This window comes from Coptis chinensis, chromosome 7 (genome assembly GCF_015680905.1).
Source record: "Coptis chinensis isolate HL-2020 chromosome 7, ASM1568090v1, whole genome shotgun sequence".
NCBI classification, from domain to species: Eukaryota; Viridiplantae; Streptophyta; class Magnoliopsida; order Ranunculales; family Ranunculaceae; genus Coptis; species Coptis chinensis.
The window spans coordinates 68,395,713-68,467,801 of record NC_141462.1 but is presented as its reverse complement, the minus strand read 5'-3'; the positions used below and the strand labels follow the sequence as shown (position 1 = coordinate 68,467,801).

At 38.5% G+C, this 72,089-nt stretch overlaps 4 protein-coding genes and 4 pseudogenes across 5 annotated transcripts; 5 read left to right on the top strand and 3 right to left on the bottom strand.

Annotated features, from left to right (window-relative positions):
* Window positions 1-18,903: 18,903 nt before the first annotated feature.
* On the top strand, window positions 18,904-19,729 carry LOC147488544 (uncharacterized). Its single transcript, XM_086574408.1, has 2 exons — window positions 18,904-19,515; window positions 19,658-19,729. Exons 1-2 carry the CDS (start codon window positions 18,904-18,906, stop codon window positions 19,727-19,729), a joined length of 684 nt encoding a protein of 227 aa, XP_086430534.1.
* A 4,517-nt stretch (window positions 19,730-24,246) lies between these two features.
* On the top strand, window positions 24,247-38,890 carry LOC147488542 (UDP-galactose/UDP-glucose transporter 5-like). The gene is made up of 11 exons (XM_086571562.1): window positions 24,247-24,390; window positions 24,478-24,591; window positions 24,663-24,755; window positions 24,821-24,886; window positions 26,758-26,872; window positions 31,100-31,175; window positions 36,703-36,815; window positions 37,719-37,807; window positions 37,996-38,082; window positions 38,198-38,266; window positions 38,362-38,890. Exons 1-11 carry the CDS (start codon window positions 24,253-24,255, stop codon window positions 38,479-38,481), a joined length of 1,080 nt encoding a protein of 359 aa, XP_086427688.1. The 5' UTR covers window positions 24,247-24,252; the 3' UTR covers window positions 38,482-38,890.
* Window positions 27,763-29,868, bottom strand: LOC147488543 (exocyst complex component EXO70B1 pseudogene; annotated as a pseudogene).
* Window positions 38,891-45,727: 6,837 nt separating the features above from the next.
* On the top strand, window positions 45,728-46,506 carry LOC147488541 (bidirectional sugar transporter SWEET3 pseudogene; annotated as a pseudogene). The gene is made up of 3 exons (XR_015202827.1): window positions 45,728-45,974; window positions 46,057-46,093; window positions 46,197-46,506. The product of XR_015202827.1 is annotated as a bidirectional sugar transporter SWEET3 pseudogene (transcript).
* A 1,297-nt stretch (window positions 46,507-47,803) lies between these two features.
* On the top strand, window positions 47,804-48,846 carry LOC147488540 (bidirectional sugar transporter SWEET3b-like). Its single transcript, XM_086572475.1, has 3 exons — window positions 47,804-47,958; window positions 48,313-48,432; window positions 48,544-48,846. The coding sequence occupies exons 1-3, from the start codon at window positions 47,818-47,820 to the stop codon at window positions 48,727-48,729; spliced, it is 447 nt and encodes a 148-aa protein (XP_086428601.1). The 5' UTR covers window positions 47,804-47,817; the 3' UTR covers window positions 48,730-48,846.
* A 647-nt stretch (window positions 48,847-49,493) lies between these two features.
* LOC147488539 (uncharacterized) lies at window positions 49,494-51,434 on the top strand (annotated as a pseudogene).
* MKP1 (mitogen-activated protein kinase phosphatase 1) lies at window positions 50,489-56,269 on the bottom strand. The gene is made up of 4 exons (XM_086569823.1): window positions 56,065-56,269; window positions 53,311-55,934; window positions 51,815-51,981; window positions 50,489-50,683 (listed from the first exon to the last, which is right to left on the bottom strand). Exons 2-3 carry the CDS (start codon window positions 55,810-55,812, stop codon window positions 51,925-51,927), a joined length of 2,559 nt encoding a protein of 852 aa, XP_086425949.1. The 5' UTR covers window positions 55,813-55,934; window positions 56,065-56,269; the 3' UTR covers window positions 50,489-50,683; window positions 51,815-51,924.
* Window positions 56,270-64,169: 7,900 nt separating this feature from the next.
* On the bottom strand, window positions 64,170-65,474 carry LOC147488537 (fructose-bisphosphate aldolase 1, cytoplasmic pseudogene; annotated as a pseudogene).
* Between the last annotated feature and the right edge of the window lie 6,615 nt (window positions 65,475-72,089).

Here is a 72,089-nt window from a genome sequence, read left to right as displayed (position 1 = left end):
TTGAACGGGAATTACAACAGCAGCTTGATCAACTCAGCGCTGCAGGCCGACTTCTCCCAGCGACCACTCCTGTTGCTGATACACCGCCCTTGGTATCACCAACCGTGCATCCTGAAGCTGCCGAGACGCCTACCCCTGACGTGACGACTCCTATGACCCGGTGACCCCTTCTCCGGTGGAAGCGAATGAAGGCGCCCGGCATGGCTGTTGGTGAAAATGAAAATACTTCTCTTGAAGAACCGACTACTAATCCTCAGCGGTGACCCTCGTCGGTTTCTTTCTTTCTTTGATGCCTTTGGATTTGTAATTTACTTTGAACAATTATTGTGTCTTTGTGAGAAACAATGTCTTTTGTTATGTGTTTTGACAAGTGCTTCATCGAGATATTACTATTGCGTAGTAGTTGCAATCGACTTGCATTGTACTCTTTTTGCAGTGTAATTTACTATCTGTCGTACTTCTATTTCGTCATATTTCTACTTCGTTATACATTAGAGCCATTGAACTATATGGTGCCTTGACTTAATCTCTTTTTCATTTGCATTTGCAAACTCAGTTAGCGTGAGATTAGCTAGGGAATTAGCCCCATGTATTCGGACGTCACGGTGGCGGCGGCCTCCCCCTCTTGTTTGTTTTTGTGAAGCTAGTCGGGGTTGCCCCGGTTTGATTCGGACATGAAGTCCATAAAGGGCTCTTCCCCGCACTCTCTAGTTGTATAGCCCGTGAAGCTAGTTAGGGTTGCCCCGGTTTGATTCGGACATGAAGTCAGCGAAGGGCTCTTCCCCCCGCTCTCAATTTGTATAGCTGTGAAGCTAGTTATGGTTGCCCAGGTTTGATTCGGACATAAAGTCCGCTGGAAGGGCTCTTCCCCGCTCTCTCCATTTGTATAGGCTGTGAAGCTAGTTAGGGTTGCCCCAGTTTGATTCGGACATGAAGTCCATGAAGGGCTCTCCGCACTCTCTATTTGTATATTTGTGAAGCTAGTTAGGGTTGCCCCGGTTTGATTCGGACACGAAGTCAGCGAAGGGCTCGTCCCCGCTCTCAATTTGTATTGTTTGTGAAGCTAGTTAGGGTTGCCCCAGTTTGATTCGGACATAAAGTCCCGAAGGGCTCTTCCCCGCTCTCTCCATTTGTATAGGCTGTGAAGCTAGTTAGGGTTGCCCCCAGTTTGATTCAGACATGAAGTCCGCGAAGGGCTCTTCCCCCGCACTCTCTATTTGTATAGCTGTGAAGCTAGTTAGGGTGCCCCAGTTTGATTCGGACATGAAGTCCGCGAAGGGCTCGTCCCCCCCGCTCTCTCTTGATGTATAGCTTTGAAGCTTGACGGGACAGTTATATTCATCCTTTATTTTATTTCTATTATCTACTTCTAACTCGATTGGAAGAAGTGCTTGTTTATTTCATAGTCATAAAAATAAACAATACGAGATGATCTTATTTATCAAATACGAAAAGATTAAAGAAAGGTCCTAGACATGGAACTCTTTCAGCATTCTGATATTCCACGGTCTGTCTATCTTTTCTCCTGCTATAGTCTGTAATCCATAAGTTCCAAATGTACCCTTCTTACCGATGACATATGGACCTTCCGGTTTGGCCAGCCTCCAACTTTCCGTCGTTTTCTTTCTTGGTGGCTGGAGTAACACGTCGCAGCACATAGTCACCTACATTGAAACTCTGTGGCTTCACTCGTTTATCATATTCTCTGCAGAGTCCGATGGTATTCCTCCAACCGAATACGGGCTATCTCTCTTTTTTCTTCCACAAGATTCAAATCTGCGGCTAATATTTTCTCATTCAGCCCGCTTTCCACCGCTTTTGTTCTCGTCGTGGACTCTATCATCTCTACTGGTATGACGGCCTCTACTCCGTACGCCATTGCGAACGGTGATTCTTTAGTGGATGTTCTTGGTGTAGTTCGGTATGCCCACAGCACATGACGTAAGTGTTCAGCCCATGCTCCCTTCCGCTCCTCCAGTTTTTTCTTAAAGTTATCCATAATGACTTTGTTTGAAGCCTCGGCCTGTCCGTTCCCTTCCGGATTGTAGGGCTGAGAACCCTTGCTTCACTTTGAATCGTGAAGGAAATTTCGGACTTTTTCCCAAAGAACTGTGTCCCATTATCCGCCATGATTGTATGTGGCAATCCAAACCTACAAATGATATTCTCCCATAGGAATTTGATCACATTCTCTTCCTTGACTGTTGCAATGCCCGCCCTCCCCACTTGGTAAAATAATCTATTGCCGCTAACATAAACCTCCGTTTACCGCTTGCGTGGGCAGCGGTCCAACTATCCATTGCCCCATGGCCCACATGGCGAACGCCACGGCTGAGCACAATCGGTAGCGGCTCGGTGGCGCATGAATCGGTGGTCTGCAAACCTCGGCATTTTCGCATCTTTTGGCATATTCTGTGGCCTCTCTCTTCATGTGTGGCCAAAAGTATCCCTAAGAGAGCAAACGGTGTGTGGTTGTTCGCCCCGCTGAATGACTTCCACAATCCCCATCGTGCACTTCGGCCCAGTTCTCGAACATCGCGGTGCCCTATGCATTTTAACATTGGTCCTCGAAACTTCTTCTATCTGAGTTCCCCTCTAGCGAGTGTATCTTTGGCTCATCTGTTCCATTCTACGCCTCTCCTGTGTGTTTTCAATCTCTACCCCCATCAAGAAAGTCTTGATGGGAGCTATCCAATCAGGATCAATATCGGTGGTAAGACAAACATACTCTCCTTCCGCCGTACTGGGCTTGTCCAACACCCTTATTTCAATAGAAGCCCCTCAAACACGGTAATACCCGCCATGAACATAAGCTAATGCATCGGCATGTCGATTTTTTCTCAGCGATTTAAATGGGTAAATTTGATCTTCTTGAATTTGCTTTCGCTTTCCTTTGTAGGACCTCCAAGTATCTTGCCATCCTCGGGCGTGAGCCATAAATCCCCGTTCACTTGGCACCACCGGGTTAGAATCGGAGTAAAGCGGATAATTTGCCCGCCCAAATCTTTTGCCAAATCTAAACCCGCTATCACAGCTTCATATTCGATTCATTATTTGAAGCCGCGAACCCGATTTCATTGATAACTCCAGCCTAGTATTCTCGGAGTTACCGGGACTACGCCTATTCCGTTCCTTGTATCCACAGAATGAGCCATCGCGAAAACTCTCCATCCATTCGGGTATCCCATGGGTCCATGGGTCGTGGTTAGTCTCTCCTTCGTGGTCCATTACCATCTCTTCACCCCGTCGGGTCCTCGGCTAGGAACTCTGCCAATACCTCCGCCATTGCTTGTGCCTTTTCTGCGGTTCGATTTGGTCTTGAATTTCATAGCAACTCGGCATTACAGCCCATTTTAGCATTCTTCACGACTTTTTCTACCCTCAAGGCCTGCTTGAGAGGCAGATTTGTTACTATTATCAGCGAGTGTGCCTCGAAATAAGGTTTCAACTTTAGGGCAGAAAATACCAAAGCCAAAGCGTATTTTCGGTCGGGTCGTTTATCGGGTCTCTGCGCTTCTAACATGGTCTTGCTTTGAAAGTACAGCGGCTTTTCTACTTTGTCAACCCGCGCGCACCAAGACGGAACTCACCGCATACTCCGAAACTCCTAAATACAAATATAGTGTTTCCCCCTGTTCCGGTCGCGACAATAAAGACGCCTTCCCTAGATAACTCTTCAACTCTTGGAAGGCTTCTTCACATTCCACGGTCCACTTGAAGTCTTGTGTTTTCCTTAATAATCGATATAGTGGTCGACATTTATCCGATGACTTTGAAATGAATCGGTTAAGTGCCGCTACTCTCCCTGCTAAACTTTGCACCTCCTTCACATTTTGAGGGGGCGGCATTTCTATCGATCGATCGATCCATTGAGATTTGCCTCTATACCGCGGTGTGTAACTATGTAACCTAAGAACTTTTCGGAAGTTACCCCAAAAGTACACTTCTGGGGTTAAGTTTCGGTTTATGTGCTGCGGTATATGAAAGGTTTCTGAAGTCCTTCAAGTGTTCCTCCTCCGACATGCTCTTTTCCACCATATCATCAATATATATCTCCATCCCTTCCGAATCTTCCCTTGAAACATTTTTCTCTAATCTTTGGAATGTCACCCCTGCATTTTTTCAAACCAAATGGCATCTGGTGTAGCGATGCGTGCCACCCTCCACCACCGAGCGTGGTCTTTTTCTGATCCGGGCCGTGCATAGCGACGATTATACCCCATGGGCCGCGTCCATAAAGGAGAACACTTTGAACCCTACAGTTTCGTCCACTGCGGCATCGGGTAACAATCCTTTGGGCACTCCTTGTTTACATCCGTGAAGTCAACACACATCCGACCTTACCATTCTTTTTTCGTGACCGCGACTACATTAGACAACCATTACGTGTATTGACCTCCCTTATTATTATCGCCCCTTTCAATCGTGCCACCTCCTCGCAAATAGCCTCAGCATATTTGGGACGTAAACTTCTCATTTTTTGTCTAACCGGCTTGGCACTTTCATTCATGTGCAAATGGTGACATGCAAACTCTGGGTCTAAACCTACGATATCCTCAATCGCCCACGCGAACACACTTGAATTTTCTGTCAAGAACCGTACTAGCTTCTTTTTCCATTCTTCGGGCAAGTCAGTCCCAATGGATGTAAATTTCTCCTCAACTTCCGCTCCCAAGTTCACTACTTCAATAGCATCCAATGTCTTCGGTCCCAACGGCGGCTCGCACCTTTTTGTCACTTTGCGCTTCACGTAGTTGCTCTGCGAATCCTTGTTCTGTGATGGCCCTTTCCCCTTTGTTCCTCGGTTGAAACTCTTCACCGTGATTTCTTTGGATGTTCTGCGCTGCCACTTGATCCCCCCTGATTTCATATGTTCCCCTATTGGCGGGGAAGCGGATCACTTGGTAATATGTCGATGGAATGGCTTTCATTTCGTGAATCCATTTTCTTTCTAAAATTGCGTTATACTACGACGCAGTGTCCACCACCATGAATCTAGTGAACACCGTCGACGGGCCTGCAGTCACTGGCAGCGTAACTTCCCCTATGGGCTCTGTCCTACTGCCGTTAAACCCATACAAATTTGTTTGAGGAACCTTCAACTGGCTTCTATCGATGTTCATCTCCTCCATGGCCCCTTTAAACAACAAATCAACTGAACTGCCGCAGTCTATCAACACCCTCCGAACTAGATAATTCCCCATTGCTATGGTAATCACCAAGGCGTCCTCATGCGGCGAAATTATCGACTTCAAATCTTTTGGGGTGAACATAATAATCCCGTCGGTCATCAGCGGCTCCGCTAACTAACGCGATTACACTCACCACCTCATTCACCTATCGAGGTTTTCTTTGTCTTCCTTACTTTGTCCTGTGTGCATTCTTCCCCGAGTCTCTCCACTATAGATGACATTGATTGTACCCAAAATTCTAGCGAAGGCTGGCACTCTATCGGCTTGGCGCACCTCAGTGACAAACTCTGCGAGCATTCCTTTTCAATCATCCTCTCCACTAACCATTTCAAGGCATAACATTCGTTAATTGGCATGGTTTGGATCGATGATACTCGCAAAATGGTTTCCCTTCTATCTCCTTGGGATGCCAGCTGACCCCTCATAACATTGGTGCTCCTTAATTAGAGTCAAGATTTCCTCTAATGGTGGGTTAAAGGAGTCTGTTCCATTTTCAGCGGTATGGCCTTCTCTCTCGCACCTCTCTTACGCCCGATCAAGTGCTCTCTCGGCCCTCGTTTTCTCCCCTGTAAGATCCTCTTTCTCTTTCCTCTATTCTACCTTTACCCCTTTCGATCATCTTTCTCAACCTCCCTTTGCCTTTCCCGACCTCTTACGTTTCCTTTGCGTTCTCGTATTATATCCTCATATCGTATGTATTTCTCTACCCCGGGTATAGGGCATGCAACGTAGTAATTTCAATCTTAAACACATACTCATGAACTCGGTTCCCGATCTCAAACCATCTTTGGAAGGCTATGACCGCCCGTATGTTCATCGGACTTTCCACTCTCGGCGTCTCCTCCTTGAATCTGCATAAAAACTCCCTCAATGATTCCACGACCCTTTGCTTAATGTTTGAGCAGCGATATCAACCACCCTTCTCTTACGGTGAATGAAGTGATCAACAAAAGCGCATTCGAGCTCTTCAAACCCTTTTATGCTCTGCGGCCAACCAATAATACCCGATGACGATGCTCCCCTTAAGGCTGGCGAGAACATCATCTGGCGAAGCCCATCATACTTATTCTCTTGCCATAGCGGCATCATTTGCGAAAATGATGCAAATGATCGGTGGGGTCTCCTTTCCCATCATACCGTTCAAACATGGGTGAGAGAACCTCTTAGGCGCCGAATTCCATATTGAATCTGCTTAACGGATTTTTGTTGAGGCTCGCCACCTCCTTTTTGTCTTTGCGCTCTGGTTCACTCTTTACGCTCTGCGATTCACTTCCGATCTCTCTCGATCATAGCCTGAACCACCCTAAAGTAATGCCCTTTGTTGGTTCGGCGTCCGGTGGTGGGCACTCTATATTCTCCCCTTCCGCTTCACTGCCCCTGGGCTCCCCATGCTCCGTTCCACCCCGTGTAATCTCCCTCTCCTTTCTCAACTCATCATTCTCCTCTCTTAACCTAACTATCTCCTCCTGCAGAAGTCTGGTGGCGTCTGCCGCCACATCTGATACTTCTTCTTCTCCTACCCCTTCCATCTCAGCACTCTCTACTTCCTCAATGGTTTCTCTGACTGGTCCTTTCTTAGGTCTTCCTACTCCTCTCTTCATTACCATAGCCATTTTCTCTTCGTTCCCCACAGACGGCGCCAAAATGTATAAACTAGTATCACAACCTACAATCTCACGAGTCTCTCCCTAGTCTTTTTCTCTCTCTCCTCTTTTTCTCTGGATCTCCCCTTTTTTCTTTCTTTTCTCTCCTCCCTTTTTATCCCCCTCTCTCGTCCATGGTCTCTCCTCCTTCCACGTATCGCGGCAGTTACCTTGCAGTTAAGGTTCCGCTCTCCATCTCTCCACGTCTCGCAGCAGTTCCAGAACGGTTGGGATACCGCGGATCTGATCCTATGCAACCTGTCTCCCCCAGCTATACCGCATCCGGTCCCATTGTTACCACTAACCTCCTACGTCATGTATACGTCCTATACACAAGGCACTTGGTGGAAAGTGAGGGGACAATAATGCTGAAAAATACCTGTGTATGATCATAGAGTAAATGCAGAGATTAGTAGCGTGTAGCATGGAGTTTTAAGCTATCTAAGTGCGACCCAACCAATGTATATGGTTTCTATGAAGCTTCTTACTAATGGTCTCACCTTCTACATATGGAAGTGAGTATTGGAGAGATCGAATATAACATTGTGGACGGTGATTTTGCATTCCAGGCTTCCAGCACAACATATTTTTATAGTAAAAGATTACTTGCATGAATTCCTTCCACTTTTAGCGTGCAAGCAAGAATACTTATACCTGCCGGTGTGGCCCATGCCATATAAAGCGGACCAATTGTAGGATTCTGCGTCTGCGCTTTCGCATTGATAGATGCAAAACCAGCACAAAAAGAGGGTTCCCGGAGGGTCTAGATGTTGAATACACGTGGCAACGAATGCGATCGGTGATAAATTATAAAATTGATAATCTACCTACGAAATGAGCGATAAAACTCAAAGCGTAAGTAAACTAAACTATCTTATGATCCTATATGCTTATCAAAGATTTCTACTCTCAATCCTATGAGATATAGTGGAGTAGAGTGATTCGTTCCACTCTAGTCCTTCCATCTTGTGTTATCGCGTGTAATTACTCTACTTAAGGTCTAATGAGAGATTTCACGAAAAGGCAACTAGACTACGATGCAACTACCCACAAGATGCAACTAGTCGGTTATCAAAATAACTAAAGGAATGCTACGTTGATTCAATGATAAGGAGTTAGAGGGGATTGATTCCACCTTAACTTCGACTTAATCCTATTAACGATTTTAATCGTCGTAATCGAATTGAAGCTGCCAGCGGAACAATTGGTTCTTCCTAATCCCTAATTACACATGGCATTCCTACCAATTCATAACTAGCATGTGAGCGATTAAACCCATTCTCATGGTGAACTAATCGTTTCTAGAGTGGAAAGGAAATTACGGCGATTCTACGATAGTGGGAATCAAGCTTTCATCAAGGCTTCTCAACCCCTCTAATGGAGGTTTAGCGAGAATCATTACGCTAATCATTTCGATTAAATTTAAACTAAACATGATATAAAGAATTGAAATTTACTAATCTAAATTAAACAATAATTAAAATCTAATTAATAACTAATAATTGAATAACAAGTAATAAATGAATCAGATCTAACACAAATGTAAATGATAAGAATCGAAATTTAACAACTAGCTATTTTATTAATCAAACTAATTAAGAGTAATGATTCTAATAGTTTAATATAAAACAAGAATTGGATTTGAAATTAAACTTAATTAAAAACAATTAAATAAAAACTAGATCTAGAAGCTATTTTAATGGCTACTTTTTACTCTAACCTATCTACCATTAACAAAGAGCTAAGCTTTTGTTTTTATACTTTCAGATCCAAAAATCGTGCATGGGCTTGGAGCCATGTTTTGGGCCAGAGAATCAGGCCCAAAACCCAATTCTTTCAGTCCAAAAGGCCTCTTCAGCTGCAGTTGGCTTCAACAGACTTTTCGTCCACTTCTGCTCCTCTAATTAGATCACGGCTTAGACCATTGGAAAGCTCTTTCCGAGCCGGTCGTTTTGACATAAGGTAGGCCCCATTCCGAGGTCTGAGTCCAAAGATATGGCCTTCGGAAGTTCTCATCGACTTTGTGTCTTTGTTTACGCGCGTCGACTTTTCAACTTTTGGACGGGCTTTAGAAAGGCTTTGTCTTCTTGAATCTTGGCCTTTAATCACGGAACTCCTTAGTAACCGACCTTTGCTCCTTTATCTCGCTAAAGTGGCACATTTACGCACATAATGGACTTTGAAGCCTGAAATGCATAAAACACGTGTCGGTGTTAACTCTTAATTATTACTCACATAATTGGTCTAAAAGTATGTCTGTTACAGGGTTAAAACTACATTTTTGGGCTCTTATCATCGACCATATGCTATTTGGTGTACGTATAGATAACATTAGCCTTCCCACCAAGTACAGTGTGACCATATATACTCCTTGTTATAGTGTAACTACTAAGATGAGCACTTCTACAAAAGCTATATATTCTGCGTAGATAAATTCCATGTTTTGGAATACCGATTTATTGGTTATTATGATTTGCAATTGCATTATTATGATTATTTCTTGTCAGGAGAAAACCTCCAGTATACATGTCATGCATCAAATGGACTTATAGGTATCTTGGGGTTGAAATTATAGGTATAGGTCTTTCCTAGATTGCGGATGCGAGGCAATCAAGTCTTGAAACGAACATCTACATTTGGGGTCGCGAGACCATCGATAGTGCTTACAAGCACACCCAAGTTGGAGTGAACTTTAAATCTATGAACTTTTAACACATTAATCATGAAATGGTGGATCTCTCTCGAAATGAGTACAACCCATAGTTGCTAAATTAAATTTAGGTTGTGGTGAATCTAAATGATATTAATCATAAAAATGATGACGGAATAGTTCGATATAAATTATATCTAAGCGTAATTGGAATATAAATTAATTAAATGGATTTCAAAGTCTAAACATAAATAATATTTAACTGAGGCAAACCAAGCTTTGTGACATCAAGTATATAGCTTGAAATTAAAGTCTGAGACTTCCGATAAATTAACATGTTCACAATGGTTATAATCTGGGTTTGGGGAAAATGGTTATGCCTAAGCACTCATTTCTTGCATGGCAATTGTTTTCTTTGGTAATTTCTTGACTCAAAACAGACTTGTCAAGAAAAAGGTGTTGAATAACTCTTCATGTTGTTTGTGCAACAAGTCAAGGGAGAATTCAAAGCATTTGTTCTTTGAATGTGTATACAGTAAAACCATTTGGGAAGAAGTAAAATTGCTACTAGGATGTCAACCTGCTGCTTTGAGCTCAAATGAAGAATGGTGGTACCTTATAGGTAAATGTAGCACGAATTCTTTACAAGCAGAGATCACCAAAATCTACATCTGTGCTACGATCTACTACGATCTACATCTGGTTCGGGTTTTTTGAAGATACGCGTTTTTGAAGTGACTTGCATTCCTGTTAAGAGGGCAATAAGGTCTTTTAGCATTTCTTTTCCCTCTTTAGCCATTTTTGAAGATAAGGTCCGACCCTTTTTCCTTTCTTGGAGGGAAAATTTCCATTTATATGGGTTGACTGGCCACAACGGCCGTTGACTGAGCCCTTACGGGCCTTTTAATCGGAGTTCTTTCTCCTCCATTCGATTCTAATGGACAAGCAAGGTGCTTTTTGTCCTTGGGGTTTCTTAGATGGTTCAGGTGTTCCTGCAAACACTCAAGCCGTAGTTGTCGCAACAAGTAATGGAAATGAAACTGATGCAACAACAACCAAATCGTATGCGTCAGTAGCTAAAGCTAGATATGGTCGAGAGATTGACACCTCAATGCTTCCAGTTCCTGGGGAATATGGAGGTTTCCCATCAGTTCACCTGATTGATGAGGAAGTAGAAAAAGGAAGGGACTTTTGCAAGTTCTCTTTGGTAGGAAGACTGGACCTATATAAGATGACACTCGAGCAAGTAAGGAGTAAGGTAGCTTCTCTTTGGGCACCTAAAGGAACCTGGTCTATTACTCCTCTTGGGAAGGGCTTTATGATGTTCAGATTTGAGGATTTTGAAGATTACCAGAAAGTATGGAACCAAGGATCTTGGAAGGTGGACACCCAAATTCTAAGACTCACGAAATGGTCTCCCAACTTCTGTACAGAAAGGGAGATCCAATCACACGCAGCAGTATGGGTTCGTTTCCCTGGCCTTAGTTTGGAGTACTGGGAAGTTAAGAACCTATTGGCTATGGGCCGAGCACTAGGAAGACCAATTCACGTAGATGAAACTACAGCCAAGAGAGAACTGGGTTTCTATGCGAGTGTTCTAGTAGACATAGATTTATCTAAGCCGATTCCGGATAAAATATGGATTGAATCTAAGAAGTTTAATGTGGCGTTTTGGCAAACCATTCGGTTGGGAAAGACTCCGGAATTCTGTTCACATTGCAAAGGAGTAGGCCACACAGTTGCAAACTGTAAGCACTTACAGAAGGATCTTGCCAAAGCCAAAGGTAAGACAGTGGTTGTTGATAGCACACCACCTCCACAGAACGCTGAGGTTGCAAATATGTCAAAAAATCAGAAAAAGCGATGGAGAAAGAAGAAGAATACTGGTCAACAGAGTGCTACTATTCAGGCAGAGAATGTAGTAATTATAACAGATGATCCGACTGCCGACAAGGATACAACTCTAGAGGTTGAGAACCCTTCGATGGCTACTGAAATTAATGAGGAAAATACTGAGCAATTGGTAGAGAAGAATGCGGCTGACAATGAGGTACTCACTACTACTGAAGTACTCACTGATATTGGGGAAAATGGTGTAGTAGCCACTGATTCGGTGGAAAAGGGTGTAAGTATTGGTGAGGTGGTGGAGGCCATTGATTCGGGTGAGAATGCGATAGGTGTTGGTGAGGTGGTGGAGTCCGTGGTTGAAAGCACTGTTGTCCCTTTGCTAACACCGACTGATATGGTTTTCCAAATACTATTACCTCCTATACAGCAAGGGAATAGTGTAGAATGTACACTACCGCCAATTCCTATTGAGGTGTCTATTGAAACATCAAATGCTTTTGCGGAACTGGATATAGAAGAAGATACAGTACCTGCTACTCAACCACTGCTACAAGAGATTGGGGCAGTCACTGAGATTTGGGAAGCTCAGTCAGCTACTATCAGAAGGAGGGGAAGACCAAGAAAAGACAAAGGAGCTATTAAAACACCCTCGGAGCCCCTCCCTAGCACCACACCTCTTAAGGAGGTAACAACTACACCCCCACCTCAATGAATGTTATTTACTGGAACATAAGGGGTGCTAGAAAAGCAAATGCCATGGATAGATTACGAGAACTTACTACTTCTCATAATCCTGATATAGTATGTATAGCAGAGCCAATGATCAGACCGCATACTAGCAATATAGTTAACTTAATTCCTAACTTCTTTGCTACTCACTTCATTCACAATGACACTCCAGAAAGGATAGGTAATCTTTGGATTCTTGTTAAAGAAGGTATTGTCGTATCCACCATCCACTCTTCAGACCAACATATCTCTGTCCTTATAGATGATTCAGTGCTCTCCTTTGTACATGCCAACTGCAATCTGGGCCACAGAAGAAGACTATGGAATGAACTAGAGATGCTCAATCCCACTCAACCCTGGATGGTCATTGGGGATTTCAACTGTGTACTCAGATATGAAGAAAAACAAGGTGGGCGACCACCTAACAGGATGGCCATGAATGAATTTCACTCTTGCATTAACACATGTCAGTTGATTGAAAGTTTTTTTGATGGTATGGAGTTTACTTGGTCTAATAACCGAAAGGACCATAGAAGACAGGTGTCCAAACTAGACAGAGCTTTCTTTAATTCAGCCTGGAATAATAAATTTTGTGGATGGAAATACAAAGTGGGGTCTAGGAATGCTTCTGACCATGCTCCCTTGATTGGTATACACTCTTTGGTTCCCAAACCGAAGAACTCTCCTTTCAGATTTAATAAGGTGTGGAGCACTCATCCCACCTTTAGGGATGTGGTTCAAAGCAGTTGGAATAAAGAGTTAACTGGAGGTCCTATCATTCAAGTGATGAAGAAACTGCAAATGCTCAAAGCGGAGATTAAAGTGTGGAACCGTGAAGTGTTTGGCCATCTTGACACTAACATTCGTAAGGCAGAATTCGAGCTTTTGCAGGTACAAGAGAGATCAGATCAACTTTTACATGATTTATCCTTACAAAATGAGATGACACAGAAACAAGAACTCCTTGATACAGCCAGAAACAGCAGAGCAAGCTTATGGAGACAGAAAAGTAGACTGAAATTTGATGAAGAGATGGATTGTAATTCAGAATACTTTCATAACACTTTGAAGTTCAGACAAGGAGCAGCAATTATCACTGAATTGGAAACTGAAGAAGGGGTCGTGTTATCTGACCAGCAGATTATAAAAGACCATATCACCCACTTCTACGAAGAGAAATACAAAGAAATTCCCACTGTACAAGATGAACAACTTCTGAGTTTGATTCCCAATCTTGTAACAGCTCAAGACAATCTCATGCTCACCATGATACCCGACTATAAAGAGATAGAGCAGGTGGTATTCTCTATGAACGCAGATAGCTCTCCAGGGCCGGACGGTTTCCAGGGACACTTTTATCATACATGTTGGCCCATAATCAAGTTGGAGGTATATAGAGCAGTTCAGTCTTTCTTCATCCAAGTGATAGTGCCAAAGGGCTTAAACTCAAATTTTATCACCCTGATTCCCAAAGTGAAAAATGCGAGTAAACTAAGTCATTACAGACCCATCTGCGTTGGGAATTTTCTGATGAAGATTATTTCAAAGCTTCTGCAGCTAAGACTTAACAACATCGCCGACAAGATTATCACAAAAGAACAGACAGGTTTTGTCCCAGCTAGATCAGCCCAGTCTTCCATTGGCTTAGCTTCTGAGCTCTTCAATGAGATGAAATTAACGAGACGGGGTGGAAATGTGGCTATTAAACTCGATATCTCGCAAGCATATGATTCAATGAGCTGGAAATTTCTTTATCAAGTCTTGAAGAAACTGGGTTTTTCAAATACTTGGATTAAATGGATCAATGCAATTATGAGATCTGCCTTCATTTCGGTGATGTTCAATGGTGGCCCTATTGGTTTTTTCTCCATGGGCAGGGGTCTTAAACAAGGGGATCCTCTTTCTCCCTTGTTATTTGCTATTGCTGAAGATGCTTTAAGTAGAGGTTTTCATTACTTAAGAACTCTTCATCTGGTCAAACCAATGGTTACTTTTAAGGATTTTCAAGCTCCGAGTCACCTCCTTTTTGCGGATGACATCATCATATTCGTTAATGGTGATTTAAGAGGATTGAAGCATATCAACAATCTGTTGGGGAGATATCACCGGCTTACGGACGATTGTCGAATAAAGACAAGTCCAAGATCTTCATGAGTGGGTTCAGACAATTACAAAAAGAGAGAGTTATACAACTTCTTTCCATTCCTGAAGGCTTCTTGCCAGAAAAATACTTGGGTGTTTCTATGGTTCAAGGTAAAATAACAAGACAAACGGTGACTCCTGTACTAGATAAGATCAAGAAGAAACTCACTTGTTGGAAGGGTAGAAATCTTTCTTTTCAAGGAAGAAACATTCTCATCAAATCAGTTTTGTGTAGTATTCCAATCTACAATATGGCAGTCTATAAATGGCCGTCGTCTATCATCAAGGAAGCAGAGAAAATCATTCGGAATTTCTTATGGACAGGGGACCCCTCCAAGAGAAGAATCCACAACGGTGAGTTGGGAAAAAACATGTAAACCTGTCCAAGAAGGAGGGATCGGAATTAAACAGTTGAGAGAAATCAATCTTTCTATGCAGATGAAACTAGCTTGGTCGATTCTTAATGGTACTGATGACTTTTCTATGCTCATGAGATCGAAATACACGGGGAGGAATGGAAGGTTTATTCATTATTCTAAACCATCGTCAATATGGGCAGGAATTAAGGAAGCACTCTATGAGGTAACAACTAGAAGCCAATGGATCATTGGAAATGGTAATAATATTGACATCTGGAGAGATAATTGGCTCGGTGATTTTTCTCTTCAACAACTCATGCAGTTGAGTGACCAAGATATTGCAGGCCACAACTCGAAACTCTCAAGTATGGTCACTGAAAATGTCATTACTATTCCTCGGAGCCTCTCACGCATATTGGAACATCTAGGTGTCAGCCCTCGATCCCCAATTATTTGCAGCCCTCAAGATAAAGATTACAGAATATGGTGCCCTGATGTTAAAGGTAAGTTTTCCACTAAATCTGCCTTTGAAAGCATCAGGAGAACTCGACCAAAAGTGAGCTGGTACAAAAATATCTGGAACAATTTCATACATCCTAGAACTGCTGCTACAGGGTGGAAACTTCTGCATGGGTGTGCGAACCGATGAGAATACAAAAAGTCGAATTATTCGACTAGTTTACGCTGCGAGGTTATGTAAAGCAGCTGATGAGACATTAAATCACCTTTTATGGGAGTGTAGCCTATCTATCCAATTGTGGGTATGGTTAGCTTCTTGCTTCCTTATTCAGCAACCAATTCTAGGTTTTAAGAATGCGATGATCCTATCCAAGACTTGGAGCCCGATGATGAAACAGATTTGGAACTTCAGGAGTGGTTGCGGGAATGGTAAGCTTATGGAACATGAGGAACAAGGTATATTTTGAGAATAAAATGCCTAACCTTATGGACTGCAAAATGTTTGTTAGAGCTCAAATATCATGCACGATTCACCGCAGTAAGGCATGCAATGGGAGTAATGGTTGGGAAGCACAAGTACTGAAGAATTGGGAAATAACTCCAAGACCAAAACAAGCACCTCAAATGAAAACTTGTTTTGGATTCCTCGAACCAAACATCGCGGAAGCTTAATATCGACGGGGGGCAGTTTTTTTGGAAGTCCGGGGCCTTACGGAATTGGGATATGTTTGCGAGATTGGAGGGTGAGTTCATATTCACTTTACGCAAGAGGTTAACCAATGGTACTAGCGATGGAGAGCACATGCAATACGCATGAGTGGAAGGGGTTGAAATGGCTACCAATAGAGGGTTCTACCATCTTTGGGTGGAATCGGAGACTCTCTATCAGCGATCACTTCTTCAATTCAGGAGATATACCATGGGAACTATACTTAAGATGGAAGAGGTGCATGCAGAAAATCACTTCATTCAGTGCACTCACATTTTGAGAGAAGCAAACATCTCTGCCGACACACTTGCAAAATTTGGAGTGACCGCAAATTGAGGACTCTATGGTTTTTGTAGGCAAACCAAACTGGTTACTGAAATGGGAACACCCTTATCAGCAATTTAGTAGATTATGTTAATGCACCACCTAGATGTGTATATCTATGGATGGGTATGAGCCTGTAACTGAGAAACTGCCTCCGCATGATCTCAGAACCATTCTTTTGTTTTTCTTTTAATATATTTTTAACTTACTGAGCAAAAAAAAAAAAACTACTATGTGTGGATTGAGAGAAACCAGAGAAGAATCCAAAACAAAAGGCAACTAGCTCAGGTGGTAAAACAGAGGCTCCTTCAAGATATGAAAGTGTATGTACAAAGTCAATTGGATGAAGTCAAGAATATCTATAGTGATAGAATGTTCTTGGACAGACTTGGTATAATGGTGAGATACCGAAACTATGCTCGAAGTTACGCAAAATGGTTAAAGCCATAACAAGATATATGCAAATTGAATACCGATGGTGCGATTAATCGATGATCGGTGTGGAGCGGGAGGAACAATAAGAGATTGTGAGGGAAATGTTACAATGTGTTTTCGGGTTCGGGGAGGGATGAAGTCCGTCTTATTTCGGGAACTAAAGGCAATATTGCAAGGTCTCTATAGTTGTCGGAGTATTAACATTCGAAGGTGGAGGTAGCATCGGACTCTCTTAGGTCTATCAAGATTCTCTTGGGTAAGGATAAAATACCATGGTCTTTGTGTCAATCTAGTGGGAGATTAAGGCGGGTTTACGCTAACTTTTCACGTCATTAGGTTCATACATGTCTATAGAAAATGTAATGAGGCGACAAACTTTCTAGCGACACTATCAAATGTAAATGATGTCCTCTATTTTGTTCCTCCTCTAGACAAATGTGACCGACATGTATTGTGGAGGAGGATAAAAGAGGTCAAGTTTATATAAGAGCTTAATCTGGTAGGGTCCACTTAACCCCAAAAACTTATTCAAAAAAAAAAAAACATGTTCACAAGTACAACTTCAAAAGTCACAAAATCCACCATCCCAAGTTCACAAACTACCCAAAATCGAATCCAAAAAACATCTCAAGAGTATTTGGACAAAACACGAGTAATACTCGTCACACACCTACACCCCGTGCAATACTCTCTCTCCACATCCCATTTTCAAAGAATCACACACCCCGTGTGTTATGGGGTGTGTTAACTGTTCACAAAAAGAGCATAAAACTACATAAAGAAAGAAGAGAGATCCAAAAAGAGTAGAAACTCTCAACTGGAAAATGGAGTAGAAATTCATCGTCACTAATTTGATGTTTTTTGTTTAAGATTTGGTGTTTAAGAAACTCCAAAAAGAATTAATCAATTAATTTGGTGTTTTTTGTTTAAGATTTGGTTGGTTACTCTTAATTTGATATTGTTGAGGCAGAGACAAAGATATGCAACTAGAAATGACTTTATGAAAATATGACATTCATTGTGACATATGCAGTGAGATGTCAACACTGGAGTTTTTACTCTACCAAAGTATGTCACTTAAAATAACATATCAACCTGTCAATTTTGTAAACCAATATAGAAGAGATTATCAAGAGAGAAAAAAAAATATGTTTTTCTTTGTGAGAGAATGAGAAAACTTTTTTCTAAAGTTTCTTAGTGATTTCATTTTTTTAATTGATTTTGTAGAGTGGATCGATTAATACGATGTTTTTTGTTTAAGATTTGGTTGACTAATTTGATATTATTGAGGCAGATACAAATATATGAAACTAGAAATAACATTGTGGAAATATGCTATTTATTAAAACATATGCAGTGAGATGTCAACGATTGAAGTTTTTACACTGCCAAAGTATGTCACTTAAAGTGACATATCGACCCATCAGTTTTGTAACCTGTATATAATGAATTATCATGAAAAGAAACTTGTTTGCTTTGGTTTTGGAGAGAGATAACAATGGAAGTTGGTGGAGTTATAAAATGCGGTGGTGTTGAAGAGGATAAAAATGAAGGGTGAAGAGTGAGCGAAAGTGTTATGGACGTTGAAATATAATAGGGGTGTGGAGAGACATTTTTAGGTGTAGAATGGTGATATTAATAAATAATGGAATGTAGAGAAAGTACTAATTTTTTTGAGGAAAAAATTGAGGCGTGGAGAGAGTGGAGAGAGAGTATCGGTGTGTGACGAGTATTACTCAAACACAATCTTTATATTTCACTTAGATAACAATGGTACCCCACCCACTCTTGTCTTTGTCTTTATTTAGCTTTCTTCACAAACAAGACTCAGTCAATTAAACAATTTTCAACTTTCTATAAATCAGACTATTAGGTTTGGCAAATGTTTACGACATTCTCTAGTGTAAGTCCGGCGCATTGACAGCCCTACTACATAACACTTCTTACTTTATTTCCAAGTCCTCACTCCTCAGTGTCTAGGTGTTTTTTCATTATTTTTATTTTCTTTTTCTTGGTACCAAAACTACCAATGCTAATTTTTTTTTTTTTCTAATTTGTTGGACCTGTTTTCACACTTCTAGTTTTAATTATTTACAACTCGGGAAGTTAAACAGTTTAATTTGTTAACTGAATTTGGCTGCTAAACAGCCAAACAGTATGTACATAAGTATTTGGCGTGTTCATTGGTAAAACAAAATTATTTAATGGGAATCGAGCATGGTTTAAATTGTTGGCCTGGGAACAACACTCAATCAACACCATAACCCATAGGGCTGTCAGCTGTGAACATATCTCCCCAACTAACCTAATTAATCAAGTAATTCATATCCTTCTCACTTCCCGATGCCTGTTCTATATAAACTGGGATTATCCCCCCTTACAAACTCAGAAGTCACAACACTACCAAGTAGCCATGGCAATTCCAAAGCTTAAATTAAAGCTCTTGATAGATAGGAAGGCGAAAAGAGTTCTTTTTGCTGAGGTTGGAAAAGACTTTGTTGACTTTCTTTTTAGTCTACTGTCACTACCAGTTGGATCTGTTATAAAACTTCTAAACAAGAGTAAGATGGTAGGTTGTATTGGAAATCTTTATGAGAGTGTGGAAAACCTCAATGACACCTATATTCTCAACCCAATTGAAAACAAGGACTTGCTCTTGAATCCAAAACCAGCAGTCTCTTCTGTTGGTGTTCCTTTGTTACTTGGGCAAGAGGCAAGGACACCAGGAGGGTACTACATGTGTGGTAGCTACCATCGTAATGTAACTGACAACCCACTTGCTATATGTCCACAATGTAATCATAAGATGTCAACTCCAATAACCTACGTTCCTCATGGTACTGGTAATGTGGGAACTAATGGCGCTGAGGGAGGATATGTTAAGGGAGTAGTAACCTATATGGTGATGGATAATCTCACTGTGATGCCCATGTCCACCATTTCCAGTATAACTCTCCTCAGTACGTTCAATGTCGAGAATGTTAACTTACTTCAGGAGAAGGTTGTTGATATGGGTATGAAGGAGGTGAGTGCTAATTATATTCTTTCTTCTATATGTATACCAAATATTTTTGTTTGGTACACAAGTACGTGCTAGTATATATTACTGATGCAAATTTCGTTTCTTGTTCTTGTGTTTTGTGTGTGTACACATACGATTCTTGTAGGGCCTGGAATTATTGAAGACCTCGCTGCAGTCCAAGATGGCACTTTCTGATGTTTTTCTTGGCAAGAATTAAGCTATCTGAAATATATGGTTTTTTGTGGAAAGTATTGCGTGTTTGCTTTGCTGCATTTTGGAGTGTTCTTTTAGATTGGAGTTTGCTTTGCTGTTTCAAGTTGAACACGTTTATGCTAAAATTTGAAAAATGTTAGTCAGATCGTTTGTAGCTATTTCATTTACTATATTTTGGCTCGTGGATGTTGTGATCTTGATAGTTAATTTGCAAGTTATGAACCTCGTTATGATACAATATTAAACATTTTAGCTAGAACTGTAACTTAAAACATATTCATGCTGCTGCAACCTTCTAGTACATGATTTAATCTATGTTTGCGCGTTCAAGTAACGATGCTCAAAATCACAACTGTAAGAATTGATTTCAATGTATCAAACTTTATAAAGAGAGCTCAAAAGGTTGAATGTTCATATTTGTATCACTGAATATGATTTAGTTCACATCAAAGAAAAAGGAGAATAATTGTCATCAAAATGAGGCTTATGTCAATGGCAGTTGGCTTATGATCGATGTGTACTATTTAATTTTTCTTACAACCTTCCCGATCTGTATTTAAAAATTCCTAAAGAATTTGCATGCCATGAACATACATAGGGGTTCTTGGGATCTGCCTTAATCCCAAAAGTTAATATATTCATAAGCTGAGAAGCAATTGTCCAACTGGCACGTTGTTTTTTCAAAGGTGTATGGGAGGAAAAATCTCTGGAGTCGAACAGTATACAGGCACCCTCTTTGAAAGGAGAGACAATAGCTAAAGACCCCAAGATAATAGTTGGTTAGATTCTTTTTCCTTTTTTATTTCTTTTTAGTTTCACTTACAGCTAGGAGCTGTTTTTGAGTTTCTTCTTTCTTGACATGTTGTTCTTAAACTACGTGAAACAAGAAGAAATAGCTAACGGGTACTCACGGTGAGGCTCTGAAACCATGACAAACTTCACCTACCAAGACCATATTACAGAGGAATGTGATTACATATTTTCGACCATTTCATCTGGTAAAATATCTGATTTTATGCGACATCTCAAATACTCATTGCCACTAATGGAATTTCAAATCTTTATAGCTACATTTGCGTCGATCATCATCTGGGTTCTTCTTAAGCGTCTTGGTATACCTATAACGGTTTCTCAAATCATCGTAAGATTCTTGTCCTGCTTGTATGTTTTGGAAGTATAAATGCCATCTTTGTAAAAGATTTATATATTGTCATTATTGTGGAGGAGGACAAGATATATGGTATGTATTTAATATAATACTAGATTAGATTTCTATATTGTGCATATACCTTGAACAAAACAAGATTCTATATATGATTAGGAAAATTTCACACATTGAAGGAAGAAAACTAGCTTCACGGCTGATATAATAGCAAAACATGCATGGTACTAGTTTAACTATTTTTGAACAAATTTGGTCTGAATGCAAACCATGTAATTGGGATGAGTCTGATATGGTGTACCGGAGTACTTTTGGCAACTTAAAATGGAAACTAATTAGGAATAGAATGGAGTTGGAAACCATTGGAATGGAATCCATTATAATAGAATTTTATAATAGAATTTGATTCAAATTTATGAAATGTGTGTTTGCCAAACTTTCATAATTCAATTCCTATTTAGATTTTTGTGTTTGAAACACAATGAATATGTTGTCTACGACTGTATGGGATTACCATAGGTCTGTGGAATACTTCTATTGGATTCTAGGCCTCCCAAGGAGGCCAAAAGTGGGTGGTCTACTAAGAATTCTATTTAATTGAGCTTGAACGTTGGTAGTTGCATCCACATTAGCAACACCAAAAGAGATATATAATGTACATTTCCTTTCATTAACACAATTTTGGACCTTATTACGGGAAATAAATTTTTGAAAAAATATAGTGTTGAATGTTTTTTTTTTTTTTTTTTTAATAATAATTATTTGAATATTTCTTATCTAACAGGCGGGCATAGTAGTAGGTCCTTGCATTTTGGGTCCTATCACTGGAAACAAACAATTACGGACAATTTTCGTTGAGCCAAGTTTCGCTACATTAGATCTATATTCAGCTTTGGGAATAATTTTTCAAATCTTCTTGATTGGAGTGAAGATGAACCCCAGGATGATATCAAGGACAGGAAGAAAAGCAATAATAACTTGCATTTTGGTAATTTTACTTCCAGCGATACTCTCTACTGCATGTGCTACTCTTTTCTCATCAATATTCAGTCAGCACATAAACAAAACGTTATACTATCATCTTATAATGGTTGGAGTTGCAGAATCCATTCCGGCTTTCCCTTCCATTGCTAGTTATCTTTCTGAGCTTAATATTTTCAACACAGAGTTCAGCCAGTTAGCCTTAAGTTCTTCATTGATTAGTGGTATATTGTATATATCAGTAATGACAATTTTTCTGACCCATCAACAAAATCCAAGCATCCTAAATATAGCTATATATGGGTGTCTCACTATAGCCATAGTAGTTGTGGTAGTTATGTTTGCACTGCGGCCAACGATAAATTGGATGATTAATCGGATACCAGATGGAAAGACAGCGCAGGAGGGATATCTGTTTGTGGTGTTTGCAGCGGTAGTATTGTTAGCATATTTTTCTATACTTCTCGACCTTGATATTATGTTTGGGCCATTCATTTTTGGGCTGATGATACCACCAGGGCCACCTCTAGGATCAGCCCTAGTTAATAGGCTTGAACTTTTCAATAAATGGTTGATCATGCCAATTTTCTACACCACGAATGGGATGGCGATGAATGTATATCTGATCGACTTATCTACCGCTCTCATTGTTGGAATGGTTGTTACAGTTAGTTCTTATTTGGAAAGTTCTTAGGAGCATTTTTACCTGCTCTTTACTACAACATGTCGTCCAAGGATGCTATTTTACTCGGCCTCACGATGAATGCCCAAGGCTTTACGGATCTTTCCTTTTTTCAAGTATTGACGGCCGTTCAGGTATAATATATTACAGGAAATCATGCTCCATATATAATACCTCTTATATATTGTTGGCTTAATGTGTTTATATTCATGTAACTACGACTACTGGTTCATTTTTTTTTGTTTTTTGTTTTTTTTAAATGGCAGCTAGTCAACTACGACTACTTTCAAATCATGGTATTGTCGTCAGTGGTCATAACCGGGGCTTCTGCACCCCTAGTAAGATATCTCCACAAGTCATCAATGAAATATAAGCTACTCAACAGAAGAACCATTGCACACTCTGAACTTAACACTCCACTGCGAATTCTTGCATGCATCCACAATGAGCGGAATGCACTATCTGCGATCTATCTCATGATAGCCACCAATCCGACAAAAACTAGCCCCATCAACTTGAACATCATTCATTTTGTTGAGATTGTTGGCCACGAAACTCCCCAAATCATTTCTCACAGATCGTACGAAAGATCTTCTTCTTCTCCTAATACAACATCCCAAAGAATCGTCAATGTGTTCAGGTCTTATGAAGAAAAAAACAAAGGGAGAGTTTCAGTTGCGCCCTACACTGTGGTAACATCATACACATCTATGCACCATGACGCGTGTAAGCTTGCGATCGAAAAAATGATTTCTCTCATAATTCTCCCCTTCCACAAACAATTGGATACTGGCTTCGCCCACAGTGGGATAAGGACAATGAACAAGAATGTCCTTGAAAATGCACCTTGCTCTGTTGGCATCATTATTGACCGGGGGGTGCTTGGTGGCATTAAGAATGTTTTAGATAACTCGTCATCTTATCATGTGGCAGTGGTTTTCTTGGGCGGCGCGGACGATCGTGAGGCACTAGCATATCTTGCAGAAAGAATGTCCGAACACCCAAACATTAAGGTCACTGTAATTCTATTGCTGAAGAAGAGTTGTGAATATAACTTAAAGAAAATGTCAGCTGAGAACAGATTTGACGAGGAAACATTAATGGATTTTAAGTTGAGAACTACATACAACAAAAGAGTCACGTATATACAAGAGGAGGTAAACAACGGGGTAGGCGTAGTCAATGTGATTCGTGAAATGGGAGATAAATACGAAATGATTATACTAGGCAGACGCCACGATGAAAATTCACCGCTTATCATCGAGCTTACAGATTTTGACAAATGCTCAGAATTAGGCACAATTGGTGACATATTCGAGACATCAAATTATGGTGGCAAGGCAACCCTCTTGCTAATGCAACAGCAATCAAAATAAAACTACCGTGCTCAAATTTAGCTTTTAACTTGGTCAAATATAGTCAATACAGATATTTCGTCTAATTTGGATGTTGTGGATATGCAATTGTTGTCTTTGACTCTTTGAAAGTGTTTTAATATGTGCGTATAAACATTAGGTAACCGCCTAGAAGCCCAACCCCGTGGGCCTGTGCTATGTAAAGCCCAAATCCCATGCGTGGCTCTATGGAAATGAACCATCCGTCCGTCCTCGCAAAACAAAAACTAAAATATACAAAAGCCACCACCCGCGCTCTTCTAATACACATTTCCGCCTCTTCTTTTTGTGTCGGGCTAATAATTAGCATGACGTCTCCTCCTCCATCGAGTGGCTTATTATTATTACAAGAGAATAATAATAATAATAATAATAAATTATTATGGAAAGGCGTTTTTGCTGTCTCTGGGATCATGACCACTCTCGTCATTTACGGCGTTTTACAAGTTTTTTTAAAAAAAAAAATCAATTCTCGTCTCAGGAGTTTTGTCTTGTGTATATTTTTGACAGAAAAGGGAAATTTAATGATGCAGGAAAAGATGATGAGAGTTCCGTATGGGGAAAAGAAAGAGTATTTTAAGTACTCGTTATTTCTTGTTTTCTGCAATCGCATTATGACGTCTGCTGTATCTGCAGCTGCTTTACTGGTACTATATGTATGTAACCTTATTATTATTATTATTATTATTTTGTCATTGCTAACCAATATCTTTTTTAGGCAAGTAAAAAAGCCTTGGACCCTGTTGCTCCAATCTATAAGTATTCCCTCATCTCAGTATCAAACATACTCACAACAACTTGCCAATATGAGGTATCTACCATTTCTTTTCTTTTTTATAATTAATTTTGCCTATGTCACCTTTTTTTTTTCTCCAGGCCCTCAAGTATGTTAGTTTTTCAATTCAGACACTTGGAAAATGTGCTAAGATGATACCCGTTATGGTAAGTGACTTATTTATTTTTCCAAAGGTTTTCTAGGGTTTAAGTTTCTTTAATCCTCACTCAACATTGCAAAACAACTTTTAGCTCTATTGGATTTGATAAATGTTTGACTGAATTCAAAATTTTAGTATCCTGCATATATTCCCGCCACAACTTACCTATTTAAGTGTTACCTATAGTAAACAAAAACTTTAAGGGTTAGCTCCGGAGAATTATTTATGTATGTCTTGTATGTTTCCTTGTGGAATTTTCAAGGAGCTTTATGTTGTTCCTTAACAATCAACTGTTTTACTTCAGTGATCTAGTATGTATGCAAGACGGAGTAAAGTATCATTTCCACAGAGAACAGAACTCAGTGACATGGTGGTCGATTGACTCCAAAAGCATGCTCTTACGGTTTTAGGAGCTGACTCTCCAAGGATCAGCTTTTTGCTCCAAAGAAACAACTCCTGCTACAATTTTTATTTTATTTTTGGATACGTAAAAGAAAATGTAATAATATTAATGAATGGGATTACATTAATAGTTGAATTATTAGCCAGTAGCTAATTTTCAAGACCAAAACCTGCCCCATAACCCCTAAGACACCAACCCCTGATTACAAGAAAGGAAAGAAAAACAGAACGGAAAAAACAAGCAGGTGACCAGTTGATAATCAAAAACAAAAGTACCCAAAAACACCACCATAACCTAATTCCTACACTAGATGACCACTATCACTTGACTTAGATGGTGTCTTGTTTCTTGTCCTCTGTTCGTCTTCTCCTTCCACCTCCCTGCTGTAGTATTCCTCCAATAATTCAAGATCCAACATCTCATCCTCAATGTCATATAAGTCGTCAAAATTATCTTCAACAGACTTTTCTTCCTCCGAGAGTATGCTATTTTTTGTCCTGCTACAAGATTTAGAAGTGATCTGACGCTATTAGTGGTCACAACCAGAAGTATTTGCCAGTACATTAAATGCATTGGATAGATAATGAATGAAGTATTGTGGTAGTTATTTTGTACAACAACAATTTAAAGAAAATAGCCTCTGAAAAATTAGCTTCCTGACTTCATTTGCACGATTACTTGCTGTATGTATGTACATAATATACATAATATGTTTTCTAGTGTTTTGTTTTTGTTTAAAGCTAATATGTAACCATCTTTTTTTTTATTGGTAAGCCTGTTTTAAATGAGATCAGTAACTCTTTGATGCTGGCGGGGTTCGAGCCCCAGACCTCTTGTATCATCACCCAAAGGTTTTACCGACTTTGCTAGTCGGCACCTGCAATATGCAACCATCTTTGTAGACAATAGCTTTATTCTTAAGTCTAGCGGTTTATCTTAAGTACTATGCATATTGTAAATGCAATCACAGTTGATATACCACTTTAAGGATTGCACTCCTTTCTAGAATAATTTTTGTTTGCAATATACTATCAAGTGTCTCAATTTCGAAAGGAATCAAGTAATTCATAAATGTGTGGGCAATAGACGTAAGCACGAAAGGATACGGGGTAGTCGTTCAAGAAGTACCCATGTAAGTGTCGATCGTTGGTGTCCTCGTGTTGGTTTCGATGTTGGATAACGTGGATACACATAAGTTGTGTTTATTGAAGTATCACGGTATCATAGATAAATGTTCTAAAGTAAATACTGGCATCGTTTTGAGTTCGGTTCTCCTGCACTCATTCTGAACCAAGCTTGGTTGCTTGGAATCCTCCATCCTCATGTTGTGTAATTGTCTACTTTTTTTAATATTGGTTGTATAACTTAGTTTAGGATGAAAAAATGGTCTACCATTCATCTTAAGCAAGGTTCTGAATCTTCATGTCAAGTGAATATATTTTGTCTCTCAAAAAGATTTCCTTTCTTATCTGTAGGTTTGGGGCACATTAATTATGCAGAAGAGATATAGGGGCCGAGACTACTTGATTGTTGTAGTAGTGACTATAGGATGCTCGGTATTTGTCCTATATCCGATAATTCTTTTGCTAAGTAGATTCCTATCTTATTTACAAGTGTCAGTACGACTACCATAATTTCTTTCTTTTCAACTCAGATTTACTACTCTGTCGTGGAATGGGCATATTATCCACTTAATGAATGTGTAAAACCATAAAAGAAGGATCACAAACTATATTACTGGCTAACCTTGTACATGAATAGCCACGATTATATTGGAAAGAATTATTGTTGAACATTATTATCCTTTGTTTTGTCTCCTTTCTCTTGTATAACACGACATTTTGACCATTTGTATGCACTGAAAATGTATTTTGTCTCCCACAAAATGAATTTAGAAATGTTTCCATTTGTTACCTACTTGGCTTTGCCTGAATGCGAGGGGTTTCGTTGGATACACAAGCAAAATCTGTCACTTAGTATCCCTTAAGAACTATGCGTAAATTGTAAACTAGAGTGTAAAGTATACCAATTTGGAACAGAGTTGAGACCTTTTCTCTCGTTTGCTGATAGTACTGGTTGGGGTAAAATCTGTCACTTAGTATCCCTTAAGAACTATGCGTAAATTGTAAACTAGAGTGTAAAGTATACCAATTTGGAACAGAGTTGAGACCTTTTCTCTCGTTTGCTGATAGTACTGGTTGGGGTACTGATGAGAATTTTATAAGAAAAAAATGCATAGATGGGTAACGAACTATACCCTTAATCAAACATTGGGGTTCAAACTTTTTTTTGAGCAAGTTTGGGTATCCATGTCTACCACGTTTTGCAACGTTTGGTTTGTTTAGTTTCGCCATTTTTTTTTTTTTACATGTGGCATGCTATTTTTCATTTTCTCTAATTATTTTCCTATGTGGCTATGTACAACTTGCCACATCATTGCCACACGGCAGGGGGTGTTCATTCGGGTCGGGTAGAGCACTCTGTCGGTTTCAGTTTCAATTTCGGGTAACCCGATTAAAACCCGATTCTTCAAGACAAAAAAAAAACAGATCTGAGAAGACCTCTTCAAACTCCGGCATTAATAAGTCTCTTAAACATTCAAACACATCCAAAATCTTGAACAACCGCTCAGGCGACCGACTCCCAATCGAGACGGCATCCGCAAAATTTAGTAACTGAATTGCAGTTCCTCGACACACTTCCATAAATGAAAGATCAGCTGCTGAAGTAAGATTGTTGAAAATCCGATCACATAATCTTCGTTCACTCGGAAAAAGTATCCTTAACGCGACATTTATCGCTTTAACCCATTTTTCAATCTCGTCTTCTAATTTAGACCAACTCATTTTCTGAACTTCTTCAATACTTAATTTTATCAACCCCAACCTTGAGATACTCTCTTCCAAGAACTCTCTTCTACAAGAACTATAAACATGTGCACACTCTTTCCCAAACCAGTGACACCATCCGGCGAGATTTTAAGTCCGTCATAATAGTCCCCGACGGCAGCATCAATTATGATATCATAATCCGTTATCGGATGCGCTTCTGAATCGGCTCATCTTCATTATCCTCCTCCTCGTCATCGAGCGATAAATTCGAAGCCTCTCGAGATTAGATGGACTTCTTTCAATCAACAAAGCGAAACTCTTCTTCTAAAGCGGAACATAGTTTGTTGTAAAAGATCATCGGCCGGTCTAATAAAGAGGCTAGCGACTAATTTCTCCCCACTCATAGGCTCCCAATCTCGAATAGTCCCAATTAATTCATCGATGCGTCAAGAAGCGCAGATGAGTCGTTGAATCGAGACCGGATAGGTTTGGAGGATTCTATGGCGATATCGCCAAATAATCGATATATGTCGATTTTGGAGGATTCTATATGTCAGCATACCACAGGGTAACTTTTACATAGCCACATAGGAAAATAATTTGATAAAAAAAAAAAAGTGTGCCACATGTGAAAAAAAGGGACGGAAGTGAAACAGAACCAAACGTTACAAAATGTGGTAGACATGGATACCCAAACTTGCTCAAAAAAAAGTTTGAACCCCAATGTTTGATTAAGGGTATAGTTCGTTACCCATCTATGCATTTTTTTCATTTTATAAAGCAAATTAACCAATTGGTTTTAAGGCTTTAAGGTTGGAAGATAGGCATTGACATTTCTCTCCCACAATTCATGGATGACACCGTTGTCGTCGAGGGGAGTTAGGTTGTTAAGTAAGACACCTCACGACTTCTTACTTTTATTTATAATTTTTTGGTTTGACATTTTCCTTGAGATCACTTCTTCTAAAAATGTTTTTTGTGGGAACAATAATTTGGGTACTCGACTGGGTGGATACCTCGTCTATTTTTGAAAATTCTTTGGCGCAATTTGTTTGAGATCATATCAAGAGATTTGATAGAAACTAAGTGGGTTGAAGAGGTCGGTATTCTTTTGAAGTGTGGTTCTTTCCCTTATTAAGAGTTTCCTTCTAAATTTTAGAAGTTCTTTTCTCTTATCCTAGTTTATTTGAGTGTTTGACCATTATGTTATTCACTGTCGTGAGGAATTTTATGTGTGAAGCGTTTGTGGAACCCCAACATGAATGAATACCTTCTATAAAATGTACAACAAAAGGGGCGTAGGGCTGCAATGATCACATGTAAAGAACTAGGTACTAGAAAACTGGTTACGAGATGTGGCGGAATAGGAGTACAATCAGATGCTGGTATGGAATAGGAGGTTGATAAAACATACTACCCAATGTGTTTAAATCTCATTGTTGTAGGGTCTGGAGGTTTACTTGCTCAAACTTGTACACTAAGCCTACTAAGATTGGGATTCTATAATCAATTTTCTCATCTGCATTTAGGACTTTATCTAAAAACAACCCCCCTCTCTCTGGGGAATCCAAAAACATCATAGTGTCTTGATACTGGAAAGTTTTAAATGGTTTAGAAGCTGCCAAAGCCTGCTATGCTAAATCAAAATCAGAATATTTAGATATCAATTATATAATGAGCATGTTGTTTTACTCTTTGGTTGGACCTATCGTAGGAAGACTAGGAACTTAATGGGTTGTCTTTGGAATTACTCATTCGGTTTATAGGTACCTCAAGGTAGGGGTGGGCAATGGGCCGGGTCGGGCTAGCTTGGCCCTAAACATTTAAAGCCTTTCAGTTATTAGGGTCGGGCTAGCCCGGCCCTAAAGTCCCCATAGGGCCGGGTTGGGCCGGGTCATAAGTCTAAATTTCAAGCCCTGACCCTACCCTAAGCCCTCTTTAACAGTTTAGGGCCGGGTCGGGCCGGGCCTATATATTTTCTTCTTTTTACTGCATCAGTTTTAAAACTCATTTATATTACAAAAAAATTTCAAAGATTTGCAAACTCAAAGTCCCACCACTTTGAACTTTGAATAACAACCAATCTAGTAATAATTCTTGGTATGGTAAGTCCAACAATTTAAAATACATATCCACAATCTAATAAACTGAAGTACATAGAAACTCATATTTATATTTCAAAATTACAGTTAAAATGCACAACACACATTTTGGAATGAGCTTTCACTGACATAAATCTGTTATTTCTTGTACTCAAATCTCACCAAAATTACATTTAACATCGAAGAACACAAAGACAAATAAGAGTATGGAATGAGTTTTTACTGACGTCAACCTATTTTATATTAGGCTAGTGCCCAGTGCTCATTATTGTTCTTGGCGACTAGGTTAGACGGGGAGTTGTGAGGTGTACGTGAGTTGTGAGATAGAAACAATTAGGTTTACAAGTTTTTATGATATAAGACAAGTTATTAGAAGTACCCATACGGTAAAAGATAAATTACAAAGGACAGTGTTATTTTAATTGAAAATATGTAACAAGGAGTTGGATAGTTTTAGTTGTGTATTTTATAGTGAAATTATAACTAGGGCTTGGTTAGGGCTTAGTTAGGGTCAGGCCTATGTTTCAGAACCTTAGCCCTGACCCTGCCTTATAAGGCATTAGGGTCGGGTCAGCCCTGCCCTAAACTCTGTGAGGGCTTTAGTTGTAAGGGCTTTATAGGGCTTAGGGTCGGGTCGGTCAGGGGCGGAGTTAGGGTCGTTAGGGCCAAATTCCCACCCCTACCTCAAGGCCTGTTTATGTATATTGTTTCATTGTCTAATAGATTTTGTCTTTGCTGTCTAAGATCTACATTATTTACTTCTAAAATATATAATAAAGCAAAATATGAATATACTTTTGTGGACTTTCATGAAACTTGTGAGATGGAAGTTGATGAATCTACTTTTCTTTTCTTTTTCTTTTGAACTGGTGAAATTTAGGCAGCAGCTGACATTAGTCCGTATAATAGAGGCAGGGAAAGCACCGTGTGGGGCGTTTCTTTAATGATTGGTTACCTTGGGTAAGTATTCGGGATTTGTATCCTATCCTTGTCAACGTTATCTGCAATGGCAGCCAATCAGCTTGTGTTTGAGAATATAAGACTTCTTGTCATATCAACATACCTGACAGTCTGTATTTTCTTTTGTTGAGATTTATAATCGATATCGGGTATCACGTTCTACTGTTTGAGACCCAGATTCATACCTTTGTTCTCAATAGGGAGAAGAGGATATTCCCTTGTATAAGAATCATGGGGCCTCTCCACTCATTGCCAATTGGTTTTGAGTTGGATACCCAAATTTAATATGGTATCAAAGCGGACTATTCTATAGCCCGAAATACCCATGTACTTTATGTCACATATGTGTGTTTTTTTAAAAAAGTGTCCATGTGTTTGGCTCAAGATACGCGAGGCCCCAAATACCCATGTACTCCACATCACTCATTAAAATGTGTCCACGTGTTTGGCTCAAGATACGTCACACATTAGGGGGCGTCGTGAGATCTATTATCCCATATCGGGTATTTGAAGCCATGCGCCCATGCATATAATACATAAATCCCGGGACGAGCCACGTATTGCCAATTGATTTTGAGCTGGGTGTCCAGATTTAATGTCTTTTTTTGCATGGATATGTATGTAAATACATAATACATGCTGCTTTTGTTTCCTACCGCATTAGAGTCCTAGCCCTTTAATTATATGCCAAATTTAGTGAACATTAATGCATTTTGCTCTGCTTTACCTAAGTACAAGATGTGTTTAATCTCTTCCCAAAAAATGGAACTGGGGTGTTGTGGAAGTGGTCATGTTAGATTTTGTTTAAATACAACTTATGTTACATGGACTTACAATTTTTTTAAAATAATCCGTGTCGGATACGTATCTGATGGGGAACAATTAGATTTAGAAGATAGGATATGGAAATCTTTAATAGAAGAATTGAACGAAGGAGATTGAAGAGTTTAGACGAATAAGAAATTAAGATTGAAGAAGATGAAGAATAATTGGAGAAGGAAAATATTAGGCTTGAGATCATTTTGATAATTGATTTGATTGAATAATTGAATACCTAAAACAACTAACATTGGCCTCCTTATATAGATAAGCCAAACTTGATAACCAAGAAACCTAGACTTCTAAATCTAATTAAACTCAACGTAAGAAACTACTAAATCAACTTAATAATTCCTACTAATAGAAATACCTAAAAGTGAACATTTTCATCCTACATCAGTATCTATGTATCCGTTTTGGTCACACAATCAGGAATATCTCTAACTGAGTCTATTTATGAAAAGAGAAGCGAAGTTTGCTTTGCCTTGAATGAACGATTCTTTCTTAAGATACTGTCGATCAAAACACATACCAAAACCTGACATAAATGGTATAAAATATATCTCCATATTTCAGTATTTCGCTGTGTTTGACACTTCATATTCGTTTCGGGTATGGACACACGTAACCGTATCAATGTAACTTAGAATACAACAGTTTTGCTTTTAAGATGGAGTCATTAGAAATCTCGATATTAACTTCAAAAGCTAATTTGCACAAACTTACTATCTATTAATATATTTAATAAGTTATAACGTTAAATTAACTGTAAAGTGAATGCCTTGCATCTACCTTACTTAGTTTAGAATGGCGCACCCTTCAAGCCGGGTGGCATGGCCCTTTGGCGAGGGTTGAACTGGGATTTTCTCAAGGGTAAGCAGAAATTCAATGGCAAGTTGGCAACCTTAATAAACCTGTTTATATCAAATAATCATGATGAAGAGTGGATAAAGATATAAAAGGGCCCAATCATATTTATCTTTATTTGCCAATTTTTAGTTATAATTTCAAATTCACGATAGATAGATTTGTCCTTATATTGTATATAATGTTATATCTCTATTGTGATAGATATTTGAATTGACTAACTCTATACAAAAGCCAATAAGTTGTTGATGGATTGAGGATCTGAGTAAAATCAAGTCTTGATAGATCATAAAATGGATCACTTTCTATTGCTATTATCCACTTCATCTGTTTTCGATGGAGCACAATATGAACTTAATTTGCTAATGTCATAAAATATAACCAATATGTAAACATGGGTGTTTAGCAGAAAGGGAGCACAAGTTTCAACAATTTATTTGATTGGCAATCAAATTGGTTATATGACCTGTCACAGCCCGAATTTCTAAACAATTAAAAAAAATGAATATTTGAAATATAAATATATCAAACATCACTCGATTCAATTGTCTAAAAACCCAGGCTATGACGGGGTGGATACAACACATGTCAAAACCCGAAAACCCACATCATAAAGAATCAACTTAACAACAAAATAATCTCCAAAAAATTTCTTTATTACTTTATAAAAAGTCTATCTTCCATCCCAATAAAACATCAAACCACTCTAAGAATAACAGGTCTTCAACATCGTATTTTCAGGTCATATGAAAAGAAAACTATGTTATTACATACTTCCAAAAGAAACAGACCTAACAAAACTAACGGACTGCTCCAGGCACGAATCCCAATCACACGCCGCGGTTCCACTGCCTTCCACCTGTATTCCCAAGAACACACCCACGTTGGCAAAACAAAGCAAACATGGGTCAGCAAAATGGAATTTGCTGGTATGAGTAGACTAACCACATAAAACATTATCATACTTTAATCCAAACAATCACTTTATATTTTCCCATAACTTAATCATTCTCAGCTTGGAAGACAGGTAGTTCCGTCATTTCAACCGGCATAGCTTCTTCCCAAGCAAGACTTCCATTATATTAACTCATTCAAATCACTCGTTTTAATATCTAAATCATTGCATTAACACTTACCGATATCCACTGTTGTATAAGGGTAGGACCGCGTCCCTGCACAAAATGTTATTAAGTCCTACCCTCCTGCAAAAGAAAGTTAGAACTTCTATCTAATATGTGTAGATATCCTATAGGTATTCAGAAGTAAACCCAAACACACTCGCACAATCAACTCAATTTCTCTTATCAAATAATAAATTTATTTCTTTTCTTATACACTCACCATTTAGTGCCTATATACCTTAGGTCATTCCCGTCACATTCAAAGAATACCCAACCCTACATTCCCGTACACTCAAGGAACACAACTAACCCGCAAGGCGAATACCTTAGTTCCTCTCTAGGGTAGTCCAAACAATCTGGTCATTCATGGCACATTCAATGAATACCGGGTCATTATATGGCACATTCAATGAATACCCCATATTATAAGCGGGCCATTTATGGCACATTCAATAAATGCCCACCTAATCTATGACATCAACAGTAAAAAAACTCAATTCCAAAACTTGAGGCGTGGAGAGTTCTAAAAGAGTGCGGTAAATTTTGTTTACACATTATTGAAATTTATTATATATATTATTTCAGAGAACGAAGGAATATCTTGATTCAAGTAATTTTGGTTTACGTGTTATTAATTTCATAGAGGTATAAGTGTCATAACGTTGTGTATCGTAAAAGACTGAAAAATCACAAAGCAGTAAATACACGTACACAAGTATATTTAGAAAGGTCCTAGCCTAAGTCAAACATGCTAATAGCCCTAGACTTATCCTAATAGACCGAATCATAATTTAGGAAAAAGTCAAATTTGGGTCAACTGTTCAAAGGTCAAAGTCAACAGTCAATGGTCAAAGTCAAAGGTGCATGGCTCAAGGGCTCATGACGAAGGTAATGGTTCGGACCCAACTGGCCAAGCCCAAACCTTAGAACCCGAAAATCTAAAACCAACTTATTTATTTCACCTGACCCAATTGGGATCTATATTAAGTCCTATGGGTGGCCTGGCTAATATTATAAAACTGGCCCAAAACAGTTAAGTGGTTCGGCCCAAAAATTGAACTGAAACCGGCCCAAAAACTTTAAATTAAACTGGTCCACAAATAACTTAAAATCGGGCCCAACAAGAAATAGAAATTGGCTCAAAGAACTTAAACATTTCGGCCCAGCTAACAATAAGGGGTTTGGCCCAACCGATTAGGCCCAAAGCCCAAATCGAATTACTGTTCATCTTCTCCAAATTCTCTTCTCCACCACCAAAACCGACCGGCCACCAGCCCCCACTAATCCCTTCTCCCTCATATCGGTTTCACTCCTTGCAACAACCCCTACCATTTGTCAAACACAAAAACTCAAATTCTTAAATTTAACATCTCGACCAAAACTAGATCTGAGACAAAATTCGGCCACCATTAAAGCTTGTTTCAAGCTTCACTCGACCCCATTTACATCCCAACATACAAACATACCTCAACAACCCACCAAAGCAAACAAAACAGTTCAAACGATTGTAAAAACGCATAAAAACGCAAGTCACAATTATCACAAGAATGGCAAGAATGCGCCATTAACGCCCCCTCAAAGCTTCATCGCCCGACATCACGCGACTACACAACCCAAACATCAAGTTCCAACCCAACACAAAGTCACAAACCACCCACGCAACAACGGTTAACATAAATCCAGATCGACCGCCATTAACACATTATCTTGTTTTATCACTCTAGCCATTAGCATAAACTTTACTGACCGCCATTAACACATTATCTTGTTTTATTTCTCTGGCCGCCATTTACGACTTCCGAGTTCCAACAGTTCCAATACCGATTTCAGAGATTCAACAGTTCAAATCAACTCTAAACATATCGACAGAACTAAAAATTATAAAACAACTGGTCGGAAACACTCGACAGTAAAATACGTAAATATTAAACATACGAAAATCATAGTTTTAGTAGTGGTGAGAGATAAACTCTACTCACCTGTAGCGCTCTCCGATTATCAACTAGCTACCAGGAAAAATCTTCCTTTTCTGTTGTCAGTAAAACTTCTCCCTTTTTTAACTCTCGCGGTGTTTTTAACCAACCCTATTCTGTTTTCTGTTCTGTTCAAAACAAAACCCCCGAAATAGGAAAGAAGGTTTATCCCATAAACCCACGTCTCCTATTTTCACTAACACTTATCCTATTTTATTTTATCTATTATCTATTATTATTATCTTTATTATTATTATTATTAGGAAAATAAAAAAATTAAAACACGGGGTATTATATGACCCATTGGGGTCCACCAGAATGGGAGCGCAAGTTTCAACAGTTTATATGATTGGCAATCAAATTATTGAAAGTTGTTGTTATCTTAGTCAGAGACTTCCATAAAAAATGTGAGGCAAAGAGATAGCATCTGGCATTTTTCTTGATACTCTTGCATGTATAGTATAGTTTTTCTTTAGTCAATTGACTACCTTCAACCTTACCTGGGTCCGCCCCTGGACACTGGTATGGTTGCTATTAGATTCAATGACAGACCAAAAGTCCTATTTGTGTAGTGACGCGCCTGTCTCCAATAGAAGGGTCTTTAAGGTATCAACAGGAAGGATTTACCTGTTTTGGAACTAGAATTGAACGTGGTCATATTGCAGTTTATATCTAGGTTTAAAATATTACTTATAAACAGATTTTGAAAGTAAAGGTGTTGTATTGTCATCTATTTTATTCCTACAGATTTGATGGCTTCACAAGTACATTCCAGGACAAGTTATTCAAGGGTTATGACATGGAAATACACAATCAGATATTTTACACTACATTGTGTTCTTGTATTCTCAGTTTAAGTGGTGAGTGTCTGCTTTCGAATTTTTATATGAAGTTCTTGTTTATTTGAAGTGTGTAATTACCATCACGTTTGAAATTCTGGGAGGGAGAACATGATAGAAAGCACACGTCTGACAACTGACTGAAGCGCAAATTTGTTATTATGGTGTTTCTGCATTTAAGTGCTAGTGTAGTGGCTATGGAAAATCTCAACTTGCATTGTTGCGTCTGTATCTGTACTTCACACTATTAAAGACCCATTCGAAGAGTAATGTTTCATTTAAGGCTGTTGTAGCAGTTATAACTGAAACGGTACCATTTTCTTTTTCTTTTTTTGCTTTTTCAATGATAAAGAAAACAGTGCTATATTATATTTTATAATGATTCTTCAAGAAATATACTCTTTATCGTTCCCTTCCTCATTTATTGCCCAACGAATTACCAAGTTTTGTTAAGATACTTTTAAACCAATCTTCCCTGGGTTGTGTGTGTGTGTGTTGGGGGGGGGGGCGCTTAATCCCCACGCCGTTTTGTGTTTTCTATGATGTAATCCATATATTTTGTGTTTTCTCCTTCTCCTTCTCCTTCTTCACAAAAAGTTACAACACCCAACAGCTAAAGCGTAATGACCTTAGACAGAATTGTGAAGAAGAGCAATATTCACTTACCATAAGCCATATAATACATTGTGGCTTTTTATAACATATAAATGTTTTTAAAAAAAATGAAAACGAAATTCCGGCGGTCTTTGGAGATTGTGACTGGCAGTGAGCCAGCAACTATTGAATTTATAGTAAGATACCCTTACAGGATTGCCACCCATCAAATACTGCCTCCACTCCATTTAGCATATTCTTTATTGCATCCTACTACGTAATCCACTTGATTCTCAGTTACTGATTCTTTTGTTGTTTATTCTGAACTAGGGCTTATACTACAGGGTCATCTTCTTTTGGCCATAGAGTTTGTGTCCCGCCATAATGATTGTTTCTTTGATATCTTATTACTTTCCACTGTAAGTGACAAACCTCTAGTACCTGTACCTTTCCATTTTCAATAGTCCAATATATTTCTCAACTGTCATTCAGTTTCTTCTTTCCTTTTATGTATACTTTCGTCTTTTGATTACTATCACCCTTGAATTAATATATGAAAACTTCGTTGGTTACACGGCACATTTGGCGACTGGAATTCGATTTACAGGTAGCAACAGCTAGTCAATTTTTCATTTTTTACACGATCCGCACTTTTGGTGCTTTGACGTTTGCGACCATAATGATCACAAGACAGGTAAATAGACTTCCTCGATATGACATACTAATTTCTGGATCAAATATAGGAAAATTAATGGAGTAATGGATGGTATTGATTTAATTTTTCTCCTGGATATCTTTTGCTGGAACAGTTGGTGAGCATTATGCTATCTAGGTTGTGGTTTGCTCATCCCTTGAGCTGGGAAAAGTGGATTGGAGCCGTAAGCCTCATATTCGAATACTTCAAGTTTCTTCTTTTTCAGAATTTATTTTAGTGTTTAACAAAGCCTAATGTCATTATTTGCTATATTATCAGGCTATTGTTTTTTCTGCTCTCTACGCAAAGAGCTTTCTCAGAAGCACACCTCAGAAGCCTCCACTGCCTGATAATGAGCAAAGTGATAGTGCAAGTCTATTGAATGGGAATTCTAGGTAATTTAGGATTTGCTGGCTGCTGTTTGAGTAGTGTAATTCACCTTACACTTTAGAGCTGCCAATGTCAGTTGGCAGATAACCCAGCTCACACCAATGTGTGAACTTGAAGATTTTTATATGACAGTTGAGGTAGAAGTGGTACTCGTCAATACAATTCTGTGGCTGCTGCTGCATCCTAATATTCCTAACAGGACTTGTACATGAACAAGAAGAGTTAAACTATACAACAACGGGAACCTTTTTTGTTCTTCTTTTACTTCAAAATTATGAGCTGTCAATGTAAAGGCGCGAAAACAAATTTTGATGATACAAATGCAATTCTACTAGGATTTTTACCCAGCTTTGCCAGGTGCAAACTATGAGCAGTTCCTCCCTGGGAAGAAGACTCCGGCAAATGGCTTGGAAAGAAACTTCTTGCTCAAGTGAATCCAGGGAGATTGATTCCAAACTAGTGCCCTCCACCTTTTTCTGTTTTGGAAGGCTCATTAATTGTTGTATACTTGTCAAGCTGCACTATTTTTGGCGGTGGTAAATTCTAATAAGAGAATATTTACAGCAACGGTATCTATGGATGAAACTGTTACTTATTCAAATTGCAGAAGTCATAGTTTCGGGAAAATTATCAAAATGGGAAAATTGACCGGTGTAACTGAATTCCTTAAGCTCAACTTTTTCTGATTTTTACAAATGCTTATTTCAAAATGTTGGGGATTATACCAATACCAATCGATTCCCCCACTACACAGATAATTTGTATTTGAACTCAATTCAACTCCGGACAAAATCTAAATATCAACTACAACTTATACTAACATGCCCAACTCGCTAAACAACTATTAACAACAGATAATAATGTAAAGCAATAAAAGCAAACCACAATACAAAGATTTACCGTGGTTCGGCCAATGATGCCTACTTCCACAAGAGCTAGTCTTTTATAAAGTGGGAAGGAAGATTACAATCTCTCCTTTCAGTCTCTCACCTTACTAGATCACTCTTATCTCTTTACAGGGTTGTATCTCTGTAAAGGTTATCTCTCAATCTTGATAGCTTTCAAGATTGGGTTTCTCTCTTTGTTTTTGTCTGGTTCTTAGTCTTAGGTTTTCCAAAAAACCTTGATTTTGGTTTTATATCCAAAAACCAAATTTCATGATATCAGAAGCGAAGCCCACAAAAATAGACTGGCGCTGGCGCTTTTTTGAAAAGCGCGGGTCGCGCCTTAAAACATCGAGATCGGAGGCGGTCGCTTCAACATACCGGAGCTCTTTGCTGGCGCTCTTTGAGTGCGGGTCGCTCGAACACCGGAATGATTTCCGCGGCATGAGCATGGCCAGCCTCCTCCGGCGCAGCGCGCTCGACAAATCCTCGCAGAATCAGCTCCGTTTCTCTCCTCGTGAGGGATAACTCCAACAATCTCCCTTCCGAACAATGAGGGGGATACCTCCATGCAATTGCCAAATCAGCGGGGAGGAGTCTCATACCATTCCGGTAGTATAACAACAAATATCAAACTTACCTTCGGTAAGACTTTGGTCATCATATCCGACCCGTTCTTGTCGATATGGATCTTCTCGATACACAAATGCTTGTCTTCGAAAGTACTTCTAATCCAATGATAACGACGTGTATGTGCTTGAATCTAGAATGAAAACTTCAATTCTTGCTCAAGTGGATGGCACTCGGTATCACATAGAACTACAAAACTGTTTACGCTTTAGCCCTAGTTCGTCGAAGAACCTCTTCATCCATAGCATCTCTTTGCAACACTTTCGGTGGCTGCAATATACTTTCGGCTTCAGTAGTGGAGGGCAACACACTTTTGCTACTTAGATTGCCAAGAAACCGCTCCCCCTACAAAAGTAACCGGATAACCGGAGGTGGACTTCATCGAAGTCAACATCACGCCATGTTCCGCATCGATTGTAGCCTTCAAGTAAGGGCTTACTTCCACCAAAACACAAACACGATTTGGAAGTGCCTTTGAGATATCTCAATATCCACTTAACACCTTCCCAATGCTCGACCCGAATTTTGAAATCGCTTACAACAACACCAACGGGCGAAAGCAATATCCGGTCTAGTACACACCATGGCATACATCAAACCGCCCACGCTGCGGATGCATAAGGAATCTTTTTCCATCGACTCGCTCATGCTCACCCTTAGGACACATCTCTTTTTAGTCATGCGGAACGGGCCACCAAGCGGATTAACCGACAAGGCTTTGATCCATGTTGAATCTCTTCAACACCTTTCAATGTAGCTTTCTTGAGAAAGCCACAACTTCCCACTCTTTACGTCACGAGTGATCCGCGATCCCAAGTATCTCGCTTTGCTTGACCCAAATCCTTCATCTCAAAGAACTTACTCAAGTCTTTCTTTAGCTTGGATATCTTGTTGATGTTTGGGCCAACTATCAACATATCATCCACATACAACAATAAGACTATGAAATCCCCTATCCGAAAATCTCGAACAAACGCGACAATGATGGAAGCGGACTTCTTGTATCCTTGCTTCACCATAAAGGAGTCAAACTTTATGTACCATCGTCTCGGTGCTTGTTTCAACCCATACAAGCTCTTTTATCGGCATGCATACTAGGTGCTCCTTGCCTTTGATCTCAAACCCCTACGGGTCGGGTCCATGTAGACATCTTCTTCAAGGTCTCCATGAAGAAAAGTTGTCTTAACATCTAGCTGCTTTCAACCTCTAGGTTCATACTTGCGGCCATACCCAATACCACCCGGATAGAAGTCATCTTCACTACTGAGGAGAAAAATCTCATCAAAGTCAATTCCTTTTCTTTGACCGAATCCTTTCACAACAAAGGCGAAGCTTTGTGCCTTGGGTGAGGATTGTTCTCCCTCATGCTTGACTTTGTATATCCACTTATTCTTGAGAACTTTTTCTCCCGTGGGTTTCTCAACTAACTTCATAAGTGTGATTCTTATGCAAAGAATCCATCTCGTCATGCATGACCTTCAACCACTTTTTTTTTTTTGTGCGTACCTTCAAGTGCCTCTTGATAATACATAGGTTCTCCACCATCCGATAGTAGTAGCATGTATGCGATATGTGGTGGATACCGTTGAAGCTAGTCTCCTCTGTCGGACCTCCTTGCCCCATCTGGCGGCCTCAGGAGGTTGCTTACGCTTGCTTGCTCGGTGGTGGTTCATGCATCTCATCTGCATCTTCTATACCAATAGGTTCTATCCCATCATGAGCAATAGGATTCTCATCATGAGTTTCAAACTCATGGTTCTCTGCATTCTCAATGCCTTCGACACGTTCCACAGTAGGAACTTCTGGTTCTGAATCAACAAGATCATTGGTGAAAGCCTGTAGCTTCTCACCCTCCTCAAAGTCTGCTATGGTTTGGTCTTCTAAGAACACAACATCTCGACTTCGGATTACCTTCTTGTTAATCGGATCATAGAGTTTGTAACCAAACTTTTCATCTCCATAGCCCAGAAAAATGCACTGCTTGGCTTTGTCATCAAGCTTGGATCTCTCATCCTTCGGAATATGCACAAATGCCCTGCACCCAAATACCCTCAAGTATCCATAATCAACATCTCTTTCCTCGGCCATACTCTCTCTCGGATAATCACTATTCGGAGGCTTTTCCGATGACGGTTTGATCACATGCACGGCCAGACGCATTGCTTCTACCCAAAGGTTCTAGGTAGCTTAGAGTGAGATAGCATGCATCTCATCCTCTCTACAATGGTACGGTTCATTCTCTCGCTATTCCATTCGTTGCGGTGTCTTGGGAGCGGTGCGCTTCATGACGAATCCCATGACTCGGCAATACTCTTCAAATGGCCCAATGTACTCACCCCCATTATCCGAGCGAATACACTTCAACAACTTCCCGGTCTCTCTTTCCACCATCTTTGTGGAATTTCTCAAACACGCCAAGTACTTCATCCTTGGTCTTGGACTATAGGCCCATATCTTTCTTGACGATCATCAATGAATGTCAAAGTCAAGCTCCCCGGTGGGACTTCACTCTCATAGGACCACATAAGTCAGGTGTGCACTAGTTCAAGGACGATTGTCCTTTCGTGAGACGGGAATCTTTGGAAAGACACCTGTGTTGCTTTCCTACCAAACAAAGTGAGTACATGTATCTAAATGTGTACCTTTAATGTCCGCACGGCCTTTTGCTTAGCAAGAACTTCCATCCCTTTTATGCCCATGTGACCACGATCTCTTATGCCACGATTCGGATGAAGCTTCTTCTTCGCGCAGATTAAAATACGCTTTACACAAACTAGCGCGTGTTTTGTAAAAGAGCAAGTTTTCTTCCCTCTAGCTGCTACAATAGAACCTCCTTTCGGTTCCATACCCCGTTACCAAACGAGTTTACAAAGTCATCGTCATCTAATTTCCCGGTAGAAATTAGGCTTAACCGTATGTCGGGGACATGTCGTACATCCTCGAGTGTCAAGGTGTAGCCGACATTGGTTTCTATATGAACATCTCCAATGCCTATAATCTTGAGACTCCACTGTTACCCATCCTTACTTCACCATATTCACCACGGGTAGGTAGTGAAGAATCTCTATCGCGGTGTGGCGTGATAGGATGCTCTCAGATCTATCACCCACTCAGTATCGACATGAGGGTACTAAGACAAAGACACACCACAACCGACACAATTCCCATTTAGGTCGCCGACTAGTGCGGTAGTATCTCTCCTTTTGTGTTTCGTTCCTCGCACCATATCTTCATGTACACACGGTTATTCTTCTCATCCCTCTTGATTGTTCTCGACTCATATCCGAAGTGGCCTTTGGTGGCACAATAGTAACATTGCCTCTCGCTTTAGGAGTTCTAGCTTCGCCTTCTAGATTTACTTCGCCATCACCTCTAGAACGAGATGGTTTTCGTTTTCGACTTCTCCCCGTTTCTCGTGAAAAGGATCTGCGAGTGAGAGGAACCGCTTCTTGCACTCCTTCTAGTCTCCTCATTCAACAAAGACATGGTAGCCATCTCCATGGTAACAAATCCATCTTTGGTCGCTCCATGTAGAAACCGCTAATGTCTCCCAACTTTTCGGGTAGAGAGCCTAATAGAAACAAAGCCTCCGACCGTCTCCCAAATTGATCTTCATCAAATGCATCGATTGATGATATTCGTACTTCATTAAGATGCTTTCGGACATTGAAGAACCTTCTTGGTACTTCGTGGTGCGCAAACTTTTAACGACTAGCACTTTGTTTCCACGGACTTCCTCTCATACAGTCTTCGAGTTTCTTCCACGATGAAGGTCGTAGTCTCTTGGGACACATGGTGAAAGACACATCGTCAATCCATCATTGAATGTATCCAATCGCTTTTACGTCAAGCTTTTTCCACTTCGGCCTCATGCCTTTTTTCGGTTTTACTCTTTCATTCTCAATGGGAAGTGTCAAGTCCTCTAAAGATATAGCAAGTCTTCCATCTTGGCTTTCCGGATGATGTAGTTCTTCCTATTCGGACTCATCATGCGAAAGTGTTCATTTGAATGGTCCATCTCTATAAGTTATTTAACCTCAAATCTTCTCTCGGGAATTTCGTCCAAACACCGCCCGACCAAGATTCGGATAACACCCTAAAGCTATTCTAACCAAGGCTCGATACCACTTGTTGGGGATTATACCAATACCAATCGATTCCCCCACTACACAGATAACTTGTATATGAACTCAATTCAACTCCGGACAAAATCTAAATATCAACTACAACTTATACTAACATGCCCAACTCATTAAACAACTATTAACAATGGATAATAATGTAAAAGCAAAAAAAGCAAACCACAACACAAAGATTTACCGTGGTTCGGCCAATGATGCCTACTTCTACAAGAGCTAGTCCTTTATAAAGTGGGAAGGAAGATTACAATCTCTCCTTTCAGTCTCTCACCTTACTAGATCACTCTTATCTCTTTACAGGGTTGTATCTCTGTAAAGATTATCTCTCAATCTTGATAGCTTTCAAGATTGGGTTTCTCACTCTTTGTTTTTGTCTGGTTCTTAGTCTTAGGTTTTCCAAAACCTTGATTTTGGTTTTATATCCAAAAACCAAATTTTGCGGTTACTGTAGCGAAGCCCACAAAAAATAGACACTGGCGCTGGCGCTTTGGTCGCCTAAAACACTAAGTCGCGGCAAAACACTAGAGATGGCGATGGCTGGTCGCTTTAACATAATGGAGCCTGAGCGCGGGTCGCGCTCTGAACACTGGAATGATTTCACAGCATGAGCGCAGGTGCGCTCTGACAAATCCTCGCAGAATCAGCTCCGTTTCTCTCCTCATGTGAGGGATAACTCCAACACAAAACATTGGCACTAAGAAAGACTGTTTTGATCTACTGCTTTGGGGTGATGTGGATATTAGAGATAAAAACTGGACCCTCGCCTACTTGAAACAAAATTGCAGTCAGCAATTGTGTCGTTTGGAGTCTTGGTGCTAGCTCCAAATCACCGTGGTTGAAACTAAAATTCTGAATTGAAAGAAGTTGTAGAAGCGTGCCTTTGAGCACTCACTGAAGTTGGTTACTGAGTTTTTAATGCTTTAAATGTTTGATCAACTGTCATGATGGACTGAGATTTATGCCATCTGCAAAATCATACCCTTTACCATAATTCTTGAGCATTGGCAGTGATCATCATCCCCTCTCCCTCTCTAACACACGGGATTGGTATTCTCCTTTCTTTTTGTAAACCTCTGAGTTCTCGATGAATGATATGGCCTTGATGTAGCATAATTCATCTCCAAGGGGTGCACATGTCCATATTTAACTGTTCAAAACCAGCTGATATACCATAAGATGTATCTAGGCATGTTTCACGCCGTGGTGATAAATTGGTCTTGAGATGCATCAGTAATAGTTGTTCAGTAAACTGAGGCAATAAGCCAACTGCAGTGATATGCAAACTGTGCACATTGTGCCAATTATATCGGTTGCTATGAATTGCTATTGAGTCGACTCAGTGAGGACGTTATCCTTTACTCATTCAGCTGCCGAATCCATTTGCACTTTGGAGACAGATATGAGTTAAAACAGATCTACATTCTATTATTGTAGTCGATCAATTGACAATTCAAATAGATAGTGTGATCTGTAAACAATTTAAACCATGAATTAATATCCAAATTTAACTGTCAACCCAAGTTAGAGATAGCTCCATATTTACATTCTTCCTCTCATCAATCCAACTACGGAATGATCTGTTCGTTTATTGGAATACCTGTATATTGGTTTTGTTTCTGCATTTGGGCATTCCACATGCAGAAACAAAAGAAGTATATTTTTTGACGGATTGCTTGCATTGTCAAGTCGGAACTCATAAAGATGGAGCATGCATCCTCCTTTTCCAATTTATCCGGCTTGACACATGCAGTTCAATCTTCTGCATCAGACATAGCGGTTTTAGGGTGTTCAGCATGCTTGTTTTCGACCGGAACTGTGGAGGTTATACGTTATGCATTCGGAATATTTGGTAATTACACATTTATATTGAGATTTCATTCTCGATTGACTGCTATGGAAATGAACTTAACACATGTATATTTTGCATGCAGGGAACATCGTCAATATGCTACTCTACACGGCACCCTTGTAATAAAATTCAACTAGTTGGTGGTCTTTTTTTTCCCCTTAAACAATAATTCGTTTATCTAACTTTCTTTTTATTTTATTTTTCAATATGTTTTCCTTGTAGATTGACCTTTAAGAGGATCATCAGAAACAAGAGTACAGAGGAGTTTTCAGTCGTTCCATATGTTGCAGCACTGTTGAATTCTGTACTCTATACTTTGTATGGTTCACCTTTGGCGAGTCAAGGCTGGGAAAACCTTCCTTTGGTCACCATCAATGGCACCGGGATTCTTATGGAACTAATTTTCATCTCCATCTATTTCTGGTTTGCTACACCGAGAACAAAGGCAAGCTTTTTTTGGTTTGATGACTTTGATCTCAACATTATTAATACAGGGAGTGACTCTTGTCAACGACAAAACGGCCGAAAATAACTCTCAACACCACATGTTTTTTTTAATCACTCACAGACCAGGTAGATGAAAGTTCAAGTATACCTTGACGTGAAATAAAAAACGGCTTGGGTAAATGAAAGGTCAAATATACTCCTGTCACGTAATAAATAGCCCAGTCCATCCAAAAAAACTCAGTGTATATAATATGAACAATATTGTTCATACCTCAATATAATAGATTATCAGTAAGAACACCTATTGGAGTATGAATAATCACTGTTCATACATCAACATTGTTCATGCCTCAAACATGAGGTATGAACAATCAATGTTCATATGAATGAACATTAATTATTCATATCTATTTGGGGTATAAACAATCATTGTTCATACTTCAACATGTGCTATATATGCACAATTACTATTCATGCCTCAATATGAGTTATAAACAATCATTATTTATACCTCAACATAATTTATGATCAGTAAGAACACCTATTTGGGGTATAAACAATCATTGTTTCTTATTTGGGATTGTTCATACCTATTTGGGATATGAACAATCACTGTTCATACATCAACACTGTTCATATCTCAAACATGAGCTATAAACAATCAATGTTTTTTATTTGGGGTATTGTTCATACCTCAACATGAGCTATAAATAATCATTGTTCATACCACAAGTGCTATGCACAATTACTACTATTTATACCTCAACATAATGTATGATTAGTAAAAATACCTATTGGAGTATGAACAATCAATATTCATATAAGAACATATGTTGGAGTATGAACAATCATTGTTCATACAACAATATAGTGTGTGAGGTATGTTCACCTATTTGGATACAAACAATCACCAAATTTCTTTGTTTTATAAACATAACACAGAGAGGTGAAATTGGCATTTAAAAAAAATAAAAATGTCTATGTTTTATATCTATTAACATGGAGGGTAAAACATGTATTTTAAAAAAAGTGAAAACGTCCAGCCAACTTATTTTATCCTTGAGAGTTACTAAAATTAAAATTGTGGATTCCTAGGTTACTTAATGTTGGAATTTGTCCTTGTGAGTTACTAAAGAAAAATCGTGACATCTAGAGTTACCTTTTCCCAAAATTGGTGATTTGGACTCTTTTCTTGTTATGGTAGTAATATATAGTGTTTTTTTGACATTTGATTCAAGCGCCATGCCTAACACAAGCACAATATTCAAATCCATTCATGGCCTTGTACTCGTATTCTCATATAAAATCATATTCAACTCATGTTTTCTTAGTTACTGTGAACAGTATGAACTATGTGCATAATTTCATATGATTGCAGATGGTTGTTTCCGTAATAATGGCACCTATCATCCTGTTCTGCTTCACGATGTTAGCCATGTCACTAATGCTGGATGATCACTCCCTTCGCAAAACAATACTTGGTAGTTTTGGCTTTTTTGCCTCTGCTAGTATGTATAGTTCTCCTCTGGTGGCTGTGGTGAGTAAGAGTACTTCTGAATCTCTTAAAGGGTAACCTAAAATATCTCATATATCCCACTTTTTAATCATACTTCGATCATCAACTATATAAATTGTATATTGCTTATTGATTCATATATGTTGAAGTTTGTTTTGCTAAGTTTTTCTTAGTCATCCATCAGATCGATATGATCATTATAGTTGAAACAGTAAAAAACTTCTACTCCACGTTACACTTATCTTAAAAACAACTAGACTCGCTAATACCATATAATCGTGTGAATGCTCGAACTGGTTACAAAATTACACACTTTGATGTATGATCTTATTAACAACTAAACGCACTAACAACCATATTATTGTGTGAATGCAGAAACTGGTTTTAGAAACAAAGAGCGTTGAATACATGCCTTTCAACTTGTCCCTCTTCTCATTTCTTACTAGCTTCGCATGGATGACATATGGATTACTGGGCAACGATGTCTTACTTGCGGTATATAGAACAGCAAATTTACGATATAACAGCAAAATTTGGAGGTTGCTAAAAAACGGAAGTACATTTTTTTTTTCTCTCACAAATTAATTTTCATCTCTCTTTTTGCAGTCTCCAAGTTTTATTGGGGTTCCATTAGGCATACTACAGCTTGTTGTATACGGTATATATAGAAAAAACAAAGGAAGAGCTGGAGAACCTAACAAAGTGGACATTGAGAAAAATGAAGAGTCTAATCTTACAGATCCTCTGATTGTCCAAGAGGAACAAGTGCTAGCCCAGTGCATCCCACATTGAAGATGTACGTGCGCTCACTTGCATGTTCATGTACTCCAGTAACAAAAAGGGCTAGCCCAGTGCATCCCACATTCTAGAAGCTCTTCCTATACGGACATGCTCCATTGGCATACATAATATATAATAGGGTTAACTAGTATTACCCCCCACTAGATGAGCCAATTAGGATTCTCCCCAACTAGATGAGAAATTAGGGTCTCCCCCCTAAATACACAAAAAAAAAAAGTCAAAGTGGGTTGACCGAAATTTTTTTGTGTGTATTTAGGGGAGAGACCCTAATTTCCCATCTAGTGTGGGGGGGAATCCTAATTGGCTCATCTAGGGGGTAATACTAGTTCACCCTATATAATATATTTACTATAATAAACTTGATATCAATCGTTCACTAATCGTTAATTTGTTTTAATATATCACCACATTCTGATGTAAGAATATCCAAAACCCATCTTCAATTGCTCATCAAACTATTATCAAAAGCATCAGCAGTTCTTTTTACCAGCGCAATAGAACCTAGCTCTGATGGTCAAAGTGCAACACATTTTTTATGAGGTGTCAAGTTCATTCGAACCTCCTTTGGTTTGAATATGTAGTTTTGATGACCGACTTGAGTCTTGAGGTAGAAGAGGCGTTATTATCATTAGTAGAATCTTAAATAAAAAAAACTTGTTAAGGATTTAGGTACTGTAATCTTGAGGATTTAATCTTTCTTTGCTGCTCCAGACTCATTTGATGTGATGATTTCTAAGGTAACAATGCCATAAAACATGGCACAAACTAGCCGTCATAAAACAAAGGACATATCTAACACTTCGATTCTTTCTATCGATAATCAGTATACTTCAACTCTGCGACTTGGGATCCTACATTCCTACTCATATATGTCATTTCACTTTATGGATACTGTTATTCCTTTACCCACAGTGGGAACTACAAGGCTGAACCAGAATATGTTACTTTCAGCATTTGTTTGTTTAGGTTTCAGGTAATGCACAGTTTCTTTTTTGTTTTCCCCAATAATCGGTGATGCAAAGGATTTGATTAAGCAGACCACATGCCAAATCAAGACCAAACATAAATGCTGCCTCTTGGGCGATTGGGATCTTCTTAAACCAACTTCATACAAATAAAAGTTACTTGCAAATTGAATATCTTCAAATTTTATAACTATATTAGTCTTGCAGTCTTGCAATAAGAAACCCGCATTCATTTATCTAACTAGCCACCAAATGAAATGGTTTAACACATAACAATGTATACTGGAATATCCTTTTGTTTTTTTCTGTTGACGTATTAGAGGCGGAAGATCAGTAACGTAATACCCATTCTTTTAATAAAATGGGGAAAAATACAATCTAAATGATTCCACACTGAACTTCTAACGATTCACGTAGATGACGTCCAAGCTTCACAACTGAACCACAAACTGTAATACGCTGACAACTTGTGATGATGAACTTTGCTCTTTTCACTGACATCTACCCTCCCTTTTTTTGCTCAGTAATGATATCTACCCTTTACCCAACGAGAACTGCTCTACCATAAACTTAATCTCCATGTATGATGTTATAAAAAGCTTCAGAAAGCTGACTTTTAAAGGACAATCTTGATATCAATCCCATAAAATCAAAAGTTTTTCAGATTCCCACTCAATTAGCCAAGGGTTTTATTCTAGATCTGGCTGCAAGGCTTGAGTGCTTGAATGTGTAACAGCCATTAACTTGGCCACGTTTGCTCAAGGACAACAGACCGCCACATAGACTTCTGAAGGAAATTTTGTTCGATATTTCTATTTTGCCAAAGGGCTTCTGAATCAGCTAACATTGTTCTAGTGTACATAAAGAGTTACCATCCCTAAGGAAAATAAAAATACATAGTTGCTTATCTGGGCCCATGAGGACGTCACTGTCACTGTACATCCAAGTGAATTAACACAAATGACTTCCCGGGGAGCCTCCTGTAAGCACAAGAGAAAACTATGAAACCCAAGTAAAGATTGCATTGATGATCAATACAACATGCCACAGCTAGTTCCCAAACTTAACGTTTATATAAGTTACAGAAAGCTTTATTTAAAAGGACACAAATTCAATTAGTTTGCCCATACGTAAATTCATTAGTTTCTTTATCTTAAAAGTCAGGGAGTTGAAGAGTAACACATTAATAGTATTATGCCCAATATTTTCCCAATAGTATTATCAGACAATCTCTCTCTCTCTCTCTCTCTCTAATATTTTCTTTCTCCTCAACTTCTCAACAACAAAAACAGTAAGATATCAGGGCATGGAAAGGGAGAAAAGGGGTTAGGCAAAGGAGGAGTAAAGAGGCATAGGAACTGTGAGATGATGTTCAAGGAATCACAGAGCCAGCAATCTGAAGGTGGGCAAGGCGTGGAAGAGTGAAGCGTATACGCATCTGATGTATGAAGAGACATGTGACATCCTCAAAATCTTTCTAGAGAAAGTGATTTGTGACACTGTTACTTGCACTGAACAAGCGCTCATTGCAAGACGATGACTCATAAGGGTCTTGTTTATGCTCTTAAGAGGCAGGGCAGGACTCTTTATGGCTTTGATCGTTGATTTGAAAATTTTAGATTTGGGGATTGTAAATGTTTCTTCATTTGTTTAAGTCTAGTACCTAATGAATATGCAGTGGTGTATGTCATGAATTTTCAATTTCAATAAAAAAAATATTAATCATCTCCCAAAACTGTTGATTATAAAAATTTATAATTTAATTATTAAAAAAAAATCCTAAAGGTAACCAAATAAATAGCATGGAGAAATTAAGAAATGATAAGTCGGCAACTATAAAAGTTAAATACGAAACACAGCCTTAATGTTCAGTGAAACGATTTTTCCATTGGACTCCACCAAAGTGGAAAGTATAACAGAAAGGAACAATTTCATTATAGTGGGGAAATTAATGGCTAAAAGCCACTTATGAGAGAAATGTCCTTACTCCCTAGTGGCAAGGACCCACACTTCCTCTCTCAGTGAAAAATGGTTATCTATTGTAATGAAATCAATCCTTTCGAATTCCAGTTATTGCTAAAACAATATTTGCTTATGAAACAACCAATTACCTTGTTTATCACGTCCAGTGAAGCTCAGCTTGCTAAAGATTTAAGTATTTGGTATACTGTTTGAGCAGAAGAGACCAATATTACAAAATCTTTAATTGTCACCATCACTTCTACAACGAATCCAACATATCAAGAAATTCAGCTGGCTCCTCTTGCTCTTTAACCACCTGTCCTTACCATGCACCAAACAAGCTAAGTTAGAATCACAGATAACTAAACTGCTCTAGTGAAACTATATCTGAACAGGGTAAGAGGATAGAAGCCCATAAGAAGCAGCTTTTCACAAGTAAGACCATCATATGAAAACAAAATAAAAAAACAAAAAAGGATACCAACACAGAAACATCTAGGATCTATGGACATGAGTAAAACAAGGACCCTTCACATACAAGATATATGAAAAACAGAAGACATGTCAAACAAACAAACATAAACATAATAATAATAATAAGCCCACACCACCTTCAATAACAGAATAGTTTGAATCGGTGTTATATCATAACAGTGACAGCAATTTTCAGTTTTCCATGTAAAATGTTGTTTCCTTGCCATGTCAGAGCCGTATCACTTCGTATAGGGGTATTTTAACCCATGACAGATACCTTCCTATATTCTTCCTTCCCTTCCCTTTTATACTTCAAGGGAAAACGAATAAGTGGAGTTCTGCCTCTCATAAATTGAGAACTTGTGCAACAACACAAAATAAGGAAAAATGACCTTGATCACTGTAGTCAGATAACTAACAACTAATCAATCTGTCCTAAGCAAATTCCAGCTAATGCAAGATTTTACCATTTTTATGCCCCTTATATTGCCACTGAAGCACAAAGAGTGACCAACTAAGGTGACACTTGTAGGGAAATGCTTGTTAATGAAGATGGGCATCCAACTTAAAACCAATTGGTGATAAGTGGAGAGGCCACAGGATTTATATATTGATTGGCTAGGCTTTAGACACCCGATATGGGATTATCTAAAAGGGAATTCTAATATATTAATAAACTTAAAAGGAACTCCAATATAGTAATATATTTTAAGTGTTTTAGCACCTAGTAATTTCTAATAAATTGTGATTAACAGTACGTAAAATGTATCAAATTGTCTAAAATATGCAAATCAATCTCAGTCCGAAAATACGAGCTTATGCTCAGAAATTCAATTATGCGCAAATAACTTGCACACAAATTCCCTGCTACACGCTAGATATTGATGTGTCAAAGACTTTTTAACGCACATGCATAACAAAGCTACACTAGTCATCATATATAGACAACAAATCGTAATAAAAAAGAAAATGAAATTTTTATGAATCTATATTCTGATGTTCAAGTAAAAATGACAGTAACTCATAGAGTCAAGGGCCAATTTTAAGCACTTTATTCTCTTTTAAAAAAAAGGAGTAAATATCAATAGATACTTATCATCAACGGAATATAGATCTGCTCATTTAACATTGCATAATAACTTCAATAACAACAATGAAAAGTCATCCTTACCTTAACAGTGATGTCCTTAGGCAGGCCCGTGAGAGTGTAAATATCAGAAATCAATGGAGTCCAGTCAGTCTCTTCTACTCCACCTACATCTCTTTTGACATTTATTTGACTCGTACTGCTATCATGTTTGAAGGAATTGCCTAACCACAAATACAGCTTGGCATCTTTCTGTTTGCTTAGACTCGTACTTGGAGTTGAGAACAAAAACGCTGAGTTGGAATCAAGATCTCCAGCACAAAATGACGATATCTCTTCTAAACCAGGCCATTGCCTCACTGATGGTTGCATTCCATTACGGAGTTTGGGAACATTATCCACAGATCCAGTTGATATAGAAGGACAACTTCTTCCATGTTCGGCACATCCTTCCACAAGGGAACCTCCGTTGCAAGATGAACCATGACTAAGTGGTCGGCACAAACCCATTAGCAAGTGGTCTTCCCGACACACATCCTCTTCTTCCCTTGTAATTTCCTCTTTGGAGTCTGGTAGTAAATCATTATTGTGTGGCTTATAGATAGAGCAAGAACTGTTGATATTCCTGAAGACATCTTCGTCTCTTGCAAGAGAAGCAAAAGATGCATTGATCTTTCCAGCTGAAACAGGGGCATCATTATTCAAAATTGACAGCTTTAAAGATGGTGACAAGCTACCTCTGCGCTCGGCAATGGAGAGCGCAAATCGTTTTGATGGCGACAGAACTGTTTGAGAGCAAAACTTTGGGCTACGGGAGATACCTGGGGATTCTAGATTGGTAAGCACAGGATTACTAGACTTCTTGGATGAGAGTGGCGAGTCAGACAATGTAGAAGAAGCAGGCGAGGGTGTAAGAGAACACGAAAAAGTAGTAGGAGATTGGGAAGGTGATTCTGTACTACATTTAGAGCTGTCGCTTGAATCAGAAGAAAGAGAACTTGGAGAAAAATACGAAGAGGGCGAAGATGTTGATGAATCTGCTGACAAAATCAAATTTTTGTTTACACAATTACCTGACTCCACTATCAACATGGAATCAGAATAAACTCTACAGAGGGATGTCTTGGGAGCTGAAATGAACTCTTTCATATTCCCAGAGGCAAATTTGCGCCTCAGCACACTCCAATTGTTTTCTCTTGCTGGAAGGCGAGTTTCTTGACCAGCCTCTGATGATGAAAATGGAGGGACCACACCACCAGCAATGGCTTTTTGAAATAGCTGAAAGTCTACATCATACGAGTCTACTTTTCTACTACCAGATCCAGAGTTAACCAATGATTCACCTTTATCCTTAACAGCCTGTACTCCATTACAGGACTTATCAACAATGAGTGTTAGGCTGGAAAAGGCATCCCAAAATTCTGAAGGCTCATCCCCTTCCTCGACTGTTAATATCGGACCCTGCACTCTTTCATACCGAACAACCTGGAAAGCAGCTCCCTTGGCATCCCTTTCCATAATTGGTTCACAACTTTTACCAATCCAGACATATATAGCTGAAGGCACATGTACAATGAATGCCCCTCTGGAATCAAGAGCTGATGGTGAAGGTTCATTTAACATTTTTGGTACAAGATGCAGAGCATCATATGAAGAGTGTGGAGCCATTCTGTACATCCTCAGTAACGAACTGGGGCTAAGCGGAATGGCATGGACCCTTTTCTGGCATTGTAATAATTGACAAGCAAAGCCCATGTTTGGATTCGCAATCCCTCTAGCAGCCTTCACATATTGAAAGGCATCATCAAAACTCTGACCCTCTCTCCACATAAGGTAAGCAATAACTAAAGATGTGGAGCGAGATACCCCTTGGCAGCAGTGTACGAAAACCCTTCCCCCTTGCTCTCTAACATCTTCAAAGTAATCAAAAACATCATAGAGTATGCTAGTGATATCTTCTGAAGGACTATCTTGCAACCACAATGTCTTATACACAAGGTCAGATTTGAAGTACTCAGGGCAAACAAAACCGACACAGTTAAGAACATGAGTAATACCATTTTGTCTGAGAATATCTCTGTTTCTAGCCACCGCATCTCCCCCAAGATAAATATGATCAGCCACTTTCGAACATTCCTTATCAAAAAAAGCAATTCTATCTCTATTCACAAAACTCCCAGCTGGATCCGGATTTTTCTGAAACGAAGACAAGTCAAGTTTCAAACCTTCCCCAGGCTTACTACCACTTGGAGTAGCCGGTTGTGGCCACTCACCAACATCATCTGACCCCGCTTTCGGCCACTCATCTAAACTCCTCCTAGCAATCGACAAAGGCTGTAACGGTGGCAAACAAGCCCGTATCTTCGAATTCTGCTGAGACCTAGGCGTTAAAGGAACCGGAAACCGTCTAAACTGTCCACCACTATTCTTCTCCTGTTCACCACTATCAAAATGTCCCGGCGCCTGTTGCGTACCAGTTCTAGAAGCCGACCATGACGCCGACCTCCAAAACATTTTCCGATTCCCACCCAATACTGGTCTATGTCCTCTAGGACTACTAACATCTTCTTCCTCTTCCCCCACCATATCTACTACTTACCAAAATCCTCAAAAGTGTATAAAAATCAAATTTTTATTCAACCCCTTTTCTTATTTACATCAAAATGAAATCACCCAACTCTCAATTTCTCCAATTTCACTCTTTCAATCTACAGTCCAAATAATAACCAATAAATCAAAATATCACTACCGAAATACATCAAATTGAATATATAATAAACACACAGACCCTAAAAACATGTAATAAGTATCAATTTACTGAAATTTAGTGAGACTTACAGTGATATAGAGATCGAAGAGGAGAAAAGGACTTGTTGGTAATTAGTTTAAAAGGTCAAGGACTAAAAGAAGAAGAGAAGTTTCAAAGTGAAGAGCAGTTTTTTTTTAGTGTTTGAGCGCTTCGAAGGAAGAAGATTTGAGGAGTAGACTAGAAATTGGAGAGAGAAAGAAAGAGTAAACGGGAGTTGTTTGGTTTTTGGTCTTTGTGAGACAGGTTTTTATATAACCGGTTGTAGGATAGAATCCTTGTACCTGTTTTCATCGACCGTTAAATAGATTACAGATGTCTGTTGTGTAACTCTAGGAGAAATTTAAAAGTAGATGAAGACTAATGTCGATGTTTACTCCGTGAGACCGGTTGTAGTGGATTTGTTTTTCCTTCTTTAGTTTAGTTGTTAGTTAGTTAGTTTGACCGTGGTTAGTGTCTTCATTACACCACGCGCATTTCGTGTCTGAAGTTAAAGAAGGGGGATATTTTCAATGTTATTATTCATCAATGAGAGTGACTCTTCTCTTCAGTAATTAAGAATGGGGACCGAGTGAATTTTCAAGGGTTGAATATTGTGAACTAACAAAGAAGAGTTAGTTGGGGAAGACTGAGTTGTTATAAAAATTGATGAAAACACATGTGAAACTTTAGAAAATTTTAAAATTACGGACCGTTTAGATAGTTTAGTTTTTTATCAAAACAAAAATAAATAAAAATTGTACTTTTTTTAGTTTGAACTGGTTGACCGTCGTTTTAGTGTGAAAATTGTTAGTATTTAGAGAGGCTTTTAGAGCATTCCCAATAGAAACAACTTTGGTCAGTAATTTGTTACCTCCATATAGACGCTACAAAGGACTATTTCTCCTCATACTTACCTTGTTAGTGTCAGTGTCGGCTCATCCATAAGGCGAGTTAGGCGATTGCCTAAGGCCTCAGTGAAAAAAGGCCTCAAATTTCCACAAAAATCGTACTATGCAACATAAAATTCCTACTAAATAGCCAATAAATCTTACTAAAAGATTTTCGGATACTACAAAACATAATACATATCCCATAAAAGTCTCCTAATAAAAGGTAATAACTCTCATTCTCTTCCGTTAAAAAGAATTTCCGAAAATACCTCAAATTTCAAATGGTTAAATTTTCAATTTTCTATCTCTATACTATATCTCCACAAATGATAAGTCTAACCAGACCTATGAGAAACAAATTAATCAAAATAAACATAAATTTCAATCCTATTAGGCAAAGAAAACTTGCTATGTAGTGTAGAATTGCAAACAAAAAAAAATGGAGTAACTGACTTAAAATTTGGTTTGGAAAAAGGCCTCAAGTTCTGAGTTTCGCTTAAGGCCTCACCGAAACTAGGGCCGACCCTAGCTGGTGTGTTGGTATACAAGTGAAGAAAGAGGCTCCTGTCAATTTCTCACTGATCCTAGAGAAGGTAGATCGACGCTTGACCTTACATATATCTTTTGATATATAGCTGGTCTGATGGAAAACATGCATGTGTGGATATCTCAGGGGTATCCCTTTTGGTTGGTTTTGGTAATAGAGTTTTTGGAGTAGGGCAAACAGCTAGTAGTGCAGCTACAGTGAAGGTAGAGAAACATGAAAGAGTGTGTAGAGAAACATGAAAGAGTGTGCATGGCTAACCAACATTGTTTACTCCCGTTTGCGTTTGATACATTTGGTTTTTTAGATCCAGATGCGGTTGAGTTGCTTAGGAGGATGCAGAAAATGTTAGACAACAATGTGATGACAGTTGGTTCTCAACAATGCAGGATGCAGGAGGATTGGTTTTGCCATTCAGAAGGGGCTAGCGGCGTAATTTGTAGCGTGCTTGACCTCTAATTCGTTTGTTTGATTTATTTTTCATATCAATAAATATATATTGCGGCAAAAAAAATAAAAATAAAAACACACGAGACGGAATAAAAGATTCCGTCCGAAGCTCACAACTCAGTAACAATGTCAGTAGCAAATGCTACCCTCATTGTTACTTAGTGAAAAACTACTCTCATTGTCACCCTTGCATTGGGTTTTATTTTTTGCTCAACTCGGGTGACAAGTTGTTATTTCCCCTCAAAGCTGCTTGCATTGGGAATGCTCTTAGAGCATTTTTAATGCAATCAAGAAGTTGTTACCTCCACATAGGCGCCACATATGACTATTTCCCCTCAAAATAACATTGTTGGTGTCATGAGTAGCTTCTTCCCTAGACAGGTTGTCCTCAGAAATCTTCAACTTGGACAATTGCTCAGTTACCTAACCAACAGCCCAAAATTATGCCCAATCAGAAACTAATCAATACATATTAATCACAAACATAAGCTACAAGCTAGGTGTTGTTGCCCAATGCAAATGTGACTTTAAAATTCGGACGAAATATTTTTATTCCGTCTTGAATATAAAAAACGACAAAATATCGAAAAAACAAGCCGGATGGAATGAAAACAATCAATGAAAAAGCCAGAGAAAATTTTCATGCCCATGTTAAATGAGAATTTTGTGTGGGACCTCATTTACTTGCTCCTTCTCTATCATCAATAACTAGGGTTTCCATAGTGTTTTTTGTGTGAAAAACTTTTAGAGTTCTACAAATGGAAAATGATGTAGACCAGCTTCCATCACAAACCAATTTTAGTTGCGCCGTGAACACGATTGCTAATCGTTTGCCCCTTTTATTTTTATTCATCAAAAAATATATTTATTGATACAAAAAAGAAATCAAACAAATGATTTAGAGGTTTAACGCTCTACAAATTGCGCCGCTAGCCCCTTATGGATAGCAATTTTTTATTTTATTTTGTTTAAAGGTATTTTTGTTTTTGTGTTGATCTATTGATATATTAGATCTATAGTTTTAGTCAATGTGTTTATCGATGTCATTATCTTTATGTTAATAGTGTTTATTAAGTTATTTTTGACATTGTTGAATTATTATTTTTGACATTGTTTGACTAATTTTGTAGATTGCGCATTACCAGATTAAATTTTGGGTTTATAAGCATGCTCTTAAAATTGTTGTAAAACATGCGGATAATAGCAAATACTATGCATGAGAGCAAAGAAAGTTTCACATTGATATATATATATATATATATATATATATTTATTTATATATATATCTTATAGTATATACTCTTTGTCTACTCTTCTCTTGATAGTGACACTCTTCGGATCTTCTCTTGAGCCTCAAGATCTGAAGATCTAAACCACTGATAAAACCGATATTTCAATATTTCGCGGTATTTCAAAATAAAAAAAAACGAAAATCACAAAAATCACGAAATTCAAAACTCTCTCTCTCTCTCTCTCTCTCTCTGCTTCTTCTTCTCCAGTTTGAACCAAGCTTCTGGATTAAGGTATTTTTCCACTTTTAATTCGTTTGATTTGTTATTTAATTAGCTTGGATTCATTTGAAATAAACCTAGTAAACTTTATTCTTGGATGTTGTTTATATTGTTGTTTAAAACGCAAAATTGGGTATGAACTAACCTAGTAAACTTTATTCTTGGATGTTGTTTATATTGTTTTTTAAAACGCAAAATTGGGTATGAACTTAGACAAGTAAACAAGTTTAAAACGCTTGGTTCAACTGTTTATGAACTTAGACAAGTAAACAAGTATGAATTGGGTATGAAATTGTTTATATTGTTGTTTAAAACGCGATATAGTTCGGTGAACTCTGCCGTATTCTGTATTGGAAGTAAACTTTGCCGTATTCTGTCAGAGTTCGGTGAACTCTGTCAGAGCTTTCAACTCTGTCGTATTCTTCATGCGTGATTCGTCCGAGTTTTGAACTCTCGCCGATACGTCAGAGTTTTGAACTCTGTCAGAGTTCGGTGACCTTTGTTAGAGTTCGGTGACAGAGGTCAGAGTTTTGAACTCTGTCAGAGTTCGGTGAACTCTGTCAGAGTTTTGAACTCTATCGTATTCTTCATGCCGTGATTCTCGCCGAGTTTTGAACTCGCCGAGTTTTTAACTCGTCGAGTTTTGAACTCTGTCGTATTTTCAGTCGTAATCATTCGAGTTTTGAACTCTGCCGAGTTTTGAACTCGTCGAGTTTGAACTCTGTCAGAGCTTTCAACTCTGTCAGAGTTCGGTGAACTCTGTCGTATTCTTCATGCCGTATTCTATCAGAGTTTTGAACTCTGTCAGAGCTTTGAACTCTGTCAGAGCTTTGAACTCTGTCGTATTCTTCATGCCGTATTCTGTTAGAGTTTTGAACTCTGTCAGAGTTCCGTGAACTCTGTCAAAGCTTTCAACTTTGTCAGAGTTTTGAATTCACTGGTAAGGATTATTCACGCTCCAAAGGAGCTTTTAGTTCCAATAAACTATCACAATAGAACCAATCATTCTCAGTTAAGCAGGATGAATTCACTGGTAGACTTCCGTAGCCAGTTGTTGCATAGATCTTTGATGGAAGAAATGACAAGCGTAGATTGTTCAAAACAGCTAGAGCTATTGAAAATATCGGATATCATGCGCCTTGTGAGGTTTCTAGTAAACCAAGGTCAGCCGTGAAGGGTGGTGGTCATTCTTTGAGAGAGAGATGGTAAGAAGGCAAGCGACAAATGGTGAGGTCTTAAGAATTTGAGGTTCGAAGGACATACAAATGTATATATTACTTGTGGTGTGTATATATGGATAGTGCTCAGTGGCATGTAAAACCTTATAATAGTGATCCTACTACTTGTATGATCTAGCTTGAGGTAGTAATTACTTGTGCATGGTCGAGGTAATAATCCTACTACTTCATGCTCAGAACAATAAGGAATACAACTCCTTCATAACGCCAACGCTTCTAAAACAAAGATACTATGATGGGATAGTGAAAAAGCTGAAATGCAGGTCTGCATTTTGACTCTATTCCAAACCCATAGGATGTCTCGATCAAGTGATCTATGCTGGTACAGGGGAAAGTTACTTATAAACTGAGTATTATATTCTCGATAGTTATCAGTCCTTACAAAACTAGTTACTAAGTAAAACGTGGATGAAGCTTCGGGATATTGCATAACGGCAGAGATTGCCGTCCTATTCGTGTCATTAATTTGTTAAGCTCCCACCACTACCATAGTACCATGTACTACAAGAAGAATCAACTTAAACTTACAAAACTTTATCTTGAAGGATTTCATTGAAAAGTTTATGTGACAATCATAACAATCAAAATGAAAGGTCATTCTAAATTCAAGTTCTCAACAAAAGAATCAAATAATCATACAAGACCATTATTAACTCTTACACATGGTCATCATCTTGCCCTGAAAACAAATCCTTACTGATTCATGAGGTTTCTAGATTTGGTGTTGGATTTGACATATGTGGTAGTATTTATACTGATTTATGTGTTTTATTGTGGGGGTAATTAGGCAAAATGGTGGTGGCGGAAGATGGTGAACATGAGGAAGCAAGTGGAGAGGTTAGTTTTTCTGTCAGACCTTAATAAAGCAGTTTGATTTAACTTTGCTTGACTAATCTGTTTATTCATTTTTTTTGTTTTGCAGGAAGGAGATAAATAACAAAGAGTTAGATATACAACTAAAGTCAGAAAGTTAGATTGGAAATCTCTTTGTAGTCAAAAAATGTTATGTTAGGACTCTTTTGTAAGTGCAAGTTGTTGATATGTAGCAACTTAGCTTTATGTTCAGTAATTCAAACAATGTATTTCACATGGTGTCACATTGTTGAAATATGAAATGATAGTGATCTTGCTTTGGACTTGTCATTCTTTTCATGTTCACCTAAGATCCTAGGGTTTCATGTATTTCATGTCACATTGCCTTTGGTTATGTTTTACGCTATTAGCGGGCATTGATTTTAATAGGACGTTCTTCGTGATTGGAGTAAACAGGTTATACTACTTACCAGTATCGCGTATGTGCTTTGCTTAGATCTCAGTTTATATCCATTCAATGGCTTTTCTTGTGCTCTCCGACAATTTGCGCATTTTAATTTGTCACAGCGAAGTATCTCTATTAATAATCTAATGCAGAACACAAAAATCCCAATGTTATTTACCAAAACACAAAAATCTAATGCAGTACGCAATGTTTTTGCCAAAACACAAAAGATCTTTTTTTTTGCCTCTTGAACGGTGTAGCCATATCGTTTGGATTTGAACTTGCAAAAAAAATTGCGTGTCTGTTTGGACTTTGTCCCAAACGGCATAGCCACACCGTTTGGCCTTAGTCCCAAACGGCATGGTGGCCACCGCGTTTGGCCTTAGTACCAAACGGTGTGGCCATGCCTTTGGTTTTTTAGACTTTGAACTTGCAAAAAAAAATGGTGTGCCGTTTAGACTTTGGACTTTGTCCCAAAAAATGGGTGTGTCTGTTTGGCCACACCGTTTGGCTGCCATGCCGACTTAGTCCAAAGCATGGCCAAACGGTGTGGCCATGCCGTTTGGGACTAAGTCCAAACGGTGTGGCCATGCCGTTTGGGACAAAGTCCAAACAGACACGCCATTTTTTTGCAAGTTCAAAGTCCAAACGGCATGGCCACACCATTTGGCCTTAGTCTCAAACGGTGTGGCCATGCCGTTTGGAACTAAGTCGAACGGTGTGGCCATATCCTTTGGATTTGAACTTGAAAAAAAAAAATGGGTGGACTTTGTCCCCAAACGGTTTGGAACGTTTGGCTTTAGTCCCCAGCGGCGGCGCGGTACTAAGGCCAAACATGCCGTTTGGGACAAAGTCCAAACAAACACACCGTTTTTTCGATCCAAGTTCAAATCCAAAGGATATGGCCACACCGTTTGGACTTAGTTCCAAACGGCATGGCCACACCGTTTGGGAAAAAGTTCCAAACGGTGTGGCCATATCGTTTGGACTTTGAAGTTGAAAAAAATGGTGTGTCTGTTTGGACTTAGTCCCAAACGGCATGGCCATACCGTTTGGCTTTTAGTACCAAACGGTGTGGCCACACCGTTGGGACTAAGTCCAAACAGACATTACACCATTTTTTTTATCCAAGTCAAATCCAAACGATATGGCCGTACTAAGTCCATATCATTGATGTTGATGTTTTGGCAATTTATCAGTTTGGTTTGTTTGTGTTGATGTTGATTGATGATCATATGAGTTGAGGTAAATTTGTTGTTGACAAACGTTGGCATTATACTGGTGGTATAGTATCTGCATCAATACATCATATCAACTTACGGAACAAAAATTAAGGTGATGATCTCAAAATGAGTTGGTTTTATATTGGCATGGCATCAGGATATTTTGTGGGGGCTTTGGGAGTTTTCAGTGTCTTGCTATTCAAGAAAAGCTAGAGGTATTCCAGGTGGGCGTAGATACCATCCATCTCCAATCACTCCATTTGGGTAGCAATGATGATATGTCATGGCAAGGTGAAATTTCATGGACCTTTGAACCGATGGGGTGGCAAGATGGTCGTAATGATCTGGGTGCAGCGCTTAGTCCATGGGCGACTTCTTCGACTCCATTGGGTAGTCGACAGGTCTTTCGGCGTTCGGCTAATGATTACTCTCTCTCACAATCCCAATTGTTACAACCGTTGTGCTAATCCTTCTTATTAAACTTCTTTTTTTGGTGGTGTGACTTCTGGTGGAAGAATTGAGCTTCAAAGCTTTGTCGCTAGTCATAAGAAGTCTCCAAGATTTGTAACAATGGGAGCTATAAAGGAGAGTGACGGTGATGGTCGTAGAGTTTCTTTAGCTGAAGAATGAGATCCTCTATTAGAGTCCAAATTCAATCGTTATGTCAAATAGAATCAAAGATGAATCCGGGGGGAAAAATATAGGAGTTGTATACACCACCTAAACTTTCATTGACATTAGCATGAAGCCTAATCCAAATGAAAATGGCGAAAAATACAACAACAACACACATACACTATAAAGAGGTTCAAAAAAAGAGCAAAACATAAAATTCATCGAGAAAGCATTAAAACAAGACAAATCACTTGAGAGAAACATTGAACTCAACAAACATGCCCCCCAAAATTATTAAATCAGCCTCACTCAACTACGCAGGAAAAAGATCTAAACATTAAGCCTTAAAGACAGACTTTATCTCCAAATTTTTCCCTCGTATCTACTCATAAAATCGCAATACTAAAACACAAAACTTCATCAAGATTACTTGTAATCCTTGACATGAAGGCCTTCTCAAGCACCATCTCCAACAGCTGCATCACCCTTGTAGGTACCAAGGGTGGCCTCTCGAGTTTGCCTTACACCACCTGCGAGGAAGGCAGCCTGCGCCCTTCTCCACATTTTCCACTTTTCCGGACCATGCCTTGAGAGTACTCTACTGGAGAGCACGTCCAAAGGAGAATGAGAGTGACCATGGCTTCTTTCCTTTGAGCTGGTTCATTGCATTAAGGTTAATTGTGGCCTGCTCTTCATTCTCACACCGACAAGAACACCACTGCAGAGAACGGTGGGGCATTGTTTCTTCGCAAGGCACACCGCGGTATTCGGGGAATGACCTCGGGGCTACCTTCTTGGCATCGAACCCGGGAGTCACCATGTTGGGCTTCAATAGAGTTCCCTTGAGCAGAACCTTGTGGTCATTCAATGCCTTGTAACAGGCAGCAAGTACTCGCTCAGTCACATCAGCACAACGGTCAATGTCATGAGATCCATCAACCAAGATCTCTCGGCTCAACGATTGAACGAAACCATTTTCTTTGACGGATGATGGCATACCTGGCCAAACCATTAGCATTCTCATTAATTGATCTTTGGATAGGCGCTTCCTAATTATTCGGTAGACTCATCAAGAAGAAGGATACCCCTTCCAGGGGTGTACATTGGCAATGAGTTCATCTACAAGGTTAGAAAAAGGAGGATTATTAAAAAATTCAGAAAGACACAAATTAATGGATATATAATCATAGCCTAAAACCTTAAAAAGTAAATAAATATTTACAACTCCGATTGATTAGAAACAAACAGAAATCACCGATTAGCAAACAAAATAAACCTTCGCATCATTTCTTCTATGGATAAATTGGAGAAAAAATAAAACAAATCAAGCCAAACAAGAACTTGCGTAAGCAAAGAAAAGACATTCAACCTACACCCCAAGCCACTAATAACAACTTTAAAACAGGCTATCTGAAATTTGCACATATTCAAGTTTGCAAATTTCCATTTTATATTAGTAACAATAAATAAAATGTGGACAGCTATGGAAATAACAATAGATAATTAAAGATGGTCAAATCAACCGCTGCAAATGAACTCTCACAATAATCACTTAGAATTTCACATTCTTCCAACTACTACTAACATATTAAACAGTTTACAAAAGATCTAAATCAATATAAATTTAATATCTTGAACATTTTACAACAGATCTAAATAAAAAATAAAATAAAAAACATTAGATCTTACCATAGACAGTATTGATTTCAATTTTCGGTTTCCATTTTCCATTTTCGGTTTCGGTTTCGGTTTCGATTTTCAATTTTCTATGGGCGATTTGGAGATCGTTTTTAGTTTTTAGATCCAATTTTTTGTGAGGAGGAGAGGAGCGAAAGTGAGTGAGGAGAAGAAGAAGGGGGGAGAGAGATCCAAATTTTCTTTGGAGAAGAAGGGTTGGAATTTGGAGAAGAAGTCGACCAAACTTTTGGATTTGAGATTTTTTATGCGAAATGACCGATATGCCCCCATTTGTTTTGTATTGGGCCAAAGATTTTTAGCTTTTAGATCCTTTGAGATCAGGATGTAATCCGATGGTTCAAGAGGAGTGTGAGATAAGAGTGTCACTATAAGAGTGGCACTCTAGACAAACCGATATATATATATATATATATATATATATATATATATATATATATATATATATATATATATATATATATATATATATATAATGTGTGCAAATCTACAACTCTAATAGGATTTGACTAGCTAACAATGTGAAACTGACTTTATAATGTATACATATCTCTCTCGACCTACAAAATTAGTACATCAGTTATTATGTTAACAAGAACTGACTTTATACATCATATCACTGATTGCTCATACTGTACAACCGCTTTTTCTGACTAGGTACTGTAATGGACTCATAATTGGAACTATATGTTCGCTTGGACAATTTATTTATAGGATTTGTGACTTATTTTTTTCCCCTTGGATTTGTGATTTCAGTCTGAGAAGAAATTAGGTCATCAATAGTGAATAATTTTGCGCAGAATGTACAATATCGCTTTGTCAAAATTAAGTAAGGGCTTTTACTTTATTCTATTCGTTTTACTCGAGATTTCTTTGTGAGAGGTGATCTTTACACCGGTGTTTATTTAATTTGCTCGCAATGCTAAGACAATTAGGGGCATTTGTATTCTGATATGTCGTCGGAAGATTTTTGCAGGCTATTACATATACTTTAATATCTTTGATTTAGTACATGACCAAATAATTTTAATATGGCTTCTTTGCTTGAGGGCTATTTTGTATCTTAAAAAAATAATAATAATAATAATTAAATAAAATTGCTATCTAGAGGGACTTGCGACGCAATTTGTAGCGCACTTAACTTATAAATCATTTGTTTGATTTATTTTTCATATCAATAAATATATTTTTTGATGAATAAAAAAAAAAATGGGCAAACAATTAGTAATATCGTTTACCTTGCAACTAAAATTGGTTTGCGACGGAAGATATACATTGAGATTTTATGAAGAAGAATTGAATTCCTCCTGGTTGTTTCAAATTGATCTTTTAGTAGATTTGTTACCACGATGTGAATTATTTTAAATACTTCCTGATTGCATTTATTGTTTTAAATGTAAATCGAGGTTAGCTGTTAGAAGTGAAAAAGTTAGTCACTTGTGTTTAGAAGACAGCTAATCAGCTACCAGATGATAAGTTGCCTCCGACAATGCCAGCTGATAGTTTTGAAGAGTTAGCGACAAGTTTTTTCCATAGTTATAGAATAACATATTGTGTAATGCGCTTAGCACCAGTCTGACTAACGATTGTGTCCCTATTTTGGATGCTTAAGCTGGGTTGAAAGTACTATCAGAGAAAGTAGATTGTCTTCAAACTGCTTATGGCTTCGTAGAGTCTAAGATTGAAAAGCTGCTTGAGCAAAAGGCATCAGTCGAGATTATCTAGGTGGTATTGAAGTCATTTATTGCATAGAATGAGGATGCAGTTCAATGTACTTTGACTATACTAACTGAAATCGAGGACCAATTAAAGAAGAGTAAGAGTTTTTTTTCCAAATGTATCAAAATTGATTTTTTTTTTACTCAAATGTTGTTTTTTGTTTATAAATTATGAAATCTTTAGTTGAGGTTATATATATCAGCTTGGTCTTTTTATGTTGTTATATCAAGCGATCAGGGAGAAAGCAGTTTTAGGAGATCCTACGGTAAACAATCGCTTTCTTTCTAAGAGTCTTACTAAAAACCACCAGATAGAGTCCTACTTACTATATAAAAAAACACTTGCCAAAAACAAATAAAAGACAATTTTACAAAGTTCGTTTCTTCTCTACACGCCAGCAAAAAAAAACCCCTTTCCCCCCTTTTCTTCACGCCAAAAAAAAAAATGGTCACTCCCAAGTAAGCCACTTCCAGTCCAGCTTTTTTTTAGTACATCTTTTCTTTAGTAACAGGTACGATCCTCTTTGTTATTGAAAGTTTTTATGGGATTGATGATAATTTGCATCTCTGTAGTCTAACACTCGAACTTAGTAGCCATTATTCATGTCTCACTTTGTTATAGCAATTCTCAACATGATCGCGAGCATGGACTTTTTGCAATTCTCATTACTTTATCAATTTTTATTTTTTATTTATTTATTTATTGTAGGATTCAGCAAGTAGATTGTGCAAAAGAAAGACACTCCTCCAAGGCTTCTTAGTAAGCTTCTTCAGGTACTCTCTATTCTCTAATTATTATAGTGGTTCTTTAATTCAGCCACATTGTGATTGAGCAAAGCACGAAATTTAAAAGCAATATATGTCGCAAAAATATCAAGTGAGAAGAGAAAAAAAATGACTAATTGGTGTAAAACAGAGTTACATAGAAATTGGCTATTGGTAATATCAAGTGAGAAGAAAAAATAAAAGACTGATTGGTGTAAAACAGTGTTACATAGAAATTGGCTATTGGTAATTGGTTGTTAGAGGAAGTGACCCAATAGAAATAAGAGCTTAATTATTGGTCGGAAAAAGGAAAAAGGTGAAGATGCGGAATATGGTCTAAATCTGTAACTTCAAATTTGGTAAACATGGAAGAGCTTAATTATTGGTCGGAAAAAGGAAAAAGGTGAAGATGCGGAATATGGTCTAAATCCGTAACTTCAAATTTGGTAAACATGGAATTGTGAACACTCAATTTGGATTTCGTTATGTTTGGATCAGTTTGATAGGTGACATTAAGGTACCTCGTTGTTAGAGCCCAAATAGAAAACTATGTCTTTAACAATCAATTTGGATTTCGGTGGGATGGTTCTTCCTACTTATTTTGGTACTTCACGTACATTTTTTTGAACTTTCGGTTTTAATGAATAGCCTTACAGAATCTGTTGAAGGATAGTGTTTCATGCCATTGTTAAAAGAGAATGCTTACAATTGTGTGTTAAAAGAGAATGCTTACAATTGTGTGTTAAAAGAGAATGCTTACATAAACCTTTTCTTTTTTCTTTTTTTGTTAGCAAATTTTCTAAGGTTGGTTTTCCGGATCTTCACAGTCTTTCCAGGTACTCTATCTTGCTTTTTTGCTCCAACTTAGCAACTAAATTTTAGTTTGTAATATCTGTTGCAATTCCATAGTCCAATTCAATAGATAAACCCATATAACTAAAATTAAGCCATATGTCGAAATATATTTTGGAGTTAGTTAGACTTACCCCATTACTAGTTCCAACTAGGGATACCCCCCCATTTTCAAAAATATTAGGGTCACCCCCCCATTTTCACGTGGCATCCAAGTCAACAAGTCTTGATTGTTATCTCGAAAGTCAACTGTAGTGAAAAGACCAAACTACCCTTAGCCATGACTTTGAGTCATCACACCAGGTCAAATTAGACACGTGTCACGATCTCCAACGAAAAAATCAAAGGTCATAATTGATCCAAAAAAAAAGACACCAACTACCCTTGATCTTGTAATTACTCTTTTGCCACTGAACTATTTACCAAAGTTTGAACTGTGAAACACGTGTCGCCATCCTGTGAAAGTAATCCGTCATAATAGATTACCAAAGAAATTACTTCTTAGTCAAAGTAGATAGACATGTGGAGTCATCCAGCGCATTCTATCCAACAGATCGAAACTAAACTGCAGTTTTACGTCCAATCACCTTGTATAAAGAGCCAAGTCTATTTTTTTAAGCGGGAAGAAACTCCATTGTTGTCTCCATTGTTGTGAGGATTTATCATTGATCTAGTGTTTGAGCATGCTTGAGTTATCACTGATCTAGTGTTTGAGCGTTCTTGTTAGAACATCACAACAACACTTAATTATTTTTATAGAACTGTATGTTTAAAGTTGTAGGCATTTGAATTTGTCAAAGGTGATGTAGTTATATACATTATTCAATAGAACCGTGCAAGCCTCATTAACTTGAAGGTGTTATCAACTGCAAGGCATCATCTTTGTCTTAGATCCGAAGGTAATCAACTAAAATTCATGATTTATTAATGCTTTTAGACTTGTTTGCTTCTAAAATAGTTGTTTAACAGTGATTTTCTTCTTCATTCTGTACAGTCATGGCTAATGATGAAGTGAGAAACCTATTGATTCACTATGGGGGTTTCTTTAAGACACCTCGTAGAAGGTTAACACTGTCAAAAAAAGATTTCACTGGTAAAAAGGAAGTTTGGATGATGAATGTAAATGGTGATAAACTAAATATGTTGGACATGCAATCAGACTTGAAAGATTTATTGTTGGATGTCAACATGGAAGAGAGGTCAAGTCGGGCTTACATTGTTGGTGGTAAAGTAGTTCATGTAGTGACCGATCTTTGATTTATTGGAGATGTGGAGACAGGTTGGTTAGCAACTGGATGGGTACTATGATGTTTATGTTGAAAATAAAGTTTATGACATGAGTGAAGCCATACCTGAAGTAGAAGTTGAAGACCACACAGTTGAAGCTTTGAATGCAAAAGGAAAAGAAGTTGTGCAAGAAGAAGTTGGTAGGAAAGGAAAAAGGAAGATCCACACCAAACAAAGAGACAACCAACTAAGTATGCCAAGTCTGGAGAGACAATTGAGAAGAGAACGGGTGGGAGAAAAGTCAAAGGAAAGGGTGTCATTGTTGATGAAGATGACCTGTTTTGGTCTAATGTGGGGACCTTTGATGTCAACACATACAATGTCCTGTCTGAAGATGAGCTAGATGATGATGAAGGTATTGAAGTTCCTGTTGTGAGAAAAGTAGCAGCAAAGCCTCCACCTCCAAATGTTGAAGAATTGGAACCTGAAGAGGAGTATCACAGTGCACACTCATCTGAAGATGAATTGGAGTATAAGATTCCAAGTTCTGCAGAGTACTATAACTATGAAGGTGAGACTGTAGATGTGTATAGAACTGAGGCCAATGATGTTAGGCCACACATTGTTGAAGATGAGTGGGAAAGAGGTATGGAGTGGCCTAATATCAAAATATTGAGGCAGGAGATTAAGGATTACTACATTAAGAATAGATTTGTGGGTAGGATGGTTGTGAATGAGTCATTCAGAATTCTAGCTATCTGTGAGGCTAGTGGGTGTCCCTGGAGGGCTTACTGGAGGAAGAAGAAGAGTGATGGTTTTACAATGAGACTAAGCACCTTTAACAATGAACATAGATGTGCTGCTGATACAGACCACAAGAATAGAATGGCTGATGCAGTTTGGGTGGCCACTGTTATGTTGGAACATATGAAGGTACATCACAAGACTTGTACTCCACAAAACATCATTGATGACATTAGGCAGAAGCAGCATGTGGCAATCTCTTACTGGACTGCATGGAGTGCAAGAATTAGATGCTTGTAACAGATTCATGGAGATTTTGCAGAGAGTTACAAACTAGTACTTGTGTTATGTGATCAGGTAAACCCTAAATGTTGCTTCTGTGTTTATATATTGTTTGTTTTCTATATGTGTGTTACTTATGCATTGTTATTGTTACTTATATATTGTTATTGTTACTTATATATTGTGTGTACTCCATTTTTTATCAGATAATGAGAAGTAATCCAGGGTCAATTGCTTTTTGTTCTAGAAATGATCAAACCTTGCAGTTTGAAGATGTATGTGTGTGTTTTACTGCTTCTTTGTCATGATTCTTGACTGCTTGTAGACCCATTATTGGATTAGATGGGTGTTTTCTGAAGGGTAAGTATGGAGGACAATGTCTAAGCATGGTAGCATTGGATGGGAACAATGGTTTGTTTCCTATAGCAGTCTATATCACAAGATCTGAGGGGAAAGAGAGTTGGACTAATTTTTTACAAACAATGAAAATGAATGGATTAGATTGTCATATGTACAAGTTGACATTTGTGTCTGATAGACAAAAGGGATTAATTGAAGCTGTGTCAAGTGTGTTCCCTAACAATCCCCACAGGTTTTGCTTTAGGCATATGTACAAAAACTTTAAGAAAGTTTTCAAGGCAAAACATTTGGAGTTGCTAGTCAGGGGTCTTTGCAAAATGTTATAAGATAACTGATTTTGATAGGTGTATGGCTCAACTAGAATTTGAATGTCCGTAAGAAGCTAGGGCTTATGAGAGAGAAAGTGGAGAGTTGGGCAAGGGCACACTTCGATGATTATACAAAATGTGATCACATCACAAACAATTTTTCTGAATCATTTAACAACTGGATTTTGGACTTGAGGGATATGCCCATTGTTCCTTTCTTAGATAAGTATCATACATTGTTGATGTCCTTTTTGTATAAGAGAAGAGAGAAGGCAGAAGAATGGGATATAAATGGGTTAGTTCATGCAGTTGTGAAGAAAATAGAGAAGATGATATAAGACATTCCTAACTGGGATTTGGAAGCAAGTAATAGCAATCTGTATTGTATCAGGGAT

Bases quoted from the DNA above. Each gene is read 5' to 3' on its own strand.
- LOC147488544 (XM_086574408.1), top strand. From the start codon at position 18,904: ATGGCAATTCCAAAGCTTAAATTAAAGCTCTTGATAGATAGGAAGGCG. The intron at 19,516-19,657 runs GTGAGTGCTAAT...CGATTCTTGTAG, and splicing joins TTGATATGGGTATGAAGGAG to GGCCTGGAATTATTGAAGAC.
- LOC147488542 (XM_086571562.1), top strand. From the start codon at position 24,253: ATGACGTCTCCTCCTCCATCGAGTGGCTTATTATTATTACAAGAGAAT. The intron at 24,756-24,820 runs GTATCTACCATT...TTTTTTCTCCAG, and splicing joins CAACAACTTGCCAATATGAG to GCCCTCAAGTATGTTAGTTT. The intron at 26,873-31,099 runs GTAGATTCCTAT...AAATTTAGGCAG, and splicing joins TCCGATAATTCTTTTGCTAA to CAGCTGACATTAGTCCGTAT.
- LOC147488540 (XM_086572475.1), top strand. From the start codon at position 47,818: ATGGCACCTATCATCCTGTTCTGCTTCACGATGTTAGCCATGTCACTA. The intron at 47,959-48,312 runs GTGAGTAAGAGT...GTGTGAATGCAG, and splicing joins GTTCTCCTCTGGTGGCTGTG to AAACTGGTTTTAGAAACAAA. The intron at 48,433-48,543 runs GTATATAGAACA...CTCTTTTTGCAG, and splicing joins GCAACGATGTCTTACTTGCG to TCTCCAAGTTTTATTGGGGT.
- MKP1 (XM_086569823.1), bottom strand. From the start codon at position 55,812: ATGGTGGGGGAAGAGGAAGAAGATGTTAGTAGTCCTAGAGGACATAGA. The intron at 51,982-53,310 runs GTAAGGATGACT...TGGTAAGGACAG, and splicing joins CTAAGGACATCACTGTTAAG to GTGGTTAAAGAGCAAGAGGA.